The following is a 72,089-nucleotide window of genomic DNA, read 5'->3' on the forward strand; positions in this document are numbered from 1 at the left end:
TCACAGAATGTGATACCATGTCGGATATTTTAATACGTTGTTTTCCGAATATTTATTTTGCTGTTTGCGTACAGGGCGTTCAGGATAATTAATTAATGCTAATATTGCTTCTGACATGTGAATCTTAAGTTCAAAAGTACATTCATCCTCTCATAAGCCGTGTATTAACCGCAATGCTTCCATTCCTTACAACAAAAATCACTGTTATAATCGCCTACCATTATTAATTAGCAAGAATATTTTAAAAATGTTTTTAACATTTCATATTGTATTACAAACAGTTGTTTTTTGTTTCCTAGATTATTGATATCAGTAGTTGCATAATACTGGAAGTTACGGTAAAAGACTAAACAAGAAGGAGTCCACTTTATTTGACATATTGGTCTCAATAACAAAAATAAAATTTGAGAAAGAATAAAATGCACCCGGCACATTATCGATTCTTCTGGATTACTCCAGTCGAATTGCAAAGCTTTGTTTTGCTGTTGTTTTTTTTTTTGTTTTTTTTTTTAGTCGTGCTCGTTTGAACATCGCTGTTTCTTAAAACAATGCTGCGTGAGGTGCTTCCAAAATATATTTTTCTACAGGTGTAATACACAACTCAGACACTACATAATTTGCGCTAATAATATTGGGGAAGGATCTCATTTAATTTACACATTCATAACGATTTGCTTATACCCCAAGAAGAAACTGTACAGTTCGATTAACTTCGATCCTATCCGTAGTCGACATACATCAAAACGTTCATTACACTTAGGAACCTGCAATTTACACATCAGTTTACACATCATCATCTTGAAATTTTGCCATAAGATAAGCGGTATATGATAAGATTGAGCAGTAGCATGGCGAATTGTCCAAAGCGTAAGGTTTTGGGGTTATGAACATGTTTCTATAATAAATACCTGGGCTTTATGGCAGCGCTGCCGTAAGCCGCTAACAGATGGCGTAAGCTGTGGGTTTCCCCTTTGAATTTATCACGTGGAAAAAAAAAGTAGGTTCCTTGGGTCCGTGTAAGGGCGTGGTTATTGACGAACATGCCACACGTTTGCCCGACAGTCAACAAAGTTTGAGGTAACGGCGCTGTCTCTTGTCGGTGTTGTCGCGTAGAAATGGGGCTTTTACGCTTGGCTTGGTTAGTTCAAATAAATATTTATTAAACAGCTGACATAAAGTTAAATATTAGAATACACACATGGAAAAATCCTTTTTTTTTTTTTGGGGGGGGGGGGGGGGAATATTTCCAACCTCTGGCGCCTTCCCCTGTCGTCCTCCTCTACCACATACACCCTCAGCGGGTGCCCCGACCACAGCCAAACTCGGCAAACAAGAACCCACACAAAGGCGGGCGAGCTGAACTCCTCCACAACCGTAAGGGGTCCCAAGTTTGCGGGTTAGGGGGCGGAAGACTCCACAGCCGAAGGGGGGTCGGACGTGAAGGTTGGCCTCCAGAGGAAGGGTGATGGAAAAGGCTTGGCATCCGGGAGCCAAGTCCTCTGCGGGCCCTTGGCGGCTGCTTATATCGGATTCAGCATTCTGGAGCCCTCCAGTCTGCCAATGAGAAAGTTGTGGAAGGACTAATCAAGAGGGGTTTTCTTAGCGTGAATCAAAAGGCTCGAAGCCCAAAGCAAACATCCGCATGACATAGCCAAGCGCATACCCAAAGCAAAACACCTTTTGGGACGAAGCTCAAAAGATCAGTTAAAGTAAGACAAAGCACGTACGACGGCAGCGAAGTTATATACGGAGCAAAACCACTTGCGAAGTAAAGATCCCAAAAGCAGGCATGCATAAATCAAAACATCTCCGACGCGGCATTCTACGAACTAAGTGTAGCATTACTCACGTTCGCCCCATTTGGCCCCCAACTCCGGCAGAATAGACGAGCCGTCGTGGAGACGAACGAACTCTCAGAGAAGGTAAAACAAAATGAATCTAGACAAAATACTCGCGCGAGCACAATTTCGCGACAGTATCACCACTCGGATTCCGCGCTGCCGCTTTTGACAGTATCACGGTCAGAACAAGAAAGGAAGGCTCCGTCGAGCAGAGCCCCCATAGCGATAGTCGATTCTGTGCCGTTGGTTTGGCCGTCCGGGGTGGTCAGAAGTAAGTCGGCTTCCCAGAGGGGTGGACGCGTCCTAGTATAAGGGTCCCGAAGGGTGTGTCTTAGGAAAATCATCCGAGATGTGCAGGGGAGAGCCGTCCACAAGGGAATACGGCCTCGCTTCGCATCCGGCACGCGCCCCGACATTGCGACGCCCCAAGGCCTGCCTGAGCGAGGTCTAGATAGGGATGCGGGGAACACGTGGTTCACAAAAAACATACAATGGCACAAATTTCTAGGGGATTGCTAACGTACTACATAACGGCATAACTAATTTACTATACTAAATAGCTTTGGCGACCCGCTGCTAGATCCACGGGCGAACGCTCGAACAACGCCGCGCGTGGATGCAACGAAGACGAATTAGCAATTCCCGTGACTCTTGAGGACTTGGTTTTACTAGAAAAATATTGCACAAACATATCTAAAAATAGCCAGCTACATCTTGAACATCAACGAACATGACAATGACTATACGCCGTTTCACCTTATGTTGTACCGCAGACAAGGCTAGAAGCGCGAGCTCATGGCGTTGGGAGCTACTTTGAACGCACGAGAGCTTGTGCCGCCTTGATGTGCCCTAGAGCAAGGAGCTCGCGCTTGTAGCCTTTTCTGCGGTACATCATAAGGTGAAACAGAATAGAGGCGATACAATGGTGATACTTATAATGATGATTGCTCTTGTCGCCAAGCAAAAATTGTTGGGTGTATGTTTATACAGCCGGAAGTTAGTCTGCCTCAGTGGGCGTCTGGTGTCTCAGCTGTAGATGAGCAATCTAGCCAGTGCGGTACAACCGATTACCTGGGGTCTTTAACGTGACAGTAGTGATACACGACCGCACGCAGGTACGATGCTCATCTCACTGATCTCCACTAGATGGGGCTGGATGGCGCATTGAGCAAACAGGTATGAAGCCACCGGAAGTAAGCGGCTCGTCCAGGAAGTGAGCGCTTGGCAGGCTTTGTAACACTTCCGAGTGCTGGTTCGAAAAGCGTCGAGGGCGCTGAATTTTCGCTTGTTCCCTCAAGAGAGCCTGTTTGTTGCGCAGTAAGAGCGCATGCAGACTCGAGAACTATCATGGGAAGCCATTCAACGCAAACATTTTGAGATTCTCTTTGATAAAATGTAAATATGTCCCAAGTTCACATGCCTCATTCTCGGGATTTAATCCAGAACGGGAGTATTAAAACCCGATCAAAGACACAAAAAAGCATGGACCAAAATATCGACTGAATGCACTAGGAAGCCCAGCACACGCCCGACTTCCGGGACAAGCATCAAACTTCCGGTGGCTTCACTTGCGCCAAGCTCGAAGAGCAGCTAAGCGCCATCCAGCCCCCTTTAGTGGAGATCAGTGGCTCATCTAGATCGAAACGGGCAGGTGTGGGGATTGAACCCAGGATCCTTGGGTTCTGCAGCGCGAGCTTTTGTTGCCAAGGATATGATTTTGTGATACCGGCGAGCAAGTGCGGCTGTTCGCTTGCCAGCTTAAATCAATCACCTCTAAAATCCAGCACGCGTGTGTCTGCCACTTCAGCAAGCGAGCAAAGCAAGCACCATGCGCGTAAACTCTGGAGATTTCATCTACCGGAAGATTTTTATGGCAATCATATCCAAAGAGAAAGATGACAACGACGAGGGGAGGAGCTCGCGGGACTCCGCCGTTCTAGAAGTTCTAGCCTTTTTGCAGTGTCAGTTCCAATCCCACGCCTTGCTTACGATTATCCCGTGGAGTCGCGCCAACTGCCATCTTGAACCTAGGCATGTCTGGAAGCCAATTGACGGACCCAAACCTGGGCCGCGGCCGCCACCACGAAGAAGCAGGCATCTACAACGACGGCCGCTACCTCTCGTCCACAGTCATCGTGGACGTCAACAACGGCACCCGAGTACCTCTCGTCGTGTTCAACTTCTTCGTGATCCTTCTGTCCATCACCGCCTTCTGGGCCTCCATAGCGCTCGTGCTCCATCGCAACGGCCTGGCCGCCCATGCGAGAAACCATACCATCCCCAAGAGCATCCTGATCAAAATCGTGGAGAGGCCAGAGGTCCCGGCCTTCTTGCTGTACGGATTTCTCTTCGTCACAGCCGCCGTCGGGTTCCTGGGAGGCCTCAGGGAGAACGTCTGCCTGCTCACGACCCACGCGGTCCTGGTCGGAACGCTGGCCTGCGTCGCCCTTATCTTTTCCTGTCTGGCGTTCGTGTTGCCAGCGAGCGCCAGAAACTACGTCAAGCATCAGGTCTCCGTCCAGTTCATCGAGTCCTACCGGGAGAGCGAGGGCCTCCAGGCTATGATTGACTGGATCCAGATCAACTACAAGTGCTGCGGGATTTCGGAGGACACGTACAGAGACTGGTCGCTGAACCCGTACTTCCAGTGCGACCGCGACAACCTCAGCAGGGAGCGGTGCGGTGTGCCGGCCTCGTGCTGCCGTAGGAACGATTCAAAAGCTGACGAGCCGGTCATGAACGTCCAGTGTGGAGCCAAGGTACTGCAGATCAGCGAGCAGGAAGCCTGGAAGAAGGTATACACAAGGAGCTGCGCCGACGCGGTTTTTTCGCAGGCTCAGCATCTCACCGTGCCCCTCGCCGCTGTCCTCATCGTGGTGTGTCTGTTGGCTCTGCTGTGGTTGACGCTGACACTCGCTGTCCGGAGGGACATCGTTACACTCTCTATCATCTACGGTGTTTACTACAAGCACGCAATCGAAGTTCACGATAAGATGGCTCAAGTTGAAGGAAGGAAAACGGACCCTTTGCCATCACACAAGAAGGCTAGGTTCCAAGCGAGTGAGTCGTGGAGAAAACTTCGAGGGAGTCTGCAAGCACTTTCATCTCGGTACCGATGGACTGGACACACAGGACATGAGAAAACCCGCCCCTCGAGCCCGCGACACTTGTGATTATTATCTGCATAGTCGTGTCCTCATAATCTGAACATGTGTTCACGAATGCTTATATTAATACACGTCATGCAATTAAGAATGTTTCAAGACGAAAACTGTGTCATCTTTAATGCATTAGCATTAGTTTCCTGGTACATGCGCTGACACTGAACTTTGAGTACACGTATTCATGGTTCTCAACGTCGCCACGGGATGGTGCCCTGTTTGTGGAAACTGACTAAGAAACACCTTCTGCAAGGGCCGACAGATGGCGGCGGGGTACATGTTTCGATAGGGTATGTGAGAGGATGCATAGCAACAACGGCCTCCCCCCCCCCCCCCCCCCCTCCCCTCCCCTCCCGTGCATGCCGTTTTGCGGATACCCGTACAAGCCGCTTCGCGGCGCACCGACGATGGTTCAAGTACGCCCTAGCCCCGCTGTCCCCCAGTGCACCTCGGTAGCGAGGTGCTACGTCACGCGGCCGGCGTACAGGTACGCGCTTTGGACGCCCTCGGAGGCTCCTGCCGCCGGCTTTGGAGACCTGTGGACGCACACAGGCTGCGGTTCCGTTCTTCGCCCAGCCACGCCGTTCTTTACGCGCAGTCGTCTTACCATGCCACCGGCCGTAACCACACGGTGTCGCCGCCCTTCTATACACAAAAACGAAATGGCCCTGTCGTTTTCCACGCATCGTTCGCACGTCCTTCATGCACACGGTAGGTGACCTGTCCTGCTTGCACCAGGGAGAAGAGGGGTCTCGGGAAAGTTCAGCCTTCACCGCACAGAAAAGTGCTGAGAGGTTGCATTCACCATGCTTTGTTATATATGAGTTGGTCGCGTAGCAGCGTGGCCTGAGGCCAGACAGCCAGGGGCTCAAGCGCGAGCGGCCGGGGCGGCCAGCGAAGACCCGCCAGCAAGGTGTTCCAGACGGAAAAAGCCCCTCGTTTACTTTGCACGCCGATTTCGAACACAATGATCACCCAAAGGGGGTGCCACAATTTAGACACAATTTGGTCGCTACATTAGCGCCCTCTACATACCCCCCCCCCCCCTCCTTCGAGAGCAGTAGTAAAGCTCTGTTCTGTCCTGTCCTTCTCTCTTCTTTGTGCGCTAAATACCTGAGTATGGCAATACCTTCGAGAACACTTTGTTCACAAAACCAAAAAGATTATAGGAAAAAATTTGTGTATATTTATACTTCCGGAAGTTAGTCTGCCTTAATAAGCGTCTGGTGTCTAAGCTGAAGATGGGCAATTATGTAGTAGAGCAGCTAGCCTGGGGCTCTCTAAAGGAACCATGAAGGCAATTTAATTTTTTTTCAAAAAAAGGTTTTTTCGGACGCATCGGGGTCCTGGCATTCCTCTCAATTTTTGCTAGAACTTTGTTTCTGCATTAAAACTTGGGTTTGGGCTAGTTGGTCCATTACTGAGTAAAAGGTTAAAAAGCGCAAACAAACGGGGACAACGAAGAAAACACGGACGACAGGACAAGCGCCTATCCTGTCGTCCGTGTTTCCTTCGTTGTCCCTGTTTGTTCGCGCTTTTTAAACTTTTTTCTTTGTGCGCCTGCAAATAAATTTGCTAAACCGAAACAAACATTGAGATTTTTTTTTTTCGCCTCTCGAAAGGGAAGTGACGTTGAGGAGCACTGTCGGTATCGGTATGACTTAGTGGACGCTCAGCGCGGTTCCCGAGGTTGGCTATATGTAGTGAACAGCGATCTATGAAGGAAACCTGGAAGAAATGGACGACAACGCCCAGCTCGCAACCGAGTTTGAGCTCCCGCGTTTTCTCGCCTGAGGACACCGGGCGTTGGAGTGAACGCTCATTTTTTATGGAAGGATTACGGTCAGCAGCATTAAGCTGTAGGGTGATTTTCTTTTACCTTTTTCTCTTTTTCTGTCTTTTGATCGATCAGCTCCCTAAAGTATTAAACACGCTCACGAAAACAACGACTTCACCGACTCAACTGCATGCCACTCCGCCGTGAGAATCCTCGCTCGGATTTCCTGCAGCACCTCCTCCTGAGGGCCTTTCCTCCTCGCAGGTCTCTGACCCACTCGGCTTTCTCCGGAGATAGTAGAGAGTTTTAAAATAGCGTAAACACCCTTGCGTCAGCACGGCGGACTACGCACGCAAGCTGTCAACGGAACGTTACGGAGCACGTTGAACGCGCACTTTTATTAGAGTTTTAGTATTGCGTATAAGAGCAAACGCAAGCCTTCTACGTTAACGTTAACGCTGCGTCCTCCACACTGCGCATGAGCCATACGTACGTACTGCAGCGAGCTATGCGTACGTACGCTCGCTATTGATTTTTGCGAGCGTACGTAGCGGTCCCCTGCGTGCCATTCTCATTGCTCTCGTCGCGCACGGGAAAGCGCGAGACTACTCCAGTTTAGAAAATGGCGGCGGTGAGGCAAACCAGTGGAAGTGCTACGCGCGTTGTACGGGTTCGCTTCACCATTGAAGATGACCTCAACCTTGTGGAAGAAAGAGAAAGAAGAAGGGAAAAGGGGCGAGGCTCGTGGCGGGCGGGGAACGCGGAGTTCGGACCTGGAGAGAGACGAAAGAGCCGGTGCCGAGCAAGGCCTCCAACTGAAGGCCCGGACCACTAGACAGCTCCTTGGTCCTCCTCTTGATCGGACTCTAAACTTAAGTACAGATTAACCTTTTCCCAATAGTAGCGCTTCCCCGTGTGACTTCATCGGAGCGAGTGGAACTCGGCCAGGTCGGGCGGTATTGACACAACCTCCTCAAAGAAATCAACGCGACGGGCCCTTTCGAGCGTCCACAAAGATAGGTGTTGATATTCAAGAACGTTGGCGACGCCGTTGAAGCCAAAAAGGTGGTTACCGTGCGGTCGGTATGCGAGCGGTGCGACCTATTGCTTGCATACTTCGAAGCAAATGACGAGGCCAACATAAAATAGTAGGGATCCCACAACACACTGGAGCGAACCATAGATCAAACTGCTAATCGCACAACCCTAAAAAAAAAAAAAAAAAGACAAAGTACGTTTAGAAGAGGCAACTGGAAAGAGATTCACGCACTTCGTAGCAAAGCGAGGAGATTCGCGTTGTTAAATTGGCTTGACCGAATACCCGCCTTGGATTGTTTGAAGCAGTTCGCAGGAGCACATCTAGATGGCGCTGCAAGTCTTAACGTATGCGTTTGCCTTTCGCTATACTAAAAGTGCGCGTTCAACGCGCTCCGTACCGTTACGTTGACGGCTTGCGTGCGTTGTACGCTATGCTGACGCAAGGGTTTTTACGCTATTCTAAAACTCTCTATTATAGCAGAAGGCAAACGCATACATAAAGACTTGCAGTGCCATCTAGATATGCTCCTCCTAACTAAAGTCCCTGTATCCGGGAAAAGTGGTGCATTCTATTTCCTCCTCCACCGAAAAACCCTCCTTATCCACCTTTAGCTTCCGGTTTGCGACGGAGGCGCCTCTGGAATTTCCCAAGCGTCTCGACGTCTCGGTCAGCTCGAGCGGGCGAGTTGCCGATCGTGTGTACTTTTCTCGTCACTTGAATATTGTTTTTGCACACCTCCTGCCTGGGCGTTCTACAAAATGCTGGCAGTATCACCAAATACATAAATAAATAAGTGTGGCAATGACCTCATTTAGAGCCCGCATTCGCGTCCGACCGTCCTGAAGCCGCTCTAGATCTCTTCGTCCAACCGTGGATCCCGAAAGTGCTTCAGATACTTGTCGCAATCGTCCTTACCGAGTTCCATTAGGTCAGTGTCTCGTGAGTGTTCGGCTTCACAGGAATTGCAAGTTGTTTTTAATCATCATATCAAACTGCCCAATTGCAATTATATTCTTCGCGATTTCAAATGATTCACTACTTTTTCATATGTGTCCTTGACGAGCTTTCGAGAGGGTTTGGCCTACGGGCGCTAAAAACAATATGGCGGCCTAGAAAGCAAGATTTTACCAAATACCGTAGAGACTAATACAGGAAACTCCGGTGTTAAATAGGAGACGGAAGTAGGAAACGATCCTGGTGGTATGCAGTGGAAAACTCGACTCTTTCCCCGGAAATGAATCAAGTGGGTGTGACTCACTAGAGAAATGGATAGTCTGAAATATTTTCTTTTCTTTTAGAGCGCAGCTCTTAGGGGCCCGTTCCCGGCTTGAGCGGCGTCGGCGTCGGCGTAACCAAGGTCACCCCAAGGTCACGTGACCCCCAAGGTCATCCCAAGGTCACCCCAAGGTCACGTGACCCCCCCCGAGGTCACGTGACCCCCTCCTTCAAGGTCACGTAACCCCCCCCCCTTCCCCGAAGTCACGTGACACCCCCCGAGGTCAAGTGACCCCCCGCCGAGGTCACGTGACCTCCCCGATGACGTCATCGTCACTGATGACGTCACCGGCATCCGCATCGTCATCATCATAATCACTGATGACGTCACCAGTGACGTCACCGATGACGTTACCGGCATCCTCATCGTCATCATCATCATAACTGATGACGTCCCCGGCATCCGCATCGTCATCGCCATCATCACTGACTTCACTGATGACGTCACCGGCATCCGCATCGTCATCGTCATCATCACGGATGACGTCATCAGTGACGATGACGTCATCGGAATCCGCATCGTCATCGTAACTGATGCCGTCATCAGTGACGTCACTGATGGCATCATCGGCATCGTCACGTGACCCCCCAAGGTCACGTGACCCCCCCAGGTCACTTGACCCCCCCCTCCCAGTACCCTTCCCTCCTCCTCCACAAGAGCTGCGCTCTAATTCGGTGTTACAGGGAGTTGTAAACGGCTTTCACTTTTTTTTATGGAGAATCTGGATGACAGTTCTAGAGTGTACTAAAAAGAACGAGTGCTATTTTGGTGCCTCCGCATGTGGAAAAAAAACGGATAATCCAAGCCACTTCGCTCGTAGCGCCCTAGAGGGCGCTACGAGCGAAGAAAAAAATGTATGTACGTTACCTTTCCTTACCTTAGCGTTCCTGAGAGTAGGCTGCCCTCCTCTCACCAGGAGAGGAGGGCAAGCCGTAGATGGGATCTATGGACGTCCGCAACTTTTTTCGACATCAACGCCTCGGCGCATGCATTAAAATGGGAATTTCAACTGAAAAACAGCAAGCGTCACAATATTCCTCGAGAATATTTCAGATGAAAGTCACAAATATCGATAGGCAATAATTACACTTTTGGACACGTATAACTTTTATCCCACCGCTCTACTTTTTTGTTTTTGTTTTATTGAATCGTTTGGGTCACTTTTAGAAACTTGTCAATTTTGAAATTTCCTTGCAAACTGTTTGTTGCACGGAATGCCCCAGAAAGTTGGCCCCATCTGAAGACCTTTTCTTTTCTCCCGCATAATATAAAAAGATAAATAAATTATAAACACTTAAGCAACCCGTTAACTGAAACACAGCGACAGCTGGGGTGTGGCGTTGGAGCCGCTAAGGTGTCATTTTAGAGCAGAAGAACTGAATTAACAGTAAAGGGGCGAGCGCGCACCATAGAGTATTCCGTAGCGTTTTGGAACCAATGAGGGTGCATTAAGAGCATTTCAGCTGTCTGCGTAAGAGGCGAATGTGCTTTCGTACGTTACCTCGGTACAAATAGTCGCACGTGCTAAACGAAAAGCGTCAAATAAAAAGAGAAACGGAAGTAGACGAGACGAAGTGCGCTCTCAAATAAAGGTTTATTGAACCAAACGAACACTATTAATACCATCTGTCTGGCTAGTTGAGTAGATGTCAGGTGCATTGCCGGGTTACTAAGCACTTGCTTTCCCCTTGTTTTTTTATACAAAATGAGTCGTACAATTCTAAGGTAGTTTTATCTGCGTACCTGCCGAGAATTGTTGGCGCTAATTCTGGGTCACAAGGGCACCTATCCTATAGTGCACCGCCATACTGCCCGGCGGGGACCGTTTTACTAACCCTGCAGGTTATCTTGCCACCACGCATGCCCATGCATGTTACACTGCTTGCTTGTTGTCTTGTCATCATCGGCCCGTGGAATGTTTTGGCGTATTGTCGAGAATGGCCCGCATCGATATAAAGCGCGGTCGACGGCGGGAAACGGCGAAGCGTCCCAGTAACAGCTATCGCTGCCAAAAAGGTGTTTCGTCGTACGGAAGCTATCCCTGTGTGATGCTACCTTCAAGATCGTTCCCACTCGCCTGCTGCTCCTCCTCCATCCTTTATCGCGACCAGGCTGTTTATTCTTCTGGCGGCGCGAAAGGCGCAGAGGCAATGGTTTAGATGATGCTTCAAAAGCGGAAGAAGTCGTTACTGTGAACAATGACAGTAATCCTTTAAACCCTGAGATGGGGAACGATAAAAAAACGGACGAACACACCAAAATCTCATATCAGGGTTTGCAAGTTCCCATCTCAAGGTTTACAAGATGTCGAATAATTAATTACCAGCTCGCTTGCACTCTACCACTGCTTAGTAATCCTTTCATTCTATTTCATTTTCGCCCCCCCCCCCCCCCCCGCCTTGCCTCTTCTCGGCAAATAAGAAAGTTATATTTTGAGCAGGTGGATGAAGACGAAGTCAACTTCTTCCGTGCACCTTGATGTGGTAAAGTGCTTGCGCCGTTCTTCTATCACTTGCATTCAAGCTAACATTGTCGAAGTGGGTGCGCCGGATTGACCGTAAAATTTTCTTTGAAGCAATTAGACCGCCACATACATTACTCTGGCAAAGTTTCTGTCAATAGTGCACGCCACAATTATGGGTAACTCGACAAAATAAAAATATTATTACATACAGTGCATCCGGGATGGCAGTGTTGCATCTTTATTGTGCTGAGTATAATTTCAAGGCTTTCCAGTCACAGGCGTTTCATGTTAAGAGCAATCTCTAAGGGCATATGATATCTGCAGAATGAGCCTTGACTTCTGATTAGGAGTTAGGTATTCTTAAATATCTATAAAACATAGTTTGTACATTAAAGCAGATACAAAATGTAAACTACACGTTAGGTTGATTCATAGTAATAAAAGAGCGTACACAAATCAAAGAAAAGACACAAAAAGATATAAACCGCCAACTTTTTAATATGTTGTTTTCCCAATTGAGCTTTTCTATTAAAAACCATCTGAAAGATTTGTTTTGCATTCTCAAAACGACCTATCGACAATATTAAAGTAAGAATAAAAGTTTTATAAACATTTTCGCATTTACTTTGATTCTAAAGATGTAACATACTTTACAACAAGGTGTAATTATGCGTACTGTAACAATAGCACTGTTGGCTTCAAGAATTACATTGACAATAAAAAGAAAACTTTCGTGACTTTCTCACATTTGCAAAAACATTTTCGTGGCCAATAACTCGCCCAAACAAACGTCAAAACGAAAATTTCGAGCAATTAAAACGTTCTACTAGAATCACAAGCGAGAAATCCTCGGAAAATAGTAAAATATTTTTAAAGCAGTACGCTATTTTCCTTTCTAATTTGCCGTTCACACACTTGCAACCGAGTATGACCGAGAAAGACAAGACCAGTTTTCAAGCCTGTTGCGACGGCGGAAGACCGGATGCGCTGCTGCGGAGCAGGTCCTACGCCGTCGCAAGAGGCTAGAAAACCGGTCTTGTCTCTCTCGGTCGTACTCGGTTGCAAGTGTATGAACGGCGCTTAAGGCGCAGCGAAGGTTGGTCGCGACTGCCTACGGCCGGAGCGACCAGGAACCGGTTTTTAAGCCTCTTGTGACTGCCTAAAAGTGTCTGCAAAGTGGTCGTAAGCAGTCGCCAGAGGCTTAAAACCGGTATTGAAGGCCCGTTCACACACCTGCGACTACTAAAGCCCGTTCACACACTTCTTGTTGACTCCGGCCGACTGAGATAAGACCGGTTTTTAAGCCTCTTGTGACTGCATAAAACCGTCTGCAAAGCGGTCGTAAGCAGTCGCAAGAGGCTTAACACCGGTATTGAAGTCCCGTTCACATACTTGCGACTACTAAAGCCCGTTCACACACTTCTTGTTGACTCCGACCGAATGAGATAAGACCGGTTTTTAAGCCTCTTGTGACTGCATAAAACCGTCTGCAAAGCGGTCGTAAGCAGTCGCAAGAGGTTTAACACCGGTATTGAAGTCCCGTTCACACACTTGCGACTACTAAAGCCCGTTCACACACTTCTTGTTGACTCCGACCGAATGAGATAAGACCGGTTTTAAGCCTCTTGTGACTGCATAAAACCGTCTGCAAAGCGGTCGCAAGCAGTCGCCAGAGGCTTAAAACCGGTATTGAAGGCCCGTTCACACACCTGCGACTACTAAAGCCCGTTCACACACTTCTTGTTGACTCCGGCCGACTGAGATAAGACCGGCTTTTAAGCCTCTTGTGACTGCATAAAACCGTCTGCAAAGCGGTCGTAAGCAGTCGCAAGAGGCTTAACACCGGTATTGAACTCCCGTTCACACACTTGCGACTACTAAAGCCCGTTCACACACTTCTTGTTGACTCCGACCGAATGAGATAAGACCGGTTTTTAAGCCTCTTGTGACTGCATACAACCGTCTGCAAAGCGGTCGTAAGCAGTCGCAAGAGGCTTAAAACCGGTATTGAAGTCCCGTTCATACACTTGCGACTACTAAAGCCCGTTCACACACTTCTTGTTGACTCCGACCGACTGAGATAAGACCGGATTTTAAGCCTCTTGTGACTGCATACAACCGTCTGCAAAGCGCTCGTAAGCAGTCGCAAGAGGCTTAAACCGGTATTGAGGTCCCATTCACACACTTGCGACTACTAAAGCCCGTTCACACACTTCTTGTTGACTCTGACCGACTGAGATAAGACCGGTTTTTAAGCCTCTTGTGACTGCATACAGCCGTTTGCAAAGCGGTCGTAAGCAGTCGCAAGAGGCTTAAAACCGGTATTAAAGTCCCGTTCACGCACTTGCGACTACTAAAGCCCGTTCACACACTTCTTGTTGACTCCAACCGACTGAGATAAGACCGGTTTTTAAGCCTCTTGTGACTGCATACAACCGTCTGCAAAGCGGTCGTAAGCAGTCGCAAGAGGCTTAAAACCGGTATTGAGGTCCCATTCACACACTTGCGACTACTAAAGCCCGTTCACACTCTTCTTGTTGACTCCAACCGACTGAGATAAGACCGGTTTTTAAGCCTCTTGTGACTGCATACAACCGTCTGCAAAGCGGTCGTAAGCAGTCGCAAGAGGCTTAAAACCGGTATTGAAGTCCCGTTCACACACTTGCGACCACTAAAGCCCGTTCACACACTTCTTGTTGACTCCAACCGACTGAGATAAGAACGGTTTTTAAGCCTCTTGTGACTGCATACAACCGTCTGCAAAGCGGTCGTAAGCAGTCGCAAGAGGCTTAAAACCGGTATTGAGGTCCCATTCACACACTTGCGACTACTGAAGCCCGTTCACACACTTGTTGACTTCGACCGACTGAGGTAAGACCGGTTTTTAAGCCTCTTGTGACCGCATACAACCGTCTGCAAAGCGGTCGTAAGCAGTCGCAAGAGGCTTAAAACCGGTATTGAAGTCCCGTTCACACACTTGCGACTACTAAAGCCCGTTCACACACTTCTTGTTGACTCCGACCGACTGAGATAAGACCGGTTTTTAAGCCTTTTGTGACTGCATACAACCGTCTGCAAAGCGGTTGTAAGCAGTCGCAAGAGGCTTAATACCGGTATTGAAGTCCCGTTCACACACTTGCGACTACTAAAGCCCGTTCACACACTTCTTGTTGACTCCGACCGACTGAGATAAGACCGGTTTTTAAGCCTCTTGTGACTGCATACAACCGTCTGCAAAGCGGTCGTAAGCAGTCGCAAGAGGCTTAAAACCGGTATTGAAGTCCCGTTCACACTTTTGCGACTACTAAAGCCCGTTCACACACTTCTTGTTGACTCCGACCGACTGAGGTAAGACCGGTTTTTAAGTCTCTTGTGACTGCATACAACCGTCTGCAAAGCGGTCGTGAGCAGTCGCAAGAGGCTTAAAACCGGTATTGAAGTCCCGTTCACACACTTGCGACTACTAAAGCCCGTTCACACACTTCTTGTTGACTCCGACCGACTGAGATAAGACCGGTTTTTAAGCCTCTTGTGACTGCATACAATCGTCTGCAAAGCGGTCGTAAGCAGTCGCAAGAGGCTTAAAACCGGTATTGAGGTCCCGTTCACACACTTGCAACTACTAAAGCGCGTTCACACACTTCTTGTTGACTCCGACCATCTGAGATAAGACCGGTTTTTAAGCCTCTTGTGACTGCATACAACCGTCTGCAAAGCGGTCGTAAGCAGTCGCAAGAGGCTTAAAACCGGTATTGAGGTCCCATTCACACATTTGCGACTACTAAAGCCCGTTCACACACTTCTTGTTGACTCCGACCGACTGAGATAAGACCGATTTTTAAGCCTCTTGTGACTGCATACAACCGTCTGCAAAGCGGTCGTAAGCAGTCGCAAGAGGCTTAAAACCGGTATTGAAGTCCCGTTCACACTTTTGCGACTACTAAAGCCCGTTCACACACTTCTTGTTGACTCCGACCGACTGAGGTAAGACCGGTTTTTAAGCCTCTTGTGACTGCATACAACCGTCTGCAAAGCGGTCGTAAGCAGTCGCAAGAGGCTTAAAACCGGTATTGAAGTCCCGTTCACACACTTGCGACTACTAAAGCCCGTTCACACACTTCTTGTTGACTCCGACCGACTGAGATAAGACTGGTTTTTAAGCCTCTTGTGACTGCATACAACCGTCTGCAAAGCGGTCGTAAGCAGTCGCATGAGGCTTAAAACCGGTATTGAAGTCCCGTTCACACTTTTGCGACTACTAAAGCCCGTTCACACACTTCTTGTTGACTCCGACCGACTGAGATAAGACCGGTTTTAAGCCTCTTGTGACTGCATACAACCGTCTGCAAAGCGGTCGTAAGCAGCCGCAAGAGGCTTAAAACCGGTATTGAGGTCCCGTTCACACACTTGCGACTACTAAAGCCCGTTCACACACTTCTTGTTGACTCCGACCGTCTGAGATAAGACCGGTTTTTAAGCCTCTTGTGACTGCATACAACCGTCTGCAAAGCGGTCGTAAGCGGTCGCAAGAGGCTTAAAACCGGTATTAAAGTCCCGTTCACACACTTGCGACTACTAAAGCCCGTTCACACACTTCTTGTTGATTCCGACCGACTGAGATAAGACCGGTTTTAAGCCTCTTGTGACTGCATACAACAGTCTGCAAAGCGGTCGTAAGCAGTCGCAAGAGGCTTAAAACCGGTATTGAGGTCCCATCCACACACTTGCGACTACTAAAGCTCGTTCACACACTTCTTGTTGACTCCGACTGACTAAGACAAGACCGTTTTTTAAGCCCCTTGGGACGGCTTGCGACCGTCTGCGTTGCTGCGGAGCTGGTCGTAAGCCGTTGCAGGGAACTGAAAAAGGCTCGAGGTACACCTGAGCACTTCTTATGAGTTGTGGATGCAAAAGCGTGCATATCGTTCTTCCGCTTCCTTATTTGGTCTGCGGCGTACTTGCTTCGACGGCCGAGCACGCGCTCTCCTCGTCGCTCTGACCTTGAGCGTGGAGCCGCCGCCTCGTTCGGAGGCCAAACGCTGCCTGTTACCGGCGCGCTGGCGGCGCGGACACGCAGCGCCATGGGGTGGCGGTCGTTGAAACTGATGCGCAGCGGCCAATCGGAGCCTCATTCCTTGAAACTATGACGCACACCAGCCAATGGGACCGAAGCCGAAATCCATCAGATTTCGGCTTCACTCCGCTCCTTTGGGGTTGTAGAAACTGGGTGCCGATTGGCTAGGCTTTTCGCGTGGCTGCAAAGCTGAGAGCCGGTTTCACTTGGAGAAAGGACTTTAGGTGCAGTTTGGCACGGCTTCAAAGCTGATGACGTCGGCACGCTCCATGGGACAGTTAATGCTCTCGCATTAAAACCTGTTTTGTCTGAGTCGGTCGGAGTTAAACACAAGTGTGTGAACGGGCCTGCTTCCTGCCTACTTCAGTATAAACACGCTCAAGAAGTATACATATAACCTATAATGTATTTCACAAAAGATCGACAGCGTTTGTAAAAAATAGGGCTTAATAGAAAACAAACATTTACCTTCCAGGAGAGCTGAAATCTCTCCCACCCATGATGCATTAAATTGAGGAGTGGAAAACTTGATTTAAAAAGAAACCAAGGGGCCTTTAATGCCCTAGGAAACAAGTGAGTGAAATCATTCCAGAGTTTAAATGTCCCGAAAGACAAGGGAATGCAATTCATTTTTCGTATGTCAGAGGGCAGTGGGAACGGCGATAGCCGCATGCATTCAAACCATCTACACATGGGCAGACCGACGTCTCCACTCCCGCATGATGTGGCTACTTTTGCCATCACAACAAAATCACTGACCTTTCATAAAACTGAATTATTTATTTCTGTATGCCCAAATGCGTAAACCGTTCCTAAGTACAGAAATTTAGAATGAACAATAACAATGAGGAGTTCACACACACAGACGTTGGTGGCCTGCGATCAGCTTGACTCTTCTTATTGCCTGAACATAAATGAAGAAAGGTTAGGCAAGTACAAGGATAAAATTGTCAACAGAGCCAAAACAGTGCCAATACGTACTGTCGGCTACGCTTACAGACCATGCTTGCTGTATTCTATATTTTCTCAAGAACAGTACTAAAACAGCGTAGCTATTTGTGTGGCATTGAAAATAAAGCAAATGAATGAATGAATGAATGAACGAACGAACGAACGAACGAACGAACGAACGAATGAGTGAGTGAATGAATGAATGAATGAATGAATGAATGAATGAATGAATGAATGAGGTCGCACGCCTGCAATAATAGGTATGCATCGACAGGTGCAAGGCTACTTTTGTTTACAATCACATTTTGGTTAGATTGGCCACAGCTGGTCTTGTGGTGAGCAGAGCAAAAGTGTGAATTATCATCAAGATTGACAAAACCTTGAAATTACATTTTAACATGAGGGGAAGCATGAATGTGCCTTCGAATACTTATCAACAGGTTGAAATGACATTGTGCCTGAGCTGTAAATGAACTCACAGTGCAGTATAGTATTTGAAAAAGCTAGCTATATAACAAGGGCAATCGGAATGTCATGAACAGGACAGGAAACATAAAAGGCACCACGCTTGAGGCGATTATTGGAATGGCGAATATCTGAATCACGAAAAAACATATAAACGAAAACAATCAGGGTCGCCCGATAAATTTCAACTATAAAAAGTTTGGTCATCCAGCTCACCCAACTCTTAGTTAAATATTATGGTACCTTATTCATTCCGAAACATAATAATAATCTTTATTTCTATCGATTATGATGGGGGGCCCGAGGAAAAAACTGTGGTGAGCAGCTTGACTAGACCTCGAGCCCTTATACAATGGTCCACTGCTAGCGTGCTGGAAATGCTGATACATAATACGAAAAATGAAGCACTCAAACGGCATGTACTAACAAAGGAAATTTATAGGGAGTATTCTCTGGCGGCCATAGCTGTATGCGCGAATGCTGAGCGGGTGCCGATGCCGAGCTTCCGGGATGCTTTTGCAAAGTGCATTCCGCACCATCAAGATTGCCGGTCTTAGTAGCCTAGTAATATGAGCTCGTTATAAGCATGCGCTCTAAACAGCACCCTCAAATATGACCGTCCAGTGAATACGCCCTATACACACACGAAAAAATTTACAAAGGAAATACACTTGAACATTGTGCTAAATATAAAAACAATAATTCAGGTGCTGAAATATAAGCGCATATTTCTAAAGCTTAGTAGTCAACATCACGATTATCAATAAAAAGTATTTTTTTACAGACGTTGAAGACTAAATTGAACGATACGAGAGCTGTAATTTTTTCGCTGAGTTACCATCCTCCAGTTTTTCCTATGGTGAGTGGGGTACATCGGTGAATTTTTCTTTAGAAGTGTAAGGTTTTTCAAGAAATGTGACCACCTTGTTTTTTCTCTCTTGAAACTAGTGCATAGTATATATTCGTAAGTTTGTAAATATTAATTATTTGGAATTTCTTAAACAATTCAGCCGTGTGGAAGTCGTAAGGATAATGCATATTAAAATTTTCGTTTGAATCAAAAATAGTTTTTCATGTTAGTGAATGCCGATGTACCCCATACAGGGTTGCAGTTTTGCAAATTAGAGTAAAATAAAGTTATAAATTAGCAATTTAACATTCATTGAAAAAGTAAAACAGTGACGATTTATAATCCCCGCTTCTCGCGCTAGCTATGGAATTAGATTGTTTATGTACATATCCTGCACTGAAAAAACACCAAGAATTTATAAAGCACTGACTCTCTCGATTGAATTCAAATTTAAAATTCGAGATTTGGATATTACCACATACTTATTTTAGGACAAAATACAACTGCATTCGTTTCACTGCTGTTAATTCTCAGAGTTACTACTGGCCCTGGAATCTTTCTTAGATAAAATAAGATTATTCATATATCTTAAACACTTGCTTCTAAAAAATATTGGCTCGTGTCTTCAGCGCAAATTACAAATGTTGTTTTTCTACTCACGCTAACGGTGTCATTAGTCTATAAGTGAAAAAGAAGCAGTCCGAAATACTACGTTGTAGAACGCCCGAAGTTATAGGTTGTACTGTGGAAGAATTAACTGTTGGCATGGACATACCGTTGAAAATATTATAAGTAGGGCTTTATAAGCCGCAGTTTCTGGTCACGCATGCCATATATTTCAAGCTTTTTAAATAAATAGGACATTATGACCAAGGCAGTCACCGCTTTCTGAAATCTGAAAAGACCCTTACAATTAAGTTTTTTTTATTCTCGAAATGTTTCAATATTAATTATTTTTACCTAAGCAAAACTGTTTCAGTAGAACAAAACTTCCTGAAACCAAACAGTGAAGAGATAATAAGACCATATTTGTTCGAAGAGCTTATTTAAAAGGTGATAAATTAGTTTCTCCAAAGCTTTAAAAAATGGGCAATATAAAAATAGGCCTATAGTTGACAAACTAAATTTTTTCTCTTCTTTAATTATAACAAATCCTTTGCTACTTGCATTCTTCTTGGAAATACACCTGCTTCAAAATATATAATAAAGATAAAGGTTAACACTGGAGCGGTTATGTCGACGACATACTTAATAGGACGAACTTGCATCCATCGACATGCTGTTCTTTAGGTGCATTATTACATTAATAACTTCTGAGCTAATAAACGCCTCGAAAAAATAGAACTGCAATTTATCTGCTCAATACATTTGTACGAATCAGTACCGTCTACACTACTTGTTAGACTCACGAAATGGCCCATAAAAATACCGGCTAACTCTTGACCGGTTAAATGAACGCATTTATAATGCAACGTTGTGATGACAACTGAAGGAGGAAAACCTTTGATTAAAGAACCTAGATGTTTCCACATAACGTCAGTGCGATCATTTTCTGCAGAAAAAAGTGAAGATAAGACATTTTTGTTTCGCTTTTTTTTGGGGTTTTACATTTAGGCTGTTTCAATAAAACTTCCGAAAATTCTTGAGGGCATCCAAATCACGTGTCCTAATAAATGTTGTGTGTAGTACATCTTTCGGTTGATCGTTTTAAACTAATCGTTGGCTATCCACGTTTTTTCAATTTTTTACGTGTTTATCTATATAGTTGGGAAATTATGGCTCTATGATTCAAGAATTAGTTCTAGAAATGAATTATAAACATCGTCGGTGGTACTTTGTATAAGAACTGTGTAAGAGCTATGTCCTCAGTTTTACTTTCAATGTCCCGTCTAAAAGCATCGAGGATATTATTATTTACTTTAGAAACAATTATTTTTGGTGTTTAATTGTTTTTTAGACATCGTACTGCACACACAAAAATATTGGAAGACAGTCTTTCAGGTCAACTAATGATTCTACCCTTTACTTGAACTAACTGGAAACCAGTAATAAATAATTCTAAAACAGTTGTTTGGTGTAAGGTGATTAATCTGGTTAGATTAGCAATTGTGATGATACATCCGTTCATACCAATAATGCTCTTTATTTCTCTGCTGGGGGTGCTCTCAGAAAACATATTAATATTGAAATCTCAGTCGAAAATAAGAGTATAATGATATTCGTTAATAAATAACATAAACGCCTCAAATAATAAAAGAAAACGCCGAGATGTTACTATATTGAGGGCAGTAAACAGCATCAAACACCGTTTGATTAATTTGCGCGCTCAATACTTCGACATCTTTTGTGATACAACAATAATTAGTCAGAAGTTCGTAGTCGATGCCTCCTTTAATCAGAATAGCTAATACTCCTCCGCGCTTTGAAATGCGATTTCAAACACGTGTATTACATGATGGTAAACGGAAAGCATCAAAATTATTAATGAACCAAGACTCGGTAAGTTAACGACATCAAAAGTACATCAAACTGTTTAAAAAGCAATTCAAGGTCGCGTTTTTTATTTACGGTTTTTTATAGCCGGTTAATTAACACAAAATAAATGGAAACCTTTTTTTTCTCAAGGACAAGCTTATTTGGAAGTATTGGATCGTGGTTCTTCATTGATAAAAATAAACATTCCAAAACAAAAAGAAAAAGTCCGCACTAAAGGTACAACAGGTCAGCTTCGTTTCTTACGACAATTGTTCGATCGCCATTTTGCCTCCGTACCGGAATACTACCGTTCCGACGCCCCACGTAACGAAATCGAATTACTTTTGTAACCCGAAGGAACGCCCTGTTCTGCTTCGGCATTTTTTCATGACGAACACATCAGGCTTCGTTCCCAACAGCCACTGGTCTTTCGTGGTCTGCCTGGCTAAGCAGATGATGATGCGTAGCACTTTATCGGGTTTCGCTGGTAATCTGTGTACAGCAATAACCACTTCATGTGTTAGGGGTGAAAGCTGCAGCTTGAACGCAACCTCCTTAACCTTTTTAAACACGTCCTCATTGTCACTTTTAGTCACGCCATGTACCTCGAGGTTTTGCTTTCTTGATTGCAATTCTAGTTGGTTGATTTCAATTCTCAGTTGCGTAATTGCTTGAGGCGGATTCACCTTTTCTGCAGCGTCCAAGCGTTTCCCCAACTCCTTAGTCTGTTGATTATGCCGAATTTGGTGTTTAAGGATGGCATCATACTTGTCGGAAACATCATGCACTGCTTTTTCGATGTTGTCTAAGGTTTTTTTGTAACAAAATCGAGCTGTCAAGATTGCGGTTTATATTCGCAACCAGGATCGCCATGCCAAGTTCAGATTTTTATTTGACAACCTGGCTGACCTTTACCTTCTCCGGTTGCAACGTAGGCCCCTCCAAGTCTTCTTGTAACTTTCATTTTTCGATTTATAAGTTGTCTCAGCAACACCAGAACAGTTACCCAAAGGATAAGAACCGTGTCATTCCAAACAGGACAGTGGATTTTCATCATAGAAGAATGCTTTGTGACATTTCGGACATCAGACCTACGTCAGACCTAGCTGTGCGTAGATCTGACGATCTGTTTTAGAAACCACCGGTTGTCCTTGTAATAAACTGACTGCTGAACAGGCAAGTAGGTCTTTGCACCCTTAGTAGACTGTGAAAGCAGCCCATATTCAAGGACAATCAGGCAAGAACTACTGCTTGTTGTCTCATGCCGAACTGCCCCATCAGCCATCACGCCCAACGCGTTTAACTAAGCAAAAAAGCAGGCTGAAACGAGCGCCACGAGGTCCTTAGATTGACTGACAAGGAAACAGCGCACCCTCAAAGCAAGCACTCTAAAGACTTCATGCACACAAAAGAAAGAGACACTTACACAGCGTGTGTGCATAAAATCTTTAGAGTGCTTGTTTTGAGGATGCGCAGTTTCCTTGTCAGTCATGAACAACCAACTCGCCCGAACCTCCGTTTTAATAGTCCTTAGAAAATCGAGATCAGGTCATCCTTTACTTGTCTTTTCTGATGTTTTCACCAGGTTTTCAGGTCATCACGGTCAGGTCAGCCCTATTTGTTGTCCTTGCTAATGTTGTGTGCGAACCAGTTAATGCTGGTTGTCCAACTGTTGTTCAGAGCTTCCTCAAACTTTGCTCGGAAATGGGCAAGTGCGTCCGCCTCGGAGTAGTCCAGTACCAGTGCGTCGCGGAGGTAGTCCAGGTCCTTCTCGGAGGTCAGCTCGGGCATGCCGGTGGTGAGCATCATGGCGAACAGCGAGATCATCAACGAACCCTGGCGACGCAGGATCAGGAAGGCCCGCTCGCAGTATTCCTGGAACCTTCAAACATGTTGCAACAGGACGTTCAAAAACTCTCCAGATGGGAGGTCACGCTTTGCTGTTTAGTTCGCATTATAATCCTTAAATATTACACAGTATTTTTCCATGCGTCCCAGGCGTGAACTGTTTAATGTGAAAAATAATTTATTACAAGGTTGAAGTTAAATAACTAAACATAAATAACAACGAGATAGGCACAAAGAAGAACTAAAGCACTTACAAAGAAGCGCATATACCTTCCCTGATAGGCTCACTGTCGTGTCTCTTTGCGTCAGTAAATTCTTAAGAGAAAAAATCTCAAAACAATAACACAAAAGTTAAATAACCACAACAACAATAATCTACACGTGCTTTTAGCTCCAGTATGAAATAAGGGACAACCTCAACTCAAGAACACCCACGATAAATCAGAATACGATTGGATGAGAATACTTCTTAACAGTCACAAGACAAAACGATAAACCCACAAACCAAACGACCAACGTTTGCTTTTTTTTTTTGGTTTAAACTGGAAGGTGCGTCGCCTGGTCAGCAATTAAAAGTGGAATTACTAGATTGGCAATGTCAGTTTATTGTGACAATGTCGATTAAACATTTGGCTCTGCCTGATGACTAACCTGTTGAAGGCCGTCGCCTTGCGCCTGTGGCCGTGAGTGATGACGTGTACAAAGTCGTGAGTAAGTACAAAGGGCACCCTCTCCCGTTTGATGCCAAACTTCTCCTTGAACTTGCCCAGGATATGACCGTAGTCAATGTGAAACAGCTGGGCACATCAAGAAGTATATTTTAGCTGAACAGTTGATTAATATTACGCGGCTTATATCCCAGTCTGTTTTTTTAATGTTTGCAAGTGCAGAGTGTATGCCATAGACAAGATAGAATTTAAGTGACAAGTAATATTTTATATTTCAGCATGGCCAGCAGCAATTAATCACAGGAAGGGAGATGCAATTATTAGAAGCCTCATTTTAACGGGCCTACTTTTTGCTCATACAGCACAAAGAGGGGCGACAATAGCACTACCTGCCAGTTCGTAAAGACACTTCAAAACCCGATCTGTTAAAAACCATGTCTGCTTCTTCGTGAACAAAATCTACCGTCTGAATGTTTCCTGAGACCGTTTCAAACTTGCAGGTGGCATTGGAAAACGGGGAAAGCTCCATATTCTCCGACCTGTATGTTCAATACTTCATCGCTCGAGGCTTAACAAGGTTGAAAAATCAAGCGGAAAACAGATGCACTAACAACATAATTGCTGGACTGACAAGCTGTTTTATCTCGTCGTGCCTTTAGCACTCATAAACTATTATATATAACAAACAAAGATTCGAACAGATTTTCAGTTGCTGTCTTTTTTTCTGGTTTAAAAAATGTATTAGGCAGCGAAAGCCTGGATTGTGTGCGTAAATGTCTTCCCAAGAATATATGAAGACCACCACTTCCCGGGTGAAAATAGTCTATTCACCTCTCCATTTGCTTTGATCATGATATTGTCGCTGTGCCTGTCGGCCACTCCAAGGACGTAGGTGGCGACACAATATCCTGCACAGGATAAGGTGAAGTTTTCCACCGCCCTGCGGAGACTGAAACCAAAAACAAAATGAGATCTTCATTTCATAAAGTACTTGTGTTTTCATGCCAAGGCATCATGGCGGTATGTGGAAGGTTTCTGTATAGAGTATTTAATAAACAATCAGAGCAAAAATTATGTAGATCACAAAACAAAGAAAGCACAAAAAGGTACTACAGTACCTATTCTGTTTGCACTTTATGCGTCCATCACTTTTTCATTGAGTAATATTAAGTCACGTCTAATACAGACTCCTATTGTTCACAAAAGAGTCAAAGCAAAACACGAACAGAAACTGCATTCTCCGTATGTTAAATGTTGGTAAAAATACAAATTATACCGAAAACTACTCCAATATAAAGCAGTATCGGTGATTGTAAGCTGTGGCTTGTACATACTAAAAGTTATCATGAACTGTTCGGCGATTGCTTAACGGTCATAATGAAGCAGGTTACTTTAAAACTCAGCATGTCATTATGCCTCGTGGCAATTTGTACCATCGCTGCTTTTTACCGTTAAAGACAGCAGTTACCATCGACTTTTACAACAATGGGTGCAACACGCAGATATTTAAGCATGACTTCACCTCTCCTGCGTCTTGTTGTGTTCCTTGATCCAAGCAAAGAGGGAACCCTTCTTAAAAGCGGAAGTGGCGCTAGAGTTGTGCAGCTTCTGGATGTTGGCGATGGTGCTGGCATTGCGAACCACCTCGATCAGCCCCACATTTTGGTCCGTCGAGAGGCACTGGTACGGTATCATCCTGCACAAGCATGTCGCGAGGTACAGCCAATCCATCAAATGTTCCACAATGTTTCCGGTCAAGTCCAATGCTAGCACGACATGAACGACGTAAACGATGTGAATGAACGATGTAAAGGAAGTCTAAAAAAAAATTCTGCACGGATCATAAATCTGCGAAAGCGTTGGAAGAACAATTTAACCGCACAGGCGCACTATTGGTAGATTTGATGAGCAAAACAAATTCAACAAGTTTCAACTTACCGTTGTTCAGAAGGGAGCCTCTCATTAAAATATCAATTACAATTTCCAGCAGTTCCTCGCGTACATTTTTTGTACAATAATTACACATGTGTGCAATTATATATTCACACACAAAGATGTGTGGAAATATTCCAAACTTTCAAACAATGACTTGGTTATTAGTGTAATCGATTTGATGCTTGAATAAAATTCTAGTAAAAACATGTATGATACTTTTAATGAGCCACTATTTTAAATATCTGATAATTTATGTGTTTCATGCCAGTTTCGGTTACATTGCGACTGAGCGTCATTTACTCAGAGGTGTCGTTTTACCTTAGCGCTGCAGTGTGCAAAAAAAAAGTAGTTCTTCCAGGTTGTCATGTGTGATAAATTAGGAGATTAAAAAAATGGCATTCCATATTTCTAACACCGAGCGAATAAAATGTTTTCGAATCAATTCGCAGCACATTTTCACACTTCAAATGTCATACCTTGAAACATTCTGGGAAAGCCACGACAATCGTAGCTGCTCACAGTTTGTTGAAAAATTTTGTCCCCTGCAACATCCTTTTGAAAGGTGCTGCTGTCACGAGTCACAGTTTAATAATGCATGCTAAATAAACCTAAAAACATTTACTCCCAAAAAGGAAGCTCATTAGGTTAACTTGTGTAGTCTTGTGCACTCGGACAATGGCGGTCACCGTTATCACCTGAAGTCGTATCCTTCGTCTTTCCAGAGCTTGTCCATGATACGGATCATCTGGAGAGTGAGCATGTCTTGTCTCAAATCTGTGCAGGGACATGAATAAGTCGTGCCATTAGAGATCACCATCTCCAACGCCAAAAAGCAGCGAAAAACTGTGGCAAAGATAGACCGCGCACCGTCTCCATGTTTGAAGATGATAGCAATGTCCTCTGCAACTGCGTCGCTGTTCTCGAAGACAAGCCACAGTGGCTTCATCTTGGAGTCCATGAACCGACAAAGCTCCGGCCTGAGGTGAGACGCACGCACCAAACATTTTTAGTTTCACTCCACTTTCGGAAGTCAACCTATAAAAAAACATGTAAAAGGGTAACACACACACACACGCCAACACACGTGCAAACATACACGCACGGGCACTCACGCAAACACACACACACACACACACCAATAAAACGTTGTTTTAGTTCAACTGAGCTGCTACAGGTTGCAATAGTTTTAATTTTACACACGAAAGAATAAACAAATAGGACGGAATGGAACACACGACATCGTAAAAGATGTGTTCTTTGCTCCATCTCATTTGCTAATTTTCGTGTGGAAAATTGAACCTTGCGCTCGGTTTTTCATCAATATTTTAGTATGGTTCATAAAGTGAGAATCTCTCTATACAAGCTTGACTTAATAAATCATATGTGCAAATATAAAGAACAACTCAAAAGGATGAATAACGTGTCAATGGTGAACATAAAGGCTTCCTAAGATTTTTAGTTTTTTTGTTTTTTTTTTAGAAAATTAAACTAAAAACTTTCAGCCTTTCCACTCTGGTGAAGAGGGCAGAGCAGCGGAGCTGTACTATGTGCTGCCATCTATGTACAACAGCGGCAACCAGACAACCGGCAAGACGGTTGTCTGGTTGCCGCCGTCGCTCATAGATGGCGGTAGATGTTCACAGCGTTGTGGCGAGATTTATTTGTCCACAGGCAAGAAACTGGGGAAACTCCGTTGTAAAACACCATTCCACCTGTCCCCAAAAACTGTCGTTCCAGATAACTCGGGGGGACTACAATAGGGGCCCCATGGGCTCACTTGATCTGGCTGAAAACGTGGCATGGGTCCAAGGGGCTGCACAGGTTCCTGAAGGTGGCCCTGAAGGCCTCCTTGCTCATATGCTCCCGCATTGTGGCCACCATCTTCTCTCGGCTGTCCTACCAAAGCAGAGATGCATCCTCAGAAACTTCACTTTGGACTCACTGCTTGAATGAATTGTGCTACCATAGGTCACGATGTGGCACAGGAAATAAATTACATGGCTTAGACATCCCTTCAAATGCAATGAAGATGAGACAGCGGTAACACTCAGTCCCTACCCCACCATACAACGGGACAAGGGGTCGGGGAAAGAAAGGAGTGTCAACGCACAGCTTACGCCCCCCCCCCCCCCGCTCCCCTCAAGCACGTGTATTCTGTGCGACTTACTGCCATTGGTCGCAAGCACTATGACGTGAAACCGACATCTGAACTTCCTTGCTGACACGTTTTCCATTGGCCTTACAATGGTGCGAACAACACCAACTGGCTGTGCTTTGAAAAGAGGGGGCCGCGAGAGTGTGCGCTTACTGATGTGCATACCCTCGCAGCACCCACCCCCCTCCACCTCTAACTACGTCGTTTTATCAGCCTTGAGGTATTGCAGCAGGTATCAAAACCCGCACGCACTGGCATTCCCGCTCATAATGTACAGGATGGTATATTGTCTTGAATATTCGACAACGGTATATCATTAGTCTATGGTTATACATTATTTTAAGGGTCGAGTGGCAGTTTCGGACACCTTCGAATAATCATGTATGTCTGAAACTTTGGTACGTGAAAACCTCGATCGATGCTCGCCAGCGTTTCAGGGGTGGTTGGCGAAGAGCTTACCTTCTTCTTGCTCGACTCGTGGATCTGATTTCCCAGGGCCCTCAGCTTGAAGAAAGCCTCGGCCTGCTTCAGGAGGGCCTCTCTGTGGTCGGGGGCCCCGTGGCAGTACGCCTCAAGAATCAGCCCGAACTTGACGCTTAGCGCCGCCACCTGCATTTCACACCTGGCGCCAAGAGAGCACCGGGGCAAGTCACCAGGCTCAGAGGCGGCGGGCAAGTCAAGGTGTTCGTTGATTCATTCGTTTTCGCTGGTTTGATCTACACGAAACATGAAAGGAGTTCAAAATAGCAGAAAGAACACCTAGAGCAGACCTTCCTGAAAGCCGCTAACGGTGACAGCTGGTGTTTTTCTAAGACGTCCCAATGAAACTGAGTAAGAAAAATGTGTAGCTTCCATCTACTAGGAGGTTTCCGGTAGGTTCCTAATAAACTCATGTCCACACTAGATATTATAGCACTATGTTTCTGTTAAATCTCTTTTTTGTAGATTTTCACGCTAGACCACTACAAAGGCGCACACTTTTTTTACTGGAATAATCCACCGAGTTTATTTGTTTTAGTTTATATTGTGTTTTAGTTCACAAGAGATATGAGATACCACAGTTGAAGATGTTTGCATTTAATCACATACAAAGAATCTGGTGAAACGACCTGCTGCTAGTATTGTTATATTCCAGAGTTCACATGGATGATCTTGAATGAAAAATGACCGAAACCAAGAGGGTAAAAAAATAGCATAGAGAGCAGCTGAGCTCCAAATGCAGTCTTTTAAGCATTAAGAGTTCGTATTAAAGTTCTGATACATATTTGGTTTACTGGATCTAGTTTTTTCAAACACTCATTTTGACCGTTTATTTGAGCTTAAAGGGAAGCTACGGAGCTTCTTGAAAAAATGAGTTAGAAGTGAATTCTAGTGGATTTTTACCTTATGAACCCGAAAACCCAAACCATTTGCTGCGCAAGAATTTGTTAAACGCGAGAAAACGCGAAAGACAGTCGCTGTCCGTGAGGTCATCGTTGGATCTTTAGGCTGCCCAAGGCTAGGGAGGCGGGGCTTCAGCCCTATTTTGAAATTGCTCTTATAGCTCTCCGGCGCGTCGCACTGGAATATATAATTGTGATATCTGTTATTCTAACGGCAGAATGAACAAGTGTTTTTTCTCAAATGCAGAACCGCCTCATCTTCCCCTTAAGAAAAGAAGGCCTATTTGACAGCAATGAAGCCCTTATTTGTTAATACGTAACCCTTTAGGCACCCCTGATTGACTAGTTTTTTTAAACAGCTGACCAAGGTTTGCATTTTAGTTATGAAATGTCTGAACCTTAAATATCGAAAGGTTAAAAACACTTTGGCCTCAGACGAGGTCTTTGAAACCAGGAAACTATAATACGCTTTCTAAGCGCAGTCATAACCTCTGGCCCTCTAAAAAATAAAAAAATAAAGCAAACCAACGGTTTGGTCCACATGAGTAAAAAAGACACATGCCTCACCTTAGAAGCCAGAACATCTGGTGCCCAATGTGCCTATTCTTGAGCGCTCTCTCCAGTAGAAACTTAACTAGGTCACAATCCAGGAAGGATTCATGCTTCAGAGCTTGGACTAGTTGCAGCAGGTACAGGGACAGTTCTTCATCACTGTTGCAAAAAAAAATGTAATTCAAGACTCTATCACAGAGTAAAAGCGTGCCACTAACTCGGTTGCGATATCTTTGGCAGAAATCAAGTGCATCAAAACAAAAGGAATGTCTTTAGGGGTGACAGAAAAAAATTCATTTTGTCAAAAGAGGTGCATATTTTAAAAACTCAATTACGTCTTGATGTTCGGTGAACGACCATAAAACAAATGCCTCTTAAAGGTCTGCTGGACATATGATAAACATCCATAATACTAAAATGTCACATAGATATCCGCAATAAGTTTTATACAGGAAATCATAAACGGATATCAGTCAGACAGCTATAGGCGAATGTTCCACAGACATTCGATATACATTTATTACCGGCAAATTATACCAGATTTCATTCGGAGGTTTCACCAATATTCATGGTTTGTTATAACGCTATAATTCAGTGTAAGAAGCAAGCAGAGTGGCACCTCATCTGTCGTAGGCAGCGGACAGCAAAACTCCGCACGTAGTTGTCGGGATAGCTGTAGTCTAGGAGCTCCAGCGCCTGTTCTGGTTTAAGCAGCTTCCAAATTTGCAGAAGGGCTTGCATCTGCAAGGTCCGTGCACACAGAAACCACAACATCGCTTAAAAAAGCCGCAAAGCAGTTCATTATTGCACTTAATCGCCATAGCCTTACCACTAGCATTGAACGATTAAAATAGCTGGGACGCAGCAGACCTTTTATAAAACGCTTCAAGACAGGACTTTCCAAGGAGAAAGAATACATCTTCTTGGGAAGCATCGTTTATTAGAGAGGACTGGTGCTCTTCTTGTCAAACCATGTTATGATTATTCATGAAAAACAAACATTTGCCTGCAATACTAATCTTTAAAACTCATTTTTAAAAGTATTTGGAGTTATGAAAACAGGTGGAGCTCTAATATATACACAATTGAAAGCATACCATAATGTATATAGTGCCCCAAGCGCTCCCGTATCTTTATAATGTGCGATAATGTGTCTTTGGCGAGCTTGCAAACTGCACAAGAAGAAGATACTAACCAGATGCCAGAAGGACACAAAAGCACAATCGACATCATCTTATGTGCGGAATATGATTTCGGAGGTTGGTAAATAATCTATGTTGCCAATTAGGTAACCCTTATTGTTTACTTCGAACGCAACAAAATACAAACAAGGCAATCCCAGATCATGGTGCAAATGAAAAAGCAACACAAATCTCGAATTTCATAAAAAAAATAGAACTAATTTTACCTCACATTTTCCTAACACAGTTTGTAAAATATAAATCTAGGACATTACCCAGCACAATATGCATATTATACCCGTGTATCACACAAGTGCCGTTACAAAAAAGTAACGAAATACGTTACTCGTTACTTGCAGATAAAACAAACGCGTTACAGACCGACGTTACGTTACAGTTAAAGAAACGCGCTGCTCTTACTGTTGCCTATAAACCGTAACGACCGTTACTCCTCCACTACTTTTTATTTAGAGGCCGACGTACACTTGGCGCTTTCCACTTCTTCCCGCTTCCTCCTTTCCTATATCCTCTCCGTGTTTTACCTTGCCCCAACTTGACTGCCCTCCCAGCTTAGGAGAAGGGAGCGCTGAGAGGATTATCTTCCCTGCAGAAAACCGAGGTTGTACGTCGGCCTTTAAGAATAAAAGCGTTTTACTGTAATTTCAAAAACATTTTGAAGGTGTGTGGGACGTGTGCAAGAATTCATGTCTTAACGCCTAAAAACGCGAAAATAATGAAAGGATATATTTAATGCTTGGGAAGATGTGACGAGTAGCGCTACTACGTTACCCGTTACTAGAAATAACTAACGTCAGTATCTTATATGTTACTGGCTCGAAAGCATAGCGAGTACTTTACCACTTTAAAGAAAAAGTAACGAGTTATAGGTTACGCCAATATACGCGTTACCAGCAGCGCCGCTACCGGTAACGCGTTACGTTTCAGTAACGTAGTGACGTATTCGTTATATTTTGAAAACAGTAACCAATAGCATAATTACGTTACTTATTTCGAGTAATAGGTAACGTAGTTACGTTACTCAATGCATTCTCTTTTCAAGGTAAAAAAACAAAATACACTTCAATTGCTTCGAGTTTTTAGGCCCCATATAATTAATTCTTGCACTCATCTCACATAACCTCAAAAATTTGCCTCTTTTTCCCACACAAATGCTAATGGCACGTACACATACCTCTAATGTCAAAACCAAAAAAAGTAAACAGCGCAACTGTATCTTACGTTACTTTTTATGGGAAACGGTAACGTGTGTGTTTATTTTCTTGTAAGGTAGGTCGGTAACGCCTTCTTTTTACTTTAAAGTAATGTATTTTGTTACTTTTCGCAAACGCCTAGACCACTGTTTCTAACGCGTTAACGCCAACACTGACATAGTGCATATACACACGTCTCGATCACAACACGGTAATAAGCTCTGAATTTCGAACTACCAACCGATATCCTTAACATGCATATCTTCCAAGCTCCTCGAGCACATAGTGAACAAGCGCATTAATATTACCTCGAAAGCAATACATTTTTCAGCGACTCCCAGCATGGTTTCCGTCGTGGTCACTCTACGATCATCCAGCTTATTTCGACTGTGCATGACTTGGCCATCATTATTAATGATAAAGAACAAACCAATGCGGCCTTTATCAATTTTTCAAAGGACTTTGATACCGTACCCCATGAGGCATTACTTGTGAAGTTAAAAGCAGCCGGAGTTCACGACAATTTAACACACTGGGTGATGCCTTATACTTAAGCAACAGAAAGCAATACGTTGCAAAAACATCCCATTCGGATGTTTTTTTCTGGAGCCCCCTCAGAAACCAGTTTTAAGCCCGCTGTTGTTCATTGTCTATTTAAGGGATATTGTTAAGGACATTGATCAAAGACTTAATATCAGGCATTTTGCCGATGATTGCGTTTTGTAGAAAATGTTGAGGATCACGCTGTGTTCAATAACGCTCTTTCTGTAACGTTTCGTTGGTGTGTAAAGTGGCACATGAAACTTGACCTTCAAAAAACAAACTGACTGTATTGCCTTCACTAAGGAGGAAAGTCAACTAATTTATTACTTTGTTTTTAATAGCTCCTTAGTTTCCAGAGTCGACCACGTAAAGTACTTGGGTCTAAAGTTCACACATAGCCTTAGCTGGAGTATGCCCATAGATAATGCATGTTCCCCTGCCTTTCGAAAACTTTGTTTTGTAGGAGTAGACTGAAACTGGCACCAGCATCACCAAGGTTGATTGCCTACGAAACCTTTGATTAGACCAGTGTTAGAATACGCCACTGCGGTACCAAAATCCTTGTACCAAAATCGACTCTTCTAAAAGTGTACGTATTCAAAACCAGGGTTGGCGTTTTATATATGGCAGAAACAAAATAACCGATCCTCTTCCTCAAATGTTGTCATTGTCGAATATTGAGTCGCTGTAATCCCGACGTAAACTATCTACACTGACAGAATGTTAAGTTGGGCTAGTTGGTTGTTCGTGACTAGAAGGAAGCGCCGAAAGACGGGGACAAAAGAAGTAGGTAACGACGACAAATGGCTACACTATGGTGGTTTTTTTTTTTTTTTTTGTGAACAGACAGATTGGTATCGACCCTTCCACGTACTTGCTCGCTCCGTTCAAACACTCCACAAGAAGAAACAATCCATGCCACATCTGAGCCTTTCAATCGTAGTCAAGCTCGTTTCGATATTCATTTTTTTCCTAAAACAGTAGATGACTAGAATATTTTACCAATTGAGCTAGTTGAGTGCACTGCAGTTGAACAATTCGCCGATGTCTGTTCTTTACATTTATAAATGCGTTGCGCTCGCACAAATCCTTAGAAGTCATTGTTTACAGGATACACTTCTTTGGTTTTTGTCAGTGCTTTAAAAATTGTGAAAAATCATCCCGTTGTGTTCTATTTGATCATTATTCTGGTGAGCAATGCTTATGGCGCCAGAGATGTGTTGATCGCTCCTGTCACTGTGCTACCTTATTTGGAGGTTTATTGCCTCGCAATATGAGTGTTAATGCTTCTAATTTGTCTACAGTTCACTCTATATTATCCCACCCTGCTAGGGCCTGCAGATGACCTGCCGTATATTGTACTTAAAATAAACATCGTGAGTACGGATCACAATCGTACAGTGCCGTCGTGGCTGCGTACCAGGGCAACGTCACAGTGGTCCCCCCAGCGGAGGGAGAGCAGCAGCTTGGGGAGCACGTGGGGCAGCTCGAGGCAGTCGTAGCGCAGGAACCAGAGCAGCTGCCGGTCCTGCTCATGGAGTGGTGCCAGAGGGTCCTGCTCCGCGATCTGCCGCAGCTGCTCCCGGTGGCTCTTGCTCGCGTGGCCCTGACGGAGTAGGGAGGAGCGCTCTAACGCCTTCGCGAAGCTTCGCATGGCCGCCACTCCGACCCCGAAAAAGGGATGAGGAGCTCCGGGACTACTCCGCGATTTAAAAGTAAAGCCGGTGCCGTTGACAAGGGCGGAGAATGTATTGGCTGCTTCACATATATGGAAGAGGTCATTCTAAAAATTTGCATCGCCTCCCATCGCCTTGTCCGCGCACTACGGCGATCCAGTATACGGCGCGTGAAGGATGTACTCATAGAACGCAAAGAAGGCATGACGATATGAACAAACGGGGTACAAATTACAGAGATTATCAATGAGTTTCGATTGAGCTCGTAATGTATTCTTATAGAGCCAATTGAAACTCAATATAAACTCAACGTCTAATGAATTTGATCATACGAAATTCAATATCCCTTATATTGAATTTTACTCTTTAGGAATGCAATTGAGTTTGGTCATTAAGAACTCAATATCTATTATTTAGTTTACTCGTTAGGAACGCAATTAAATTTGTTTATTAAGAACACAATATTCATTCTTTTGAATTTAGTCAATAGATATGTAACTTACAATGCCCTGCAGGTAGGTGCTCTTCTCTTTCACGCAGGATGCGGCGCATTCAAGAATCTGGAAAGAGCAGTCGCAAGCCCTCTCATCACTGTAACCGTATGCTCACCGTGTTACGCGTCCACCCAAAACAGAACTACACAAATAAAAAGATTATCATTGTGAAACTTGTGTTGTCCTTACCAAAGAACAACTTCACTGCAGTTTTTTTTTTTTTTTTTTTTTTTGGTTAATATTGTTGGGGCATGTACCGAGCTTATCGGCATGTGCCGAGCATTAAACACGGTCATAAACCCTACCTTGATGTCATTTAGAAAAAAAAAGTATGGCAAATTGTTAGGCAATGTTGTTGCATACTGAAACGTTCTAGCGTCACAAACGTTCAGCGATAGTCTAAATTTCACAGATGCAACACAATTGCCTCGATGGTTCCTAGAATAAAGCGATACTACCGCTAATCAGTCCCATAAAAGTGGCGATGTTCCAGAGCCTTCCATACCACCGATCTCCTCTCCCTCACTGCGCACAGGTGGTCGAACACCTCCTCGTCCACCTTCCTCCTTCTCGCACACCCTTCTGGTCACGTGACCTCTCCCATTAACCAATGAGCATCGAGTTTTGCGGCCACGCTTATCGGGCTTCACGAAATGCATAGCAAATGGCCAAATAACGTTTAACGTTAAAAGAAAAAAAGGAAGACTGCAAGACGTGCCAGATTATGATTTACTTAGCTTGGCCTGGGGGACCCCTTTCAAAAGGGCGCACCATCTAGTAACTGCTGCGCAAGTTACCCAAGCCCGCCGTTGTTTGGAGACGTGCTCTTAGCTTGTATTAGACACGAGGGCTGCGCACGCGTTTGGTGAGGACTCCGATCCGATCACACTCTTCATGTCCAAAGAAAGCGGAGCGCAAGTTCGTCTGCTTCTTGTTCAGGGGTTGCGATGACGTCAGAACGTCGGTCTCTTACTGGCTGATTGAAAAAAATAGTTCGTAGACCTCAAGGCAGCTAGCATTGGTGTCTGCCCACTATCTTTTCAATCAAAGCCGATCAGAGATCGGCGTCGTACTGACGTCATCGCAATCCCTGCGCAACCAACAAGCAGACGACTTGGTCTCCGTATAGCGAGTGCCAATGCCGTTCGATTGGGTTTTGAAAAGTGTCTATTAAAGTAAAGCTTCATCCCAACAATTTAGGGTTTAGGGAGTCGCGGTTTCTCATCGCGCGAGTCTACCTGTTCCAGCGAATTTGCGAATTGGGTGAAAGCGGCGCAGAAAAAAGGGTTTGGTGAGGCCGACCTCGTCGAGCATCGGGTATCGCACGGGGTGGGACGGGTGGTACGGCTCGAACTGGATGGTGAGCGTGGTGGCGTGGTGGGCCTCGGGGTTGAAGACGGCGGTGCCCATCGGGTGGAGTAGGTCCATCTCCTCCGCGTGAGGCTCGTCCGCGTACGTCCACATGGACAGGTCCACGCAGCCGAAGCGCAAGTAGCCCCGGAAGTCGTACACCGTCACGTTCACCCAGGCCAGGGGGGCGGCGTACAGATCCTGGTAACGGGGTCGACAAACACATACAGCGTGTCTCACGAAATAAATTTACATCGTATTTTCTTTTTATCGCAAGAATAAACTACGTATTGCCTAACTCTCATCCTCCGGCAAAATGTAGCACTTATAGCTGTCGGCAACAAAATTTCAGAACTAACCGAACTGGCGCCATTCAGCTCCATGTATTCGCAAATTAAGTCGGCCGTCATTTTCTATTGAAAAATTATCAAAATTACGTAACTTTTGAATAAAATAGCTGTTAATCATTATAATTTGGCATGTGGATCGGACCACTAGCGCTGCATCTGGGCGGAAAGTGGGTGTTCTACAAAACGTAAAACATTTTTCCGAAGACAAAAATAAAAATATATATATATATATATGTAGTTGGGGGGGGGGGGGGGGCGGGTGAGAGAGAGAGAGACTTTTGCACAGTATGCACATAATCGTATTTAGTATAGCCCCAGCGCATTGAACAGGAGGCGCCTCAGTCGGGTGCTAGTCAGCGCGGCTGGTGGCCAAAAAGGGCAACTTTGGACAGGCCGAGCGACTGGACACAAGCGCTGTGTACCGGTTTGACAGGGCCCTCGAAGTTCGAGCTCAAGATTGAGCTCAATGATGATGACTGGAGGCCGTCCAAAAGTTGCTAAAATACTCCTTAATAATGGCACTACGTTTCAAGCCAAACTTCACCGCTTTGTCGGTATAAGTCTGAGAGTCCGATACAAACTAAGAACGCCCCAAGCAAACGCCACCACCTACAAGCCGAGGCATCGCATCACTTCGCGGACCAATCAGGAAAGGCAATAGAAGCCATGACGATTTCTGTGTCGTCAGTGCGACGTGCGCCTCGTAATAGACGATTTTACAAGACGGACTAATCCACGGGCGGATTGATTACGTGACGACATGTCCGCGGTTCGTCAGCCTCCCAAGGGCATCCACACGAGGTAGATGACGAGCAGACGCCAGCGAGGACGGACCGAACTTGTTCACCACCCCACACTGCCGCGAAACTCCAACATCGCACCGTGGCGCCGTTTTCCAAGAGAGAAATCGACCTTTGCTACCGCGATGAAGAAACGCACGTATTTGTTATGTACAGATAGATGCAGAACACCCTGATAGTCTTCGCGCGAAGTGCCACTAGCTTTACTAACCCAAGGCATGACAGTGACACAGGCATGGGCCTGCTCGAGAAGCGACGAAGTTCGATGCTCGCGGAGGGGCGTTTGGAGGTGCCTTCACGCACTCCGCGCTGGCGCACAACAGTTGTACACCACAGCCACAAGAAAGGTCTTGCTCGGCGAAATCCCGATTGGACATGCCAGAATTATCGAGGCGTGCTAGACGGTTTTTGACGGAAGCTTCTTGACACGGACCCGGAGGAGTACTGGAACCTACGTCGCGTCAGCCAGACAAAGTTTCTGGAGTTTCTTTCACGCGTGGAACCAAGAATCGCGCGACAAGATGAACCAGTGAACGCACAAAACACAACGATGCGCCTGTTTCTTTTTTTCTTAACGCGTCCGAAGAAAGATTAAAAAACATTGTATCGTTGCTAGAGTAAACGCGTTTCAAGTCAATCTCCCGCCAGAAATCCGCGAGTGAAAAGGCTCTCGACTTGATCAGTCCGCGCGTCCGCGGACGAGGCGCGGATCACAAGAATCGGTGACGTGCGGTCACGTGGCACACGGTCCGAGGACGAAAATCGCTATTCGGTCCGTCGCGTGAATCGGCTATAAGCGTACCCTGTGCGCATAACGGGGGAACAGTGACAGATTTTAATGACGGTGTGGGAGGAAAGGGCTTGTGGCGCGTTCTTATAGCTTGCATCTCGCTAAAGATATGTTTATTGCCAGTGGTAGCCAACAACTCCTTCAACTTGGCCGTAGCACTCGAACGAATACATCGAAAAGTGAAACAAAAGAAAATCCCGAAACAAACTAACACTACACTTAAAAATCTAGAAACACACCAAAATATGTTTAATACACGCAATCAAATGGACTTTCTCAACTGCTACTGGCATTCCTGACAAATAATACATATTTTTGCACAAAACAGCAGACTGTTGTGTAAAGACACAACCCAAGAATTTATTTATTTGTTATAATTATTATTTTTTTTTATGCATACCTTATTAGAGGTCATGGGAGGAGTGAAGAGCGTGGTACAGTATTTGAATTATGGAATCGTCGGGTCTGGTGCGTGAAATAGAGGAGAGAAAATGTCTTCTGTACACTGCATACCACAGTCCTTATTAACAGTTATGCCTATAATTTTTAGCAGTGCTATGGTGCGGAGGAAAGAAAGGTACTTTAGGCATTAGACACAAAACTTAATAGCTATCATAGATTTTTATTAATAAATATGTGCGACAGACATCTAAAATATTCCGATTTTTTTTGGTTGTCATCCCAGAGAGCGGAGGGAAAGATTCCGGAAAATAATCAGAAGCTAGACCTAGACAGCAACTTTCTTGCGAAAAAAAAAAAGAGTCAGTTAATCGGTGATATATTTTTCTTGATTTTCGGGCTTTTATGAGTCTTGCACCCATAAAAAAAACCAAGGCCTAACTAAATGCCCTTTCTTTTTAAGAGAGCGTACCAGCTTAACTATTTGCTTCGTATATTCGTATTGCACTTTCCTTGAATGTGGAAGCAGATTCTCACTAGTTTTGTCTTATCTTGCAGCAAGTAAAAAAAAAAAAAAAGCTTTTCCTTTAAAAAAACGAAAATTATATTAAACAGTCAAAAATAACGCTTTAAAATTTAATAAACTTTCTCCAGAGAGAACGTTTGTTGCAATCTTCCTTTTTTAACAAATGTAGAGTACCTACCCGCTTCTAACGTCCAACTATTTTATACCTAACAATAATTATCTTTACATGTCCCTGATTTAGGCTTCGTAGCTTATTCACCATGCAGGCAGTTTGAGGCCGATTTTTATCCAAAAAAATGCACTATCAGAAGGGAAAGAGTGCAGGCGAGCTGGTTGTGTTCGTCCCCTTCTGTGTTCCTGAGTCTCGGGTTTTATTACCATGAATCATCACCAGATCGCTTGTTTTTTAAGTATTATTATAGTTGAAAACCCTGAGAAAAGTGGTCTTGTCCGTTTTTTTTATTTTCTTTTTTTTTTAGGGTTTTCAACTATATAAGAATGCACATTAGGATCAGGTAATTACAGTAAGTTAAAAACAATCGCGTAATTCGTTAGGGAAGTTACGCGAGTCAAACATTCCTCATTAAAAGCTGGCAGCTGATATGAGCTCATGAAGATTGAAACAAATGAAAAACATGATGATTGAAAACCTGAGACTGTGGTTTGAAAAACGGAAAATCCTGAAGTAGAAAGAAAAAGGGCCAGACAACGTCTGAACATCATCATGTATAACTTACACCAGCTCGCCTGCACTTTAACCATTTTTTTTTTAATGAAAGACGTTTACAAATCTCTGTAATGCGAAACTAGAGCGCAGCTCTTGAGGAGTAGGAGGGGAGGGCACGGAGGGGAGGGTATGCCCCTCTTTCTCCTCCTCCTCTCCCCTCGTCCTCCTCTCCTCTCAACTTCCCTCCTCCCCTCCTCCTCCTCATTTTCTCCTGCCTCTGAATTTGTTCATGGATGTCATGACACAAAGCCGTGACGTCATTTTCCTTGCTGAACTTAGCTGGGTAACTGTGACGTCCCATAATGCAACGCGCGCGGTTACGCCGACGCCGACGGCGACGCCATTCAACCCGGAAACGGGCGCCTAAGAGCTTCGTTCTAAACAAAACGTCCAACTTTATGGCTCCGGCACAGTTGTATGTAGAAGGTTTTACACACTCGATATTGAAGGTATGCCCACATAGTTGGCTTTACACACAGCTCTAAACTGGAGGATTAACTCAGGCGGCGCATCTCGCCCTGCAAATGTGCTTTCATCAGAATCCTCGTTTTTCAAGCACGGTCTCGTACGATTTTGACTCGCAAGTATGCTCTCACGAGGCATCTCGTTTTTCATGAACGCTCTCAGAAGAAGTCTTACCCGCAAGCACGACCTCACCAGACGTCTCTCTCGTTTTTTAAATACGCCCTCACAAGATATCTCACCCCGCAAGCGCGCTCGCACGAGGCGTCTCGCCCCACAAGTATGCTCCCACGAGACATCTTGTCTTTCAGGGACTTTCTTACAAGATGTTTCACCCCCGAAAGTGTACAGTGTCACGAGATATCTCGTTTCTCAACTATGCGCTTACGAGACAGCTCGTCTTTCAAGTACGCTATCACAATATGTCTCACGCCGCAAGTATGCTCTCACGCGACATTTCATCTTTTAAGTATATGTTTACGAGACATTTTCCAAACAAGTATGCTCTCACGAGACATCTCATCTTTTAAGTATGCTCTCACAACATGTGTGGCCCCACAAGTATGCTCTCACGAAGCATCTCGCCTTTCGAGTAGGCTCTCACAAGATGTCTCACCCCGCAAGTACGCTCCCATGAGACATCTTACTCCCCAAATATGTACTCTAAAGTCAAGAGACGTCTGGTCCCACAAGTACGCCCCCACGAGAGGACGCAAGTGTGCTCACGGGGCCGAGCCGCCGGCGGGCGCGCGGATGCCTGGTGCCCCTGGTGACCTCGTACAGCCCCAGGCAGAGGCGCACGGCCTGCGGCAGGTCTCGCACGGCCAGGTCGAAGCACAGCTGCTGGTCCCAGGAGCCTCTCCCGTCGGCCACCGAGCAGTCCTGCGTCCGCTGCGTCTGGCAGAGCAGCTCCGTGCCGTGGTACAGACCGCCCTCCACCACCAACTGGCAACAAGGGAACGAGAATTTATGATGAGTATTGTTCGAGTTTTATTTATTTTTTTCTCGAATTGTTTTTTTTTTTTTTGGGGGGGGGGGGGGGGGAGGGGGGGGATATTTTTTGTTATTTTCCACATATTGTGTGTTTTCGGTGTCAATGGACCATTTTAAGACATTGCCCGTTCAGAAGGTTTTTTTGTATCAGAATACGTGCACACGTACTCAAGCGAGCGCGTGCACTCCCTCAAACAAGCAAACAAGATCCCACTGGCGCTATTGCGCTGCAATGGCCTAAATTGGGCTCCCCCGAAGTCGCTTTCTTTCCTGTTGTTGTCCCCAAGTTCGTTCTAAGACGCTTCTTTCGGCTCCTTTCTTATCCGTCCATTGTTTCATCCTCGGAAACCTCGAACCCAGGTATCCAATGGCTTCAATTCTCAACCCTCCCCGTTTCGACCGGGAAGAGTACCGTACCGGCGAGCGGCCATGTATAGGGCTGTCCAAACAGGAGACTTGAGAACGCGCGAAGCCACACAACTCCGCCCTACGGCGTGCGGCGGTCCGCTTCCGCGCCTGTTTTTGGTCGGTCGTCTTTTGAGGGCAGAGGGGTAATTAGTACATTGGCATCTGAAGTAAGGTTAACCGAAATGGATGATACGCGGTAGGCACAAAAAGTATTCAAGTAATTATGCACGAAAAGGTTATACACAAACTGAACAAAAAACCAGAACCTGAAAGTTGACTTTTAAATAGGGAGTTTTCGTAGATCGTTTTCGCCGTCCCGCAAGGCCCTCCGCAACCGCTACGATAGCGGGAACTCCACAGTCAAGGCTATCGGCGCGCAGGCGCAGTAGCAACTTCTTCGTTGCGGAACGCTTAGCGGAGGGGGCAGCGCGGTCTACGAAAACTCCCTATTACATGCATACTATTGATGAGGCTGAGCAGACTAGTTTAGTGTAAAAGGGAGTAAAAGAGGCAGAAAGGAAAATGCGAGGGAAGAATGCAAGAAAATCAGCTTTAACATTGCACAGGTCACAAAAACGGGACATAAGAAAGGAAAAGGGTGTTCGCTAATTCACGTGGAAGCTCTTTGCTGTTCAAGGCTAGAATGGGAGTGTTAAAAACAAAGACTTATAGTGATAAATTTCGAGAGGTAGACAAGTTATGTGCCAAGCGTCATAACGGAAGTGAGACGCTAAAACCTTTTTTTGGTTTTTTGAAGTGCGTTGGGCTTTGACCAGCCCTCCCTGAAGGAGTAACGGATCTGGCGGGGGCGCTGGGCTTTTGCAGGCGAGGATGGAGGAATGGGGCAGAAAATGATTATACAGTCAGGAAGAAGAGGTAATAAGATTGGTGGAAATCATCCAGAGAAGATTTAATGAAGTAAAACTAACTAGCATAGCTGGGGAAAGGCGGGACAAAGAAAAGTTGGGACACCCTCCCGCATGGCTTCTGTCCCAAGTCTCAACACCGTTTCCCAGTGGGTCTGGTGTTGGGGGTAAAGCCGAAGAGGTTTGACCAGAGGAAAATTGGCGACTCTCTCGGTGGGCGGAAAAAGGCGGAAAGTGATGTTTGTAGCTTTTTTTTTTTTTTTTTGCCCGATCTCCCAAAGGTTGTTTTGGCGATATCCCACACCACCTGGTGGCAGTAGTGTTGTAGGCGTTACCGAAAAAAAAAAGGCGCGAAATACGCTACTCGTTACTTACAAATAAAAGAAACGCGTTACCGACCTACGTTACTTCAAAATAGAAGGAACGCGTTAAAGTTACCGTTACCAATAAAAAGAACCCGCGTTACTTTTTCGCTACACTTTATTTATGAATCCAAAATGTTTTGCTATTTGACTTTACAGGTGCATGCATATGTGCCATATTTTAGCATACCTTATGTCTGTGCATAAACCTAAATTATCTCTTTTACGGTTGTGATTTTGAAGAAATGCGGGATAAGTGCAAAACTTAATATAACTTGGCGCCTTAAAACACGAAAAAAAAAATTAAAGTATTTCTTTTTTGAATCTGAAAAGATGTAACGTGCAGCGTAACTACGTTATCCATTACTCAATATAAGTTACGTAAGTACGTTACCTTTACTGTCTTGAAAACGTAACGACTACGTTACTACGTTACCGAAAAAACTAACGCGTTACCGGTAACGCCGTTCCTTGTAACGTGTTACCGCCAACACTGGGCGATAGTTACAAAAATGATTGGGGGGAAGCGAATTGGTTTAGAAGGGCGAGGGGAGGAATTATACTTTTGATTTCTAGACTAGGTGGCGCGCTACTGCCCGTTATAAAGGGTGTGGGTACAGCCATTAATTATCCTCCATCCATCCACCCATCCATCTATTGCCTGGTGGATGTACAAACAGAAGATCGACCGCCGGACTTCGTATGGCGAAGAAGTGTCGCTTCACGCGTTATAAAGTATCCTGTTTGGACACCCTTTATTACCACTGCATGATACACCTTAAAAGGAACCCAGGCTATACTCCGTTTCACGATAACTTGGCGAACTGTAGAGGCTACGGCCACCGCGAGAAATTAAGAGTTCCGGAGTGAGGCACGTGACTCCACGTTACGGGAGCGTTTCGTTTGTGTTAACCATAGAGCGGTCACGTGCCTTTCTCCGACGCTCGTAATGGGTTGCGGTGGCCGCAGCCTCTATAGTTCACCAAATGATCGTAAAAGGGAGTACAGCAGTCGTACTGCACTAACTAAATTGCTCATCTAATGCCGAGACACCAGACGCCCATTGAGGCTGACTAACTTCCGGCTGTGTTACACGCAACGTTAATATTATTTAAACCTCGAACCTCGTTTTCTGCCAGGTGGTGCCAGATATTTCCAAACCGGTAGATTGAAAGCGAACTGGAGTTCATCTTGACTTATGCAGAAGACACGGACATTCCCGACCTCGATAGAACATACGTGCGACCGGAACACTCGGGATATGTCCAGCCCGATACCGTTATAACAAATAAATTAGATAACAAATGTCACCCAGAAAAAGTAGGAGCCTCGCGGATAGTTGCTTGGGTTGTTTTCTCGGTAAACACAAAATAAGACTAGGTAAAAATCCCACGAAGCTTGGGTTTTTTTTTTTTTCTTTTTCAAGGGCAGCTCCAAATCAACGAGCTTGAGTAAACTTAGAGCGGTAAACCAGCGGCGTAAAATGGCACCCCCCCCCCCCCCCGGTTGCCGCCATCTTGCCTGTTTGCCACATTAGTGATCACGTGACGTTCAGATGGCTGCGCCCAGAGGTGGGCCAGATCAGATTGGTCAGATTACGATCAGCAGATGGACCCTCTGGGGCTGCGTTCCAATCTTACTCGAATGGATCCGAGTTATTCCCGCGAATCAAGTCACGTGACAAGACAGATACAGCAGCGCTGGACGCGGCTAGGTTTTCGAACGCAACGGGTACGAAACCTTCACCCAGGAGTGAGATAGAAGCTGCGTTCGATTTACCTGCACCATCTGCACCGGTGCAAAAAAAGTGTAGGACGGTGTACTTCCGGTCGTAACTCAATGTGCATACCGGAAGTAGTCTGCACTACTAGAGACTTTAGAGGACGGATGCTGAGCGGGGAGTGACGAACCTTGGCTCCCGACTCGACGTTGACGGAGCTAGCGGAGAGCACCCGAACGCGAAAAGGATCGCCGATCATCCACGCCGAGACCAGCTTGTCCGGATGAGGGGATGGTCGACAGAAGCTGGGCTCCATGCAGCGCTCGATTTGCGCGTACACCATGTCGTGATCCGCTGGTGAGGCAAAAGGCGCATTCGTTACAAGGTACGCTCAATCGAGCCCTCCTCAAAAGTGAGCGCCGTCTGGTGGCTGCTGCGCCAAGTATCCGAGTACGCCGTTGTTTGGGCACGTACCTTGTACGTGGCACAAGGGCGGGGCCAGCTTTTTGCGAGAACTTGGATTCAACCGCGACGTTTCGTGCCCAAAAAGTGGCCAATGTCTCTTAATGGGGTCTTGAAAGGGGTCTTTTAACACGATGTATTCACCCGAGCCTGGGCCTGAGGCAAGAAAACACCTTGACAGCTTGTCGAACTTAAGTTTTTTTCTGCTTTTGCCCCAGACTTGGGTTAAATACACCATGGTAAACTTCCACCAGCTCGCCTGCGCACTGACTATATTTTATATTAGCATGAAATTGTAAGCTAAGCATTTGCTAAAGGGCGGATGCAATTTTGTTTCGTCTGGCTAGCTAGTTCCTAAGATATATGCTGCGCATTCATATGCAAAAATAAATCGGGATTTTTTTTGCTTACTCATACTTTTTGAAACAAAAGTGGAATTATGAGGATCACATCGTTCTACCATTTGTAATGGGAGCCTGAACTCCTCTGCCCCCCTCCCCCCCCCCCCCCCCCCCACAGAAAAAAAAAATATTTTACAGTGCCTGGATTATACATGTTTCTCAAAAAAAAAAAATAAGAAAAATTCCATCAAAAATAAATTGTAGCGCAATATTTACGTCATGGGAGTTCTTTCAAGTTAGGAGCGATTCTGAAACCTGAATCTAACTCGAGACGATTGCTCAAATGAGTCTCCAAATGTATAGTACGCTAAAAATATTTTTGTGGAAGGTTCCTTTCCTGGCGTTATGTCCAGAACCGGACACTTAAAAAAAAAAATTTTCTTTTATATATTTTTTTTAACTGAGTGAATGATGCCCCCCCCCCCCTTTTTTTCTCTTTTTTATAATACAAATAGAGATACAAATATTCTGGTCATAGATCATACACTTAGTTGCGCTTTTCACAAAGTTCAGAAAGAGGAGGCGTGAGACTTGGAGCTTGCAACAATAGCCGCTTTGAAACTTGTTGCGTCACGCAAGGAACGTGGTGTCAGGCGAAAAAGGTAAACTCATTGAGGGAAAAAGGGTCGTTCTGCGCCCCTCAGCCAGCTTCCGTCCCAGGTTTCCTTTAACCGTGCGTCAGCTTTAGGGAAGATCTACTGCATGGGTTCAATGGATCGAATCAACTAGGCAGAAGAAGATCTGGTCTGTGCGGTTCACAGTCAAAAGACGTGCTATGTGAGGATACCGAATAATTCTCCCTAAGGATTGCTTATGAGCGAGCAAAAACAAAGCTACAAGCATGAGCATGCTGTCTCGAATGGCGCTTGCAGAGCACGAGCATCAGTGCTCGGCAGGTACGCTGCAATCACGGAGCTAGCTCTTGTAGCATCTGTTACGCTCGCACCCTAAGTGAAACAGAGTGCTGATACCTTTTTTGAAGTAGCTAGGAGATTCATCCCCTCCATTAAAGGGATGGTGAACCGAAATTTGAATTTCAAAAAAACAATGCTGGAGATGTAGGCGGGACGCTACAATCCCTACAACACTACTAGTAAGGCGATATATCAAATGGACGGCCGTATTTTTGGAAAAAGAAGTCGAGAATGAACCAGGCCGACGAGGCTCGTGACGTCAAGATACCTAGTTTCCTCCTCTCTTCGCTTCGCTCCCTCAAGGCCGCGAGGCAGAGAAGACGCGAGGCCGTTCCCTCTCCTTCTCGGAGAAACATGACGTCAACATTCCTGCCAAATGCGCCTCTTTTTTTTTTTTAAATATGGTCATCAGTTCGAGATATCGCTGTATGAGTGATGTTTTGGTGTTTGTAGCATCCCGTTGCACGCTTTTGCCGCGTGTTTTGGGGAATCGAGATTTCGGTCCAACATCCCTTTAAATAATTTGAAGAAAAGAATACGTTTCTCAATAAAATCCGTTTTGTTTTTTACTAGGCAAATACTATAGTATCTATGGGTCGTGGCCGCGGCGAGCAATAACAAGTTGGTGCTGAGTGCTCACTTTGGATGTCGCTGATGGGAACGACAGTGAACTGCGGAGTGGAGCCTTCGGACACCTTTTCTTGGACATACTACAAAAAGGGACAAATAAAGGCATCATGTGAGCAACGCTGAGAGGTAGGTACGTACAACAAAGTGACATGAGCGAACTTATCACCAAGTTTCTCTGAATTGCGCAGATTAATTCGCATAATTAAATGGTTTTGACACTAATTCTGCTAATCTGTTCCTCATGTGCAGAAATCAAGTTTGTGGGCGTTTGAAACTCACATAATAAGCTGACAAGTAAACATTGCAACAAACAAGTAGGCTGATCACATCTTGAACCTCAGCACAAAGCTAAAAAATCAAGCACCGCTTTTTTATTAACTGATGTCTTTATGCGCAGAAAATGTGACCGTCTAGAACACGGATAGGGCCAATATCCTTTTGATAATCAGTCTCCAATGTAAAAGTTCCTACACCAAATACTGCTCATTGATCATCAAAGAAAAACTAAGACTGTTCTCCATCTCACTAGCGAATGTCACAATTCACCTCGTAAATGTGTAATTTCTGAATGTAAATAGTTTACTGTCGTATGTAACCTGTATAAGGTTTAGTTTTTGCCACATGCCGATTCAAGCGCACAAACCTTCGGGGCTTTAGCCTGCTCAATGATGTGCACACTTACTATAAATACATACGCGACAAATAAAACTATTCTATTCGATTAAATATTTCGTAGGGGCTTCCACAGTACTAGCATGTATGCAGCGGGAGCGTATTACAAAGCAGCGAGCTCGAGGGGTGGTGGTCTTCCCTCGAATTTATATGAAGGCATTAGAGAGCACAAATGAATAAAGATTTAAAACAATACGGATGTTTGATGAATGCAGCTAGCCAACGGCAGTCACTGGTCACCTTGTACTGGAGCAAGGGCAGCTCTTCGAGGAGGTACTCCTCCCTCCCGCAGACCTTGAGGACGAGCCCTTCGACCGTGTGGCAGAGGAACTGCTCCCCCGAGGCCGCGCTTTGCATGACCAGGAGCAGCAGAGCCTGAGGGGTGGCTCCTATGGCCACGTTCATCGTCATCATGCCCTGAATGAAACAGGACGTCGTGATACTTGACGGGGTGCCCCAAGTACTTATGGACGGACAACTTGTATTTAACGTACTCATAGCAATGTCTTAAGGAGCAGTTCTGCGGGCCTACACGGTAAGGACACTTTATTATTTTTTTATGGCACAGTGGCTCTCGGAAACGAAAGTAGTAATTTTCATTAAAAAAATAATTTTATTAGTTATAATCATGTGCTTAATTAACTTTTATTTTGTTTGGGTGTGTAAGTTAACGTAAGGTCATTTCTAAATAAAATGCAAAACCAATTCTTGATTATTATAATTAGCATTATTACTCTGATGCAACATTTCTATCATGTCGAAGAATTTGGTCAGGACTTGTAAATTCGACCTGATATCCTAGAATGTTGAAATTTTACGCACATTCGTTCTATTATACATAATTTCAAGAATAGTGTACCCTAGCATGGTGTGTCCCACGCGTGTAAGCCGATGCTTGCTCATACGAACAGAGGCAGTGTGGTGGCTAAATCGTGTATAAAAGCTTATAAATATAACCTGGCCTCTTTTTTAGACCCCGGGGGTGATGAGCCGACATCTGCGTGCCAAAAAGGGCTGGGCGATGAATAAAATATTTTAACCGAAAGATCGCTATTCTTTAATCTGCTAATTAATCGATTATCTTCTGGGTAAAATGGTGGTTCGGGCGAGTTGAGTATCCCTACCTCAAAATAACAGCGGAAGTATGGGGTTACACACAAACGCACGTCACCACCGGCCACAAGAACAATCACACTTAGTAACTCAATCACAGCGGACAAACACTCACACAGCGCTGTTACTTTTTTTATTTTGTGTTGTCAAAGCACTCACAAAGCGCTGTTATTTCTTTATTTTCTTTTGTCTGCTGCGATTGTATTACTAAGTGTGATTGTTTTTGCGGCCGGTGGTGACGTGTGTTTGTGTGTAACCCCATACTTCCGCTGTTATTTTGAGATATTCGCTCGTGCCGACCTCCACACCAAAAATGTAAAACAAAAAAGTGTCAGAACTAATTTTTTTTTTTATTTCACTAGTTTATATTTCTGTTTGGTTTTACAATACTTTATTGATGGTGGATACCGCCTCATTTGAAACTTCACGCTTTACCGCCACAATAAGAAAACGCGGGCCAATAACTTTAAGAATATCGCACAATATTATTTTACCAATTGTGTCACACTTGCTATTGCTCTGTGTGACAATCCGACGAGATATACTTTACTGCTTTATCGCGGAAGACATCAGTGACGTCTCCGAAATTAAAAATATGAACGCCAACGGGTAAAGCATCCTTTTTTCTCTCTCCTGGATGTTTTCCACTTCCGAATGAAACCGATTAGCGGGTTATAAAATGTACGGTGATTGATTGATCGAATAATTGGAAGGCTAGTCGTTCAATTGCCCAGCTATAAAGCGCCATACAAATGGTGCGAAGAAATAAGTTGGTACCCCATTCTCGAAGAGGATTTCTGCGCCAAACGTCGAGTCGGCGGAAGAAATCCTGTCTCCCATGTGCGGAGGCGGGTACTGGCTGCAGAAGCGGTCCACGCGGGCAGGGTATCTGTACTTGACCTGATCGAGCGGCGACCACTCTGCCCTCTTGTCGGCGATGCTGGTGCAGAACGCCCGCATCGTTCGCCGGAATTCGTTCACTTCGGGGCACTTCAGAGCGTCAAAGCTGTTCAGCCCTGGAAGATACAATAAAGCCCAAGTCACGCTGCATGTGCGTCATGTGCGAGACAGGGTGCTTGCTGCAGGCATAACGACAGAAGCACATTCGAAGCATTGACAGCATGTTGGAAAGCATGTTCGAAAATAGTCTGCAAAGAGCAGACTGTTTATGGGCAGTGTGAATCCGACTGGAAATAAAGAGACGGAGCCTCATTATGCACTAACACTATGTTTACAAACAGGCCCGCGGTTTCCCACACGAGGTGCGGGTACTGCGAGTGCGCAGAAACCTCATTTGCGTGAGGTCAAGCATCTGCGCATGCGCTGTGTCGATAGCAGCGCCACCACATTAGCATGAGGTCAGAAAGTTGAGTTGGTGTATAAGGTTCGCATAGATGTGGAGTGCCATCTTTATAACAACGATTTTAACAAACTTCAGTTGCGAGTGCGCCTTGCATAACACTGTTCGTCAATGTTTTTTGTCTTATTCTTTTGCGCTATTTGTTTAACTTTAAGATGAACCTGCTGACCCAATAATCCCTTTGTTAAAAAAGAAAGGGTTTTGGTAATGACAAGCCGTTACTTTCAGGATCCTGTGGAGCATAACCTCTCGAATATTTTCGAGACAATAATATGTTTCCTTTTTTAAGTTATACCAGACTTATTCTCTGGCTTGGTTGTATGCGCATTGCAAATGCAGCGGGTAAGTTCTCACACAAAATCGGCTTATCATAGCAAGGAAAAAGAGGGTTTGTTTAAGTGTCTAATTTACGCAAGCTTACAACAATATTTTGAAGTAAAAAGGGAACACAGACCAATTATCGAATCTATGGACTTGCACAACAAAAGATTTGAGGCGTGGAAAATTGATAAAAACATTCTCTTTCGACTTCAACTTGCTTTGACAGTAAATTGGTGACATACACGTGACTACTTTACTTTAATATATATTTACATTTTGCCCAGAAAGATAAATACGAAAAGGACATGTTGTGGGAGGCGTTCATACTTTCAGAAGGAAATGATATTTGTGCGCAAATGAACTCCTGACACACCTTGCCAAAATACACCTAAAAAAACATCACCTCGAACAATTTTTCTGTCACTTTTTAAAACAAAATAGGAGTAGACGCCTAGCATAGACTTGACATTCAACACCTTGCAACTGAGTATATTTTATTATTGTTTTCCACCAATAACCCTCGATTTAGTGCCTGCACTGGAAAACCACCGAAAACGTTCCGACGTCCTTTCTCCAGTTGGCAAACGCCAGCAACAACGAAAGCATTGTTTAGTTGCTCCACAAACGAGCGCCGAAAGGGTGTCCCACGCCCCGCAAACGAAAGGGGGTCCCATCCTGCCGTACCTTTGCCAATCAAGAGGCCGATCTGAGCGTTGGTCTGCCGGTCAGCCTTGTCCGAGGGCCGTTCGACGAGTCGAAGGAGTGCCTGGAACGGCCGCACGTCGCACAGCTTCCGCCCCTCGTCCGCAAACTCCTCTCGCTCTGAAGTGCGCTCGCTCACGCACGTGAACACGTACGTGTCCCGACCACGGAGGCAGCGGTACAGCGGGAGACGCTCCGCCTCACGCCATGTGCACTGCAAATCAATATGCATGCGCAGAAAAACAAACAAAAAAAAAACACGTAAACACTCACTTTTTAATTACTTGAATGATGCAAGGATAGAAATACGCAGCGACTTCACTATTTTCAGGAAGCAAGTGGAAGGGCTTGTTGCCACTTTGTGAATTGAGAGTTTGTTTGGGTCGTAAAATTTTCTTTTGTATGTTTTGCTCTCGTTCTCTCTTTTTTTCTTTGTGGATGTATCCTCTTTGTGTACCAAAGTGAAGGCCTAAAGGTTGATTTTGGCACACATAAAAAAAATTATTGTTGATATATTTCGACTGAGTTGTTAGGTTGTTTCGGTGGAAACAGTCGCATTTCAACACTGAAACAACCACTCGGCCTCATCCATGTTTCAACATTAATAGGATCGAAGGAGTTGAAGTGGTGCGAACTCGTGTGATTGGTTGACATTTATTTGAAATTGCTTCTCATGACTCAAGGGTGGTCTGGTGTTGTCTTTCTGTTGCTGTCAACTAGTTCAAAAATCACGCCAAACAATATGAATCACATTTTGTAAGATATTTAGCGAATGTTTCAAATTTTCGTTTTGAAGAATTATGTTCGTGAAGAGAATTTTGTAATTGGGATTACACTGACCCCTACATCTCTAGCGTGATTCAGTGTGAAAGAATTATTTGCACAATTAACTTTATGTTATTGTTTAAGATTCGCGAAATTTGCACACATCAAATCAACAAACTCAATAGCGGTTTCCTCGCTGCTGTTTTTAAAGTAAAGGCGACAAAGCAAACTCTCCTGGAGAAACATGTGATTTTTTTTTTTTTTTTGTAGGCTTTAAGTGGAAATGACGGTAGACTTCTAAGCCGTAATATTTAGGGAGCTGCAGCGTAGAAATACAGCTCTTTACTTCTGAAGCACTCAATTAGGAACAAGCACTATGTAGAATCTCTTTATATACACAGGGACACATTTAATTGCTAGCAAGGCTGTGATAGCTACTTTTACATATTTTATACAAAGCTCTCCAAGAGTATAGTAATGATAATTTATAGCAAATATATTGATATAATAAATCAAAGTTGAAGTATAACCCCTGTAATACTGGTACATCAAGATTTTTCAGGTATTGATATGGTAAAGATACTGACGTAAGGAAGATTTCCAACACCAAAACTGGTTTAAGATTCTGCCTCAACATGGAAAGCAGAAAATAGATTGTACGATGTGCAATGCGCCCATGCTTCGGCCTCTGATACTCATACAATTTCAATTTATAAAAGAAAAATAAGAAAAACGACTCACATGAAACTGGGTTTAATCAATACCACCCAAAAGACAAGGCGTGCGCCCCCCCCCCCCCCCCCCCCCTGCGGCCCCTTCCAGCCCCGCCACTCCAAACGTCGTCAATACGAAGTGCAAGTTCGTCTGCTTTTTGCACAGGGGTGGCGATGATATCAGAACACCGAGCTCTGATTGGCTCAATGCTTGATGCCTTGAGATCTTTCCAATATTTTTTTTTTCAATCAGCCAATAACAGCTTGGCGTTCTGATATCATCGCCACCCCTGTGCAAAAAGCAGACGGACTTGCGCTCCAAATAATGCATCCGCACAGCGTCGCCCAGGCTGGGTCAGCATATACGAAAGCGAGCCTGGCAGCAGGGTATCGGAACAAAACGAAAACCAAAAACGAAAAACGAAAAAAACGATATTTTTTGGCGGAACGGAAACGTAATCGAAACGTTATTTATTATTTTGTTCCGGAGTGAAACCGAAAAATTTTCTTATCGGTTTTCGGTTCAAGGGAAAATATCAGGTATTTCAGTAATTCGTTTCACGCAGCGAAGAGACTGCCGTTGGTTTGTACCATAATTAAAGAGAAGACAAGCAAGCCATCGCCCCCCGTCTAAACTCCGGGCGAACAAGCATAGCAAAAACAAAGACAAAAAATACAACGAGAAACAAAAAACATGACTCAAGGCGCCATTGCTTCCCACCAATGAGAGCGCGGTGGCGCGACGCCTCCACACGCTCGCAATGCTCTCCTTGGCACTTGCGCCCTCTCCCTCCATGCTTTCTTCGGACGACACAGACAGACAACAGATCACGGCAAGCGCGGGAAGTTTGTGACCCGGCGTTGTAGAAGTCCATCTTTTGTTTTTCTACGGATACGGCAGTCTGAGACTCTGTTGCAAAAGTGTACTTCTTCATCCCTATGGGCCTTCAGGGCCTTCTCGGCGCTGAAATTTATTTTATCGGACCAGAGGTCCTGCCTTTCACCGAGCACACTTGATGACGTGCTGCTTCTGAGATCATGCTCGGTGCCTTGATCATTATCTCATTCTCAAGGCAATGAACATGATCTCAGAAGCAATGTCGTTTCCGCAGATTCCTCTGGAGCGCCTGAATTATCTATTTTTGTGTAAAAATAAACGTTACGTTCCTTTTAATTTTTGTTGCGATTTTTTTTTATAGAAAGAAACCGTTACGAACCGTTACGGAGCATTATTTTTTCGTTCCGGAGCGGAAACGGAACGGAAATTTTTCGTATGGAACGAAAATAAAAACGGAACGAAAAACATTTCGTTCCAACACCCTGCCTGGCAGCGTCTCACCACAAGCACGACGCAAGCCAAGACTCACGCATCTGCCTCGTAGCGCCGACACTCGCCGAGGTTCGGCGTGTTTGCCACTTGTGGCGGGTTAATTTTTAATCCCATCTGTCGAGACAATGTCCAGGAAGCAAAATATACCGCCACACCCGAAGACAGAGAGTCCCGGTTGAATGTATCTATAAGAAGGAATAGCGAGCGGAGCGCACCTGCTTGAGTTCCTCCAGGGTGGATTCCCTGTGGACCTGGAGGGGCAGCACCAGGCCATTCGGAAGCAGCACCGTGACGTCCACCTGCAGCTCCACATCCGAGATCCACGGATCCGGAAGCAGGAACGGACTCGGGGGGATCATCGTTCAGCATCGCACGGGGTCCCGTCGCTGAAAACGTGGCTCGAATAAGAGAGGCACCCGTGGCAGCACAAACGGCTCCCCGGACATTATCAGGATGTCCAAACGTTCCACCAACGCCCCATGGACGTACATCGGGCATCTGTTTTGCGTGAAACAGCGTGCGAATTTTCAGCTGCAGAGAGGCTAGCACTCAATGCTCGAGAGTTTCTTGTGGGGCTAAAAGACTGAATCGAGCCCACTGCAGCGTTCTCCCGAATAGTTCCGACGCCTCTGATAGAGCTTTCTTTCTGTGATTGAGTCCTAGACTCATCTGCAAAGAAATATGAGAGGACTGCATATTCCACAGAGCAGTTCATATCAGGGGTTTAGCCACAAAGGGGGGGGGGGGGGGGGGGCAGCATATGGGGCTTGTAGTAATTCCGTTGCTGCTACCCGTATGTGAAAATGGCATAACGCAGTGGTTCAAGAACATGTAGTCGGTTTTTGACCGTTATCGCCAGCGCCGCGAACCCAAGAGCCCCTAGGCATACGCTACGGCGGCCTATTCTCAGAGGGCGAACCGTCGCTCGCATAGCCAATCGCACTTGGCCCCTCGCGGTGCAAATGACTATTTATTTATTTATTTATTGAAAGTACCCTCAGGGCCCGAAGGCATTACAGAGGGGGAGAGCACATACATGAAACAAAGATAGTAATATAGTAACAAGTCAACAATATTAAATATTCAACAAAGAATAATAATAATAATAATAATAGGTCATGGGTCACTGCTAAAATAGCTAGTGATGGAATTTCTAAACAAGTTAGTATCAGTTATAGTAGCAATCAAACCGGGGAGGTGGTTCCATTCCTCGGCTGTGCGGGGTAAAAAAGAAGATTGAAATGTTGTGGTAAACGAACTTGGAACTCCAACTTCATGCTGATGGTCACGACGGGATGAAATGTAAAAGGGGGGAGTAATCGTCCGATTGCGTAGGAGAGGGTTATGAAAATACATTTTATGAAATAGACATAGGCGTGAAATTTTACGTCGCAAGGAGAGAAGTTGTAAACATAAACTATTTTTCATTGATGTGACACTAGCAGTACGATGGTAGTTGGAAAGAATGAAACGGGCTGACCTATTCTGAATGGATTCCAATGCAGTGATTAGAGTATCGTGACCGGGATCCCAGATGGAGGCTGCATATTCTAATTTAGGCCTGATTAATGTTTTGTAGAGGATCAATTTTAGTGAAATAGGTGCCAATGAAAAGTTGCGTTTTAAGTAGCCCAACATGCAGTTAGCACGGGTAGTAACATACTGAATGTGGGGTTTCCATGAAAGGTTATTTGTTAAGTGAACACCAAGGTACTTGTACGTTGCCACTTGCTTTAAAAGGTTGCCATCTAGGTGGTAACAGGGACTGTTGTTAGGCTTGCGGGACACTCTCATCTGTTTACATTTACTAGTGTTTAGTTTCATTAGCCATAATTCACACCAACGAGAGACAGAGTTAATATCAGACTGAAGTGTAGACAGGTCAGAATCGTGACAGATTTCACGGTAAATTACACAGTCATCGGCAAAGAGACAAACGGATGAAGACACATTAATGGGAAGATCGTTAATATAGATTAAAAGTAGTAGTGGGCCTAAAACCGACCCTTGAGGAACTCCAGAATTCACAGACACAGGAGGAGAATATTCGTTGTTAGTTGTTACAAATTGTGAACGGTTATTTAGAAAAGACCGAATCCATGCGAGAACGTTAGGGTTAGTGTTAAGTTTGGAAAGTTTTAACAGTGATAGCTCGTGACACACCTTATCGAATGCCTTGGCGAAATCTAAGAAAATGCAGTCTACCTGGGAGCCTCGGTCAAGAATAGAATGAATGTCATGAGTGAAGGATAGGAGCTGAGTATCACAAGATAATGATTTACGAAATCCGTGCTGTGCTTCGGTGAAAAAATTATTCGACTCTAGGAAATGTACGAGTTGGGAAAAGATAACGTGTTCCAGAAGTTTACATGGTATGCTGGTTAATGAAATGGGACGATAATTGTTAGGGGAATACTTATAGCCACCTTTCGGAATTGGAACCACCTTCCCCACTCGCCAATCACAAGGTAAAATACCATCTTGCAGCGACTGTTCAAACAATTTTGAGAGAATAAGAGATGAGTATAGTTTAGTGTTTTTTAAAAACTTGGAATTAATTCCGTCCACTCCTGATGAGGATGATAACTTCAGTTCATCTATAATTTTTTCAATACCAGCAGGATCAACAAAGATAGAATCCATTGGCAGATAACAGGAACAGCTCATCGAAGGGTAAGTTATGTTGCTAATATAGGAGAAAGATTCCATAAATATACTATTTAAGACATTAGCACATTCGTCACTGGGCACGCTATCACCACTACAAGTTGTAAGAGAAATTGAAAAACGGTCCTTTTTGTTAACACTATTCCAAAATTTAATGGGGTTATTTACCAACATGTCTGGAAGACTATGTGTGAAAAAGTGAGATTTAGCGCCTTCAATTGCTTTTTTGTACACTTCTACAGAATTATGATATGCGGCCCAGCGACGCTCACACTGGGAAAACTTGGCCGCACGGTACAAGCGATTTTTTTTATTTGACAGTCTCTTCAGGGCTTTCGTGAACCAAGGTGACTGATTATTTTAAAGTATATTTCGGAGCGGCACGTATTTGTTGATAAGGGAGATTACCTTATCTTTATACAAATTCCAGTTTTCGTCAACCGAGCGCCCCGAAAAGTCTGTCAAATACTGGTCAAAGAAAACCGCAAGATCATTGTTGATCTGATCAAAATTCGCTCTACTGTAATCGCGTATTTTCTTTCGTTGGTCAGTCGGCCTAGATACCGACGTTTTGAAATGAGAATGTAACATAGAGTGATCACTGATCCCTGAAGATAAGTTATGTCACTTGCATGTTCAGGGTGAATAGCCAATATTAGATCTAAAACACTTGCTGTCGTCGGAGACACTCTGGTGGGATGAAGAACTAATTGCGACAGGTTAAAATCGAGACACAAGTTAATGAACGAATTACACTCTGTAGTGTGTACATTCATACAATGAACGTCATCTGACCATGATATAGCGGGAAAATTGAAGTCGCCCAGAAGGAAGATGGGTGCGCTGGGATACCGCATCACTATTCTGTTAATGGCGTTATGCAAAGTCTCAACAAATGACGACGAAGATGAGGGTGGTCGATAACATACTCCCATGATCCACTTCTTATGGTTCAAAACAAGGCCGACCCAGGTTAGTTCTATATCGCACGCAATGTTTAATGAAAAAGATTTAATATGGTCAGCAATTGCAATCAGGACGCCACCGCCACACCTGTCCTGTCTATCATTCCGATACACATTGAACTTTTTTGAACCATCAAACAGTTCAGTGTTCCGTATCCTCCCAGAAAGCCATGTTTCGGTTAGAACACCAACATTAGCATCGGTAGTATCAATGATGGAACACAATTCATCACGTTTTTTATTACACTCCTTATGTTAGTAAACAAAACAGAGACGTCGGAAAACTGTGACAGCCTAGCTCTACCCCTCGACAAATCCTACGTTGGCGAGCGCGCCTCAGCGGAATCTTGAGTAAGAGATGACTGTGTCTGGGGAATCGTCGGCTGTGCGGGAGAGGTAATAGGCAAACTAGAAGGACCTAGCTCGTAGACTTCGCCATTTGTCGAGTTGAAAGCGTAACACCGGTTGTTAATGTGCAGCTTGTTGTACCTAAGCTGAAACGTTCCTCCGTTAGATTTACCAAATTCTAACAGTCTTTTTCTCGCATTACGCGTAGCAAGCGAAAAGTCTTCGCTAACCGTAATACGGTGCGTTTTTAATGCTTGTCTTGCCATCAGGATCTGGTCCCGCAGTTTAAATGACGAAAATTTTATAATTATAGGTCGGCATTTTTCGTGATAAAATCTTCCGAGACGATGAGCCCGAACAATAGAGTCGCCCGTAACTGGCATGCCAAGGGACGTTCGAAAAACGCTCAACATTCTTTCTTCCGTCTGGGCCCAAGTTTCTGATATGGTGTCAGTAACCCCAAAAAATATCAGATTGTCTCGACGGGACTGATCTTCCGCCTCGTCAAGACGTGCTCGCAACGCAATATTTTCGCCTTGTAAACCATCAGCAACATTTCTGGCGTCGATTACTGCTGTTTGAAGTTGTGCTACAACAGAGGCGCTGGATTCGACTGCAAGGAGCCTCGAGTTGATGTCTGAGATGTTGTCCCTCATTGTTTCTTGGTTCTGTTTAATCTCGTTAATAGATGTTAGGATTCCTGATTGTGACGATTGAATCTGTATTGATCGCGCGTTAACGTCAACAAGCATTTGATGCATTTCATTAAACTGTTTCAACTGCTCGGTGTTCATCGGACCAGGATTGGTTTCCACATCGCCAGAGGTGAGAAGCAGGAGGCTAAAGACGTCAACACATTCGCACATGGTTTCAGATAGCACTTGTGAGCACGGGAACACAAATATGGACTATGGACGATATAGCCTTCTGGTCACCTGGTCAAACGATTTAGATACCCTCAGGTTGTCCACGGGCTTTAGCCCCCTCAAGAAATCCAGCGAACACTTTTGACCCCCCTCCCCCCTCCACCGGGTGTAGAAAAAAATGGCCCAGGAGAATTGCCCCGGAATAAAGGGCCCCGGGATAAACGGCTCTGAAATCAACAGCCCCGGGAAAAAATGGCCCCGGAAAAAATGGCCCCGAAAGGAATAGTCCCAAGGGGCAAGTAGAAAAAAAGGGTCCTGAGGGATAAGGGAAAATATTTTCCGCGAGCCCATTTTGAAATGGGATATAATAAAGTCGCAAATTTCTCTCCAAAACTGTAATCACATTCTGGTTCTAAGCTTTGTCTTTTGGTTTCGACAAAAAGAAACAGAGAGATGCACTTCAACACACTGAAGTGAATATGCTAAGCACATGCAGAAACGTTGGGATAAAACTGTAGGGTCGACTACACGTAGGAAGATCTCAACCATTGTCGTCTCAGTGACATATTCCTCATGGAGGTTCTTTAACTGCTTTGAACTTTGACAAGCGCCGACTTGCTCCTTTTTTGGGAGGAGTGCCAACTGGGTCCTCGGCCAATTTTATGGTTACGGTCGATTGCTCTGAGCGTAAGGCGTCGATGGCCTTCCATACTGTTGGATGGCATGGCTCATGGTTGTGACCGGCAATGCTTCCTAAGCTTCTATCCACGTTTCACGCCAGTGTATCGAAGTGTTTTTTGTTTTGTTTTTTCAGTACAAAATAACGAAATAGTTGCAGCACTTCATACCAGAAATGAATTACTGTGTTGGGGGCAGACATTCGGAGGTTACTACACCTATCGTTTCCAAACAAGTTCCGGGGAAATTTTTTTCTTACCTCTTGGCATTTCTTTTTATTTATTTTTTTTTTTTTTTGTACTTGCAATTTTGGGTGACTTTTTCTGAAACCATTTTTTCCGAAGCTTTTTTTTTTTTCCGAGGCCATTGCTTTTGGGGCCATTCATTCCGCAGACATTTTTTTCGGAGACATTTTTTACGGAACCCCCCTTCACTCCCCAAAAAGCTTTCCTAACTACACCAAGCATCGTGTCAAAGCCTGACACACATACTTCTTCAAAATAGTTTACGCAGTGTAACATGTGCAGGCACCTTAAAATTATGATACACGAAAGGGTTCAAGTGGTCTCTCACGACCACGGCGAAAATGGAGATCGCAAAATCCCGAGAATATGTTCTAAGATACACCAAAAAGCATACGAGAAGGAACTCTGCTGCGTGGCGTCATCAACGGTAAGCCTTTGAATGCAGACTCTTTAGCGTTTCAATACAGTCTCAATCATTCGCGTGAACTTACGCCATCTCAGTCAATAAGGAGGGTGAAATTATAAGCGTAACACCTTTGACATTTTGTCAAAAACATTTAACCCCCCTAATTAACTTTTCTCATTAATTATTTTCTATATCATTTAATGGAAGGAACCAATAGATGTATGCTGAACGTTATTATTAATAACGTTCAGCCATTATTCGTCATTATTATTATAACGTCCTTACGTTTACAGATTTTAAATGCCAGTTCATTATATTTTAGCGTGCTTTGGTAATAAAAAAGTATTCTAAGCAGGTTGATTGCTCAATATCAGTCCAATTTAAATTTCAACATTCCATCTCCTCATACCCATAGAGTTATCGAAGTACAAAGAAGTAATATACAAGCCAACCTAATTGACAAAAACCCCGAGTTTGGGACGAGAAGGGACGGAAAAAACACAGTCTCAAACACAGCTGAATTAGATTGGACAAATAATTCTGCATTTTTAAACTTCTCACTCCACAAAAAAAAGACGTAAAAGAGAGAAACATAAGGGAGCATTCGAAACACTTTTTCCACAATAACCAGAGATGCAGTGATCATCGTTCGGAAACAATGAAACATAAAAACCTTTCCACAAAAAAAAAGAGAAAAACTAGAAGCAGTAATTTTTATTAAACAACACGTTTTACAAACTCGACAAAAACACACACACAAATCCATAAACACACACAGAGGCAGAGACCAGCTTAGAAAAAATAAGAAAAAAAAACATCTCAGATTTTGACCGGGAAGCACTCAAACACGCACTGTGTTTTGCTGACATGAACTATACTTCGTTTCATCTTACAGTCCCGTTCACACACGTGCAACCGGGTACGACCGAGAGAGAGAAGACAAGTTTTTAAGCCTATTGAGACGGCGTAGGACCAGCTCCGCAGCAACGCATCTGGTCGTACGTCGTCGCAAGAGGCCAAAAAAATAGGCCTTAAGGCCCGTTCACACTCTTGCGGTCGAGTAAGACCGAGAGAGACCACCGGTTTTTAAGCCTCTTGTGACGTCTTAAGACCGAGTGCGCTGCTGCGGAGCCATTCCTAGACGTCGTAAGAGGCCCTTAAAGACCGGCCTTCTCTCTCTCGGTCGTACCCGGTTGCACGTGTGTGAGCGAGCCTTTAAGTCCAGACGCAGCCGACGCTACGAGATAAATGGACCAATCAAGCAGTGTCAAAAGCGCAAGTCACTATAGTCGGTAACAGGTCAAGAGCGAAGTGGAAGCTCCTCCCCACTCTTTCCACTTTAGTAGAGCGGACGGTGGAGAGGAGGCGACCTCCTCTCCACCATTCGATCCGCTGAAGTGGAACAGGGTGGGAGGAGCTTCCACTTCGTTTTTGACCTGTCACCGACTATAGGTATTTTCTGTTTATCATTGGTTCAAGGATGATAGAACACGTACGTAAACATGACGAACACCATGATGGTGCGCTTTTGACGCTGTCTGATTTGTCCCATCAACTCATAGCGTCGACTGCGTTTGGACTTAAGGTGAAACGGAGTATAGATAAGAAGTAAACTCAAAGACCATGTCAGAAGGAGTGAACTGACCTTGAAAAAACGTTTTTAAACCCGGAAAATTGCAACGATAACTACTAGGACGTAGGGAGAAGTTTGACCGAACGCCGAGGGATCAAATTTCAAGGTATCTCCTCAGCTCTGTGTCTAAAGTAAGATATATATTATTTACAGCATTTCCATGGTACGTGATAGTTAAAGATTCAATTACCAAACGTTTTCGGTCATCTTTTTTAGTTAGGATTATTTAGATTGAGCAGTCATTTCTAGCATTCAATTACATGTTTTGATACTTCCGAGTTCGAATCTTTGAATTTGACGCAGCGTTTGTGTTCGGCGAGACGATCATTGGTACAGCGTTTGGTCTGTTCTATGTAGCATAATCAGCAATCGAACGGGATCTCTCGCACTACTCCCGACTTGGAACTGGCTTCCTTTTGTCTGTTTCTTAGTGTAGCCAGCTCTGGCGCAAGCAAATTGAATCCTTCGGCACACTTTGCAATCATTGCTGAACACTGTGCTAACACCATGTTAGTGCCCGTTATCAATGGAGCTAAGATGATGAGAAATCCGCTGAAAAAAAGGAATAAACCGAAAAACCACGCGCTTCGTGGAATGTTTTCTTAACGGAAACGAGGAATAACTGTTTGAGAACGCAATCCTGAGGGTACCCAGCCGCTCCAAAACGGTCAAACAGGTGTCGAAGAGTAGACCCAACAAAGTGATAATATGACTTTTTCATAGCACGCTGAATAGATGGCGAACATTGCCCGACTTTACGTGTTTAGAGTGCCAGCTATGAAATGGCAGGAGTGGTCCTTGGACTGCACTAATTGGTGAGAAGTTTTATTGTTCACCTCTTTTCATACAATTGCAGTTGTTGAAAAAGAGGAGCTTCCATTTAGCGCTTCGGACGTTAAGAGAGAACATTCGTCCTAAGCCTGACGCAAAGCCGTTTCTTCTGTTGTGTGAAAAGACACAGCCGAAGAAACGAAGAGACACAACCAAAATTGAGCCTAGACTAGACGCCTTTAGAAGTGCAGTTCTGTTGTTGTTGTTGTTGTTGTTGTTGTTTTCTTGCTTCTATCTGCTTTCTTATTTTTCCAGAATTTTCTACTACAAAGATTGTACGCAAGATTAAAAGTTTTTTTTTTTTTTTTTTTTTTTATTGTAGCCTTGACTCCTCAAAATTGGTGAAATGTTACACCTGAACCTGCCGAAAAAAACGAATTAATATCGTCATCGATGAAAATAAGGTCCTCCTTGTTTTATTCGTTTTTACAAGACTGTCCAGAGTGATTTTCGAAAAGTCGCTTCCGTGGTAAGAGAGTGGAAAGAAAAGAGCATAATGTTTCTCAAAACCGACAAATCTGCTAAATTTGCTGTACTACACTAAGTCAGTTCCAAAAAAAAAAAAAAGTCTGACTTAGCCATAAAGTGGTTGTTCAAGCAGTTCGATGGAAACGTTAGGCATAACAAGAGGAATGTTGTAGATATTCGTAAAGACAGTGGATATTTTTCGTTGGTCTCCAAGATGAACGGAACCCCACAGACACATTTTGAATTAAGTTTTTATTGAAGGACTATAAATTGGACCTTCCTCTTTGAGTTGTGGTAAATGAGAACGGTACTTGGCAAAAACTGGTTTCGTCCTTTCTTCGGAAAGCTGTAGCACTGTTGGAAGTCGGGAGAAGTTATCACTGAGTTGTTCAGATGACTTAGTTACAAAGCTAACGCCTTTTCAGGCGAAGCATTTTACACTATTCTCGATGGACGTTAAATACCTATATTAATCTGGTCTGGTTTCAAGCACAGTCAGGTTGGAATAACTGACTACCTTACGATTCTTGGGTTGTATATCTAGGCAACTGTGGTTCAACACAATCAACAAGATTTCATTTAGAAACGAGTAATATATGTATCGGCTGAATACCGGAGATAAGCTCACCAGAGAAAAGCTCACCGGAGAAAAGCTCATTCACTTTTGGGGGTCCGGAGAAAAGCTTTTCACTCTTTTGACAGACTCGGAGAAAAGCTCACCTTGAATTAATTTTGTATACAATGTGGTTGTCGATTCAGTGTTCATTTTATGAAGTGAAAGAATTGTTTCTTTTTTCTAAGACCGGATATAACGTTTTAGAGCGGATAAAAAGCTACGTGCGCGTACAGCTACATGCAGACATTTCAATAGCAGCTCTGATTCAGCCTTCGTTTCGTTCTCATCTCGCCTGGTTTCTCCTGTATTTCGCCATATTTAATTCTGACGTAGCCTGGTTGTAGGAAATATCTGCTTGATTTGCCGATCAAGATAGCTTAAAATTGAAAGCGTATACCTTTTAAAGTAAATGGCGAAATATGAATATTTGCTAATTTCATTTAAGCATTTACTCTCAGATGCTATATATAAACTACTTCGGCATATAACAACTCAAGTTAACAATACTACTTTCCCAGACAATCCTCTATTTACCAATTAACGAAAAAAAAAATTATTTATTTCCGCTGTGCAATCCAAGAAGTGCATGGTATACACCTCTTGTGAATGTTCTTTGTATTTGGAAATGTTTTTAACGAAGAAGATCTCTGCCTAGAAGGTGGCTGAGAATGGCTGGGTGGGTATATACAAGATGCCCGAGGAAAAAACGTGGAGGGCGCTCCTTTCTCGCGTTTGACACAGAACTGAGACGATTCCTCAGTGGATCTTTTCCCACGTCTTTCCACTTTAGCAGAGCGAACGCGGGAAAGGAGGTCTCCTATACTCCAGCATTCGCTCTGTCAAAACAAAAGACAGAGAGGTGGGAGGAGCTTCCATACCTGTAACCTGTCACCGACTACACCAGGCATTGTTGCTATTTTCCGGGTTCAAACATTCTTTTAGAGCGCAGCTCTTAGGCGCCCGTTTCCGGTTTGAGCTGCGTCGGCGTAACTGCGCGGTGCATTATGGGTAAATTTCCCCTCTAAATCTAGCGGAAAATTTTCCCCGCTAAATCTAGCGGAAAAATTTCTCTGGGGAGTCACATGACCCTCCCCCCAGGTCACGTGACCCCCGAGGTCACGTGACCTCCCCCCCCCCCCCCGAGAACACGTGACCCTCAGTACCCTTCCCTCCTCCTCCTTAAGAGCTGCGCTCTTATTCGGCATTACCGGGAGTTGTAAACGGCTTTCATTTTTTTTTTTTTCAAGGTCACTTCGCTTTTCGCGTTCATGGTATTTTAGTTCATTCCTTTTCTAGTTCCTGTTGTCACCAAAACAATGTGCGTGTTTGAGTGCTTCCATGTCTAAATCTAAGACGTGTTTCCTTTTTGGAAACACGTCTTAGTGGTCACACACACACACAAGGGCAGTGGTCACTGCCCTTGTGTGTGTGTCTGTGTGTGTGCGTGTGTGTGTCTGTGTGTGTGTGTGTTTAAGCTTGTGAAAAGTGGTATTTAATGGAGGTCACGGCTTCTCAATTCTTTCGTCGAAAGGTTTCTATGTTGTTTTGTTCCCGAACGGTGGCACTGCCTTTCTTTTTATTGTGCAAAGGGTGTTTCGGATTCTCACTTCTCTTTCTCACTTTCACTTCCATTTTTTGTGGAGCTTGCAGCCTGCATAAGCAGAACTGTTTGTCAAATAAAATTCACTTGTGTTTGAGGCTTTGTGATTTCCGTCCCTTCTCGTCCCAGTCTCGGGGTTTTGGTCATTAACATAATGTTCAACCATCACCAGCTTGTTTGCGCCCTAACCTTCTGTTCGCACAATCCAAATGTACACTTGACCGTCTCCCGACACAGATGTTCTACCGGGTTCTTTTATTCTGAAAGCGGTCGGGTCATCGAAAACAAAAAAAGGACATAAATAATGCATCTGGTTTGAGCGGGAAGCTAAAAATAATAAACCGTGTCGCAGCTGTGGCTTGACAGCTGAGCCATACTTTGACACCATTTGACCCCGAAGCAGACAATGCATGAAGGGAAGTAACCTCCAGCCAAAACAAACCTGGATATACGCGAATCAACTTTCAATGTTCCTGATACAGATATCTGGTCGCAAAATAGTTCAAGGAGATGCCACGCTTCTGCAATGTCAATACTTATTTTTTGTTAATTTAGTGGAATGCCTTGCGCAGAAAAATTGTGTGTGCCGCGAAATAATTATTAAAAAATTGTTTCAAGTTTATTCCTTCCTTGAGGGTAATACACGAAGGCGCAGATGCACCATGATGAATAAAGAGTAATAATTAAAGAACTACATACAAAGTAGATAACTCGCGATGGAAACAATAAGCAGCGGGAAACCTTATTTGACAAGGGTGGAAATTTGTGTCAGTTGGTGATCTATAATATTTAAAAAGCGCAGCGAGACACGAACAAGGAAGATAGACAGAGACGCAGCGATAAAATTTATTTGACGCTTCGGTCGGAGTAAAGTAGCGTTAAAGTGGGTATTTTCTGCGGTTTATACAATTCTGATAACGCACTCCTCGTATTATTACAATGATAGAATTCCCCTCATTTACACTCCATCAAAAGTTTATTTAAGGACAAATTAATTTTTACACCATTTTCTCCTGAAAAAAGAATAACTACGGCTTGGCATAAAATGAATTCATGTTAACAAATTTTAACGAATGTTCCGGCACTTGTATGATTAGCCGCCTCGGTAACGACTAAGACATCGGATAAAAACAAACACATCACATCATGCAAATCTTGGAATCGGGTGGTGCTACATGCTCTGTTATCATAATGTTTGTGACATTGCAAATCCCGCCGACACATTGCCAGTGTTTAAAAGCTCCGCAAACAAACACTCCGTCAGCTCTGGCACCATTTGGCGTGACGCACAGGAAACTTGACGAGCGGATGAAACAAACAAGATATTTCAAACAGCCCCCCCCCCCCCCTCCCTCAACGAACGTCTGAATATTAACTAAAGTAAATTGTTTGGAGTAAGCTCTAGTGTACCCAAAAGCGAAGACTCAAAGCTTTCAGCACAACCATAATCGTAAAAACAGCAGAAGCATGCTCCAACAACTAAAAGGGGTCATGTAAGCGCAATACTGAAGCTTCAACGAAGCTCACAATTAATTTTACGAGTAAATGCCAAAATTACCCTTTTAGACGAGTTTGTGGCAACGGATTTTTACAACCCCATACCACCATAAGCATAACGGCCAAAGTAAAATTTACACTTTTAGCATCGAAGGTATAAGAAATAAAATGTCACATTGCGCCACTACTACATTTAGTCACGGTTTCCAAATTACTGGTTCGAGGCAATGTGGTAAAGCATGTATGCTATGATACCTCCGGCAATAATGAGAAATCCTTCTAACTCGATTGAGCTGTAGGTGACCTAGCAGATTGCCTTGCAAACATCTCTTTTATGCAGATTGTGGATTACCTTAGACCCCCCAAGTTCGTAGAAGGAAGCCTTTTTTCCTCTCCCTTCGAACAGCGTGAAGAGAAGGGTGAGAAAACCATAGTCTCGTACCCCTATTTCGACAGGTGGCAGTGCTTATTTTGAAAAATATGAATTTTTGAAACACCTAATTAAATCGCCAGTTTAATTAACTGTTTTGTGTCGAATGCATTGTGTTTTTGCGCGCATAGGATAACATCAAAAAATAGGTTTCGGAGGGTGGAAAAACATAACATCTCTCCAAAATAAAGCCACAATGGGCTTGAATGGCAACCCAGATATCTGATACAAAAAAGAAAAAAATTGTATGATTGCTGAAGCAATGTATCTTTCAACTGTGACAGCATATTGGAGTGGACTAACGGCTGCATGATACCTATTACCATCTAAGTAATATATATATATTCCTCGTCTGTCAAACGCTGTGCCTTCTTCCGCACTAATACACGCTCGTGTATGCAGCATTACAAGTAACGTGACTAAGATATAAACCCCAGAGTTTGCAGCGGATAGAGCACACTCACAAAGTTCACAGGACTCTGGCGGGGGTGGCGAGCCGACGCGGAGACTCGGACTCGATCCGGAGCGCCGACATTCCCAGGCCGACTGTTGCACGCCGCCGGAAAGGAAGCGTTTCAATGTAGGGGGATATCCTGTTTCCCTTTGTGAAGGCGAAAGCGAGGAAGCGAGAGCAAAGGCATAAGGCCGCCACGCGCACGCGACGACCGTCACTACGAAAACATTAAACAAAAAAAAAGAGAGTAAACAAAGTCAGCGTCGGTATAACAAACCTAAGCTTGTCGGCACAAACATGCGGTTGCCTCGATGGAGCCGTCGGTGCACGCCGGTACGTTTGGCCACGACCCTGGTTCGCCCGCAGTCACTGACAGAGTGAGAAGGGCAGGGACGAGTTTCAGTTGTCCCACCTCCAGCACGAGCTTCCGGTGTGTCGTGAGCTTCCATCGTGCAGGCGCAGTCAACCCACGTTGGAAGGCAACGAGCGCATCCTGACCTCCGAAGGAGACGCCGTCCTGCCGGTGACTGTTCGGAATGCAAGTTCGTCTGCTTCTTTTGCAGGTGTTGTGATGACGTCAGAAAGACGCCGAGCTGTGATTGGCCCTGATTGAAGGATAGTGGGTAGACCTCAAAGCAACGTTACTAGATTACCTCAGTTGTGGAACTCAAGCGGAAGGGGGTACCCCCCCTCACTCACTTCGATCCGCCAAGTGCAGAGCCGTATTCGCGACTCCAGCAAAACGGACGCCACCAAGCGGGAAAACCGGGAACCAGCCGGTCCAGGTCGCTCCGCGCCCCTCCGCGTCTCTTTCGCGGACACGTGTTGTCGGCGCGGGGGCGAACAATGTAATTTGACGAAGGTCCGAAAGTTTGCATGAGTGTTCATTAGTGTGGTGAAGCCTCAGTAGGTTCTTTCCTTCCATCACGTGTTTGAAAGCCCGTTTTCTCCACAACACACGGTCGCGTGCTTTCGATTTCCTGGATGGGGAGGAATCACGGAAAAACGTTTCGATTTCTTGTCTGTCTCGAATCACATTCAAAGTAACGACTACTTGGTAACTGATAAGGAGTTTCTTTATGAGGATGTAGAACAGTGGACTGAGGACGACAGACGAGGTGTTAGACTGGAGGGAACACCAACGTTGCAGTCAAGTGAATGGGAAGGTTCGACAGCTGCTTTTCTTGAGTTTGGTTGTGTTTGATTAGCTTCAAGTTTGTGCCACCCACGCCGGTCGGTGCGTTGGCTATTCATCTTGGCTGATTTTCGCCGAAAAAGCCTCTGAACCACACTGAAGGAGTTCGGCTGATTTCGCAATTACTTGATTCAGAAAAACCTGCTCGCTGCATATGATTAATGAGGGAAATTATCTGCTTTCAAAAGGCAGAGGACGCGTCTCGCAAAGTTAGGAGCTGTCACGGCATTGTGATCTATCGCTATTCTAATATTTATATTATACCCCCGTCGAAGCCATCAGCAATATATGTCTTCATTGCTCAGGTTTACCGGCCACGCAAAAAGCTCATTTTCTCCGTTCAGGATTCGAGGTCAAGTTAAATGCAGAGAGGTTCTGCGTGAATCTCCGAAGAAGACTCTCTTCAGTTCGCCCGCATTGGTCTCCGTGCTACCGGCTAGGACCATTCGGTTAAGTTTAAGTAGTATCTCTCTGTCCGTCAAATATAATTCAGCAGTTCATCTAATAGCTAGTCAACTAAGCTCATATTTCAACCCAAAGATTAAACTAATATCGCTTTAGTGGGACAGTTCGTAATATAATTCATAACCCGCTCGTCAAAATGACTTCTCGATTGCTACTAAAACCAGAATTGAAATACGAGTATCAGCTGAGTAGTGGGGCGCCAGCGGGTTAAAATGCTCCTCGGCTCAAGAAGCGCTCGCTCAGTTTTCGTAATTTTCCTGCAGCCTGTGTTGTTGACCGCACAAAACGTCGATTTCGCGGACAGATAAGTCGCATGGTCGAGGCATGCGAGTTAGCTGAAAATTGCTCTCGGTGGAACAATTCTGTAGTCATCGCCACTTTCCTTAGATGATCAAAACTGATTAAAGTCTATTACCGTCTCTCCGGAGCCCATAGTTTCGGTTTTGAACGAAATCTCCGAAACGGAAGTTTGACATGAAAAGAGCAAAAAACATCGGGAAAACAAAACTATGCGTTGCAAGTTTATCTGCTCCGGCTAGACTTAACTATCTCAGTTCAGATACCTATAAAATTTGGCATTAAACAAAATAAAATATGTTAAATTGAATGCGCCACCCGTTCAGGCAGCCCGGCCGAGCCGACGCGACCTGGACTAGAGCACTATATAGCTCCTACGGAGCAGAGTAGCGCAATCCTTTGAACCCCGTGTGTTGCCGACAACATGGCCGACAGAGCGGCTCGGCGCGAGTCACGTGGTACTCAGGGTTCCAGGAGGCGGCCCGCCCTATGGGAGAATACATGGAGATCGACATAACACGGCTGATTAAAAAACTAACGGCGAGTTCACATTTTTCAAAACTAGCCTGTCATGAAGTTAGTAAAGCGTTAAACACTTTATCAAAGTTTTAATAATATCGGATGCGTGTGCAAATTTTAAGAAGGCAATTTCCAAGGCAATGGCGTTTGAAGCAGACGATTTTTGCTCGCAGCGGAGATGGGCTTTTCGGGTTGGCCGGAGCGGGTCACGTGAATGGTATGACGTCGCCGCGTCGTCTGCTGCATGATGCCGCTCAGGCAATTTTTAAAAAAAAGTTACGTCCTTGTATGGCACAAAACTTATCGCATATTATTCTAAAATGTTTCATTATTATGTCAAAAATGATTTCCATTCCGCACATCCCCACAAAACTGAAGAAACAACGATTTTCTCCCGTTCCACATGCATTTCTGACCGCAGTTGGAACCTCCGGGCGTTCGCCGCTAGTCGCCGAGAGACGGCGTTCTAGATTGCGCTACTCTGCTCCGAAGGAGCTATATAGTGCTCTAACCTGGACGACCTGGACTCAGCCGCCATGTTTGTTTGGTGGTGGCGCCCCCTATAGGTCGCTGGAGTCGCGAATATGGGGAGAGTTTGGTCAGTCTATGATCTCGCCGCCGTAACGCTCTCCTCCCAAGTGAGCCAATCAGCACGCGGCGTACAGCGAGAGGCTTGAGCGCATGCGCGTGAACTCCCGGCTGCTCTCACCTGAGTGGGGAGGGCCGCCATCTTCAATCATTCTCCCGGCGGAATGCGTGGAATCGGCATCTAAATCTCGATTATTGCCTTTTATATCGCTGGCTCTGGCGAGCAAATGACATTCTGTTATTCGTCGGTGGGTTAAAAAGCTAATCAATGAAGATTTTTCGGCGTATGGCCGAAAACTTTTATTCAGGCGAAAAAGAAGTCGGCCCGTAGCAGACGACGCGTAGCCTCAGCAGTGCTCTTCTCCGGCCAGTCTCCGACAGCGTTGCTAAAAAATGGCGGTCGTCTCCTCTCTGCTCCCTTCTTTCTCTCTCGCTCCTTCGGCGCTCTCCTCCATTTACTTTTCTCCTCCCGCAGCCCGCTAAGCACCCGGATAGCGCTCCGTAATCCGCCACAAGACCTTGAAGGCTGCGAGTCAGTTACTCGAGCTGCCACCAGTTGGCGCGCCCTTCGCGCGCTTTCCGGGCCGCCATAGCCGACCTTCAGTTTCTCGCCGTTGCTCCGCGTTGTGTGCTGCACAGGCCACTACCGAAGCTTCGTTTTCGTGTTCATTTACGTTCCGCGTTGAAATCTTGCACTTTCTTTGGGTCTTTCCGCTATTTAGAACTTTCATTTAATCATTTGATATTTATATTTCGACATAGCTCTTGTATTTTCTTATTTATGAAATGGAATCGGACAGCGAATGGGTCAACGATAATCATGATTCTTCAGTGACCATGTAAGTCCATCCCATTCTTACGTTTTTGTCGCTAATAAAGGGCAGTCAACACTATTGCGACACATGTAAAGTGACTGACGCAGTAAGGCTATCGCAGTCGTGCTTCTCGCTGCATGTGCGCGCTCGTTTCCGTAAAGCCGACCCGCATGTAAGCGATTTAGCGTGCGACGAGACGAGCGACGGAGATTTTTTTTTTTTTACTTACAAATACTGTCGCCTGTTGCATCGCTCGTTTTTTTGGGGTTTTTAAGAAACGTCGCTCACCGTCTTGGTCGCTTGCTCCGTCACTTCCATGCGGTTTTCCTCGTCGCGCGACTGACTGAGCGAC

At 44.7% G+C, this 72,089-nt stretch overlaps 1 protein-coding gene across 1 annotated transcript; it reads right to left on the reverse strand.

Moving 5' to 3' along the window:
- Positions 1–22,911: 22,911 nt before the first annotated feature.
- On the reverse strand, positions 22,912–54,513 carry LOC8036652 (phosphatidylinositol 4,5-bisphosphate 3-kinase catalytic subunit beta isoform). The gene is made up of 20 exons (XM_029970339.4): positions 54,370–54,513; positions 51,329–51,560; positions 49,741–49,979; positions 48,091–48,267; positions 47,189–47,258; positions 44,962–45,125; positions 41,149–41,367; positions 36,321–36,569; positions 35,028–35,084; positions 34,269–34,454; positions 30,533–30,654; positions 29,929–30,072; positions 28,439–28,601; positions 27,602–27,720; positions 26,692–26,801; positions 26,520–26,598; positions 25,412–25,585; positions 24,721–24,838; positions 23,873–24,018; positions 22,912–23,255 (listed from the first exon to the last, which is right to left on the reverse strand). Exons 1-20 carry the CDS (start codon positions 54,511–54,513, stop codon positions 22,988–22,990), a joined length of 3,180 nt encoding a protein of 1,059 aa, XP_029826199.2. The 3' UTR covers positions 22,912–22,987.
- Positions 54,514–72,089: the final 17,576 nt, after the last annotated feature.

Source organism: Ixodes scapularis, unplaced genomic scaffold (assembly GCF_016920785.2).
Source record: "Ixodes scapularis isolate PalLabHiFi unplaced genomic scaffold, ASM1692078v2 PGA_scaffold1__304_contigs__length_218370807, whole genome shotgun sequence".
Taxonomy (NCBI): Eukaryota; Metazoa; Arthropoda; class Arachnida; order Ixodida; family Ixodidae; genus Ixodes; species Ixodes scapularis.

Bases quoted from the DNA above. Each gene is read 5' to 3' on its own strand.
- LOC8036652 (XM_029970339.4), bottom strand. From the start codon at position 54,513: ATGATCCCCCCGAGTCCGTTCCTGCTTCCGGATCCGTGGATCTCGGAT. The intron at 34,455-35,027 runs GTAAGTTACATA...CTACTCCGTCAG, and splicing joins GCACCTACCTGCAGGGCATT to GGCCACGCGAGCAAGAGCCA. The intron at 24,019-24,720 runs GTGAATAGACTA...TGATGTGCCCAG, and splicing joins TGATCAAAGCAAATGGAGAG to CTGTTTCACATTGACTACGG.